The sequence below is a fragment of the Lissotriton helveticus genome, chromosome 12, assembly GCF_964261635.1.
Source record: "Lissotriton helveticus chromosome 12, aLisHel1.1, whole genome shotgun sequence".
NCBI classification, from domain to species: domain Eukaryota; kingdom Metazoa; phylum Chordata; class Amphibia; order Caudata; family Salamandridae; genus Lissotriton; species Lissotriton helveticus.
In genome coordinates, this window is record NC_136073.1 from 174,742,419 (window position 1) to 174,814,507 (window position 72,089).

A 72,089-nucleotide genomic window follows, 5' to 3' on the forward strand; every position below is an offset into this window, starting at 1 on the left:
CTTTATTTGGTACAAGACTTTGATTTGTTCCCACTCAAACATATCCTTCAATGTTCTACAACCTTGGTCACATCAGAGTTGAAAGTCCCTCTTTTTTTTCCTGCAGAAAATTCTGCATTGCCTCACAAAGGTATGAGTGGGGAAGGGACTGATTTTAACCCTCTGTGTAAACCTATACTGTCCCAAACTATCAGTGTCGGGGAGATATAGGGCAGCCTTTCTGGAAGGTTTAGAGATTCATGGGAACTCGTAGAGTTAGCCCCACTGACTGAGGGTATGGTCAATCATATGCCAGCTTTTTTCTGTGTCTCTTTTTGTCGAAGTAAGAAAAAGAGTGAACTCTATGTTACTTTTATTTCTATTCCACAAGGTGTAAGTGGTACTTTGTATGTATTCTGTCAACAGAGCTTTTATGCCTCTGCCCCACAGAGTAAGTGACACTTTGTATGTATCCCTTTGCATGTACTTTACTTTCTATGCCCCAAAGTCTAAGTGACACTTTGAGTGTACATCAACATATTTGTATTTGTACGTCCTAAGGTGTAAGTTCCACTTTGAGTGTACATCAATATACTTACTTTTGTATGTCCCAAGGTGTAAGTGCCACTTTGAATGTACATCAATATACTTATATTTGTAAGTCCTAAGGTGTAAGTGCCACTTTGAGTGTACATCAATATACTTACTTTTGTATGTCCCAAGGTGTAAGTGCCACTTTGAATGTACATCAATATACTTATACTTATATATACTTATATTTGTACGTCCTAAGGTGTAAGTTGTGTAAAATTGTCCATTGATTTAGTGGCACCGGCCAAAAGAATGAAAATAGTGGACAAAGGTGCAGGAGCCCCCTGGTATAATGATTTCTTGAGGTCAAAGAAACAGGCCCTGCGGAAGGCTGAGAGAGCCTGGAGGCAGGACTACAATACGAGGGCACGGAGTCTATATCAGCAGGAGTTGGCCTCGTATAAAAAGGCTATTGTAGCCCGCAAATCCGAGTTTTTCGAGACAAGGATTGCAACTGCCCAAAATCCCCAGAAAGAAATTTTCAAGGTGCTCTCGGAGCTGAGAAAAAATAAGGAGCAGAGGCCTGACTTTTCACAAAAGGAATGTCAAAGCTTCCAGGACTTTTTTGTCAATAAAATTGAAGATCTTCTGTCAGAAATTTCTTGCACCCCTGTGCTGGAATGCTCGCTTCAAGTGAAGCCCCTTACTCCTAAAGTAGATTTTCCCCTGAATAGCTTCTCTCTGATTACGAAAGAGTTGCTAGCAAGCCTGGTGGGGAGGGTAAAGTCAGGTTCACAAGGAGATCCTTGCCCCCCGAAAGTCTTTAAGCTAGCCATGCCAGGGTTGGAGGAGGACGTTCTCCACCTCCTCAACATATCTCTGAAAACTGGACAAGTTCCGGCTATGTTTAAGGAGGCCCGGCTGATTCCGCTGCTAAAGAAGCCAGGGGCGGATACGAAAATTTTAAAAAATTTCAGGCCTATCTCCCAATTGAATGTCTGACATAATATCGACAGACAGAATATCTACATACAAAAATATCGACACAAAAATATCGAAATCAAAAATATCGGAGTCATATCTTCATAAAGGTAAGTACAAAAATATCGAAAAATTAATATCGTAGTACAAAAATATCGAAATTAAAAATATCGTTTTTTTAAATGTATAAATAATAATGTAAAAATAATTTTAAAATACATATAATTTTACAAATAATAAATAAAAACATTAAAACATAATTAAAAAATTAAAACTAATACATATACATTTAAAATAAATTAAAAACGTATTAATTTAATGTAATTTTTTTTTAATTTCATTTAATTGATTTAATTTAAATATAAATTTATTTTATTTTTACCCTGTACGCCTGTACCCCAAAAACCCAAAACTGACCCTGAACCCTAAAAATACCCCTTTACCCAAAAACCCAAAACTGACCCTGAACCCTAAAAATACCCTTTTACCCAAAAACTCAAAACTGACCCTGAACCCTAAAAATACCCCTTTACCCAAAAACCCAAAACTGACCCTGAACCCTAAAAATACCCCTTTACCCAAAAACTGAAAACTGACCCTGAACCCAAAAAATACCCCTTTACCCAAGAACTAAAAACTGACCCTGAACCCTAAAAATACCCCTTTACCCAAAAACTGAAAACTGACCCTGAACCCTAAAAATACCCCTTTACCCAAAAACTGAAAACTGACCCTGAACCCTAAAAATACCCCTTTACCCAAAAACTGAAAACTGAACCTGAACCCTAAAAATACCCCTTTACCCAAAAACTGAAAACTGACCCTGAACCCTAAAAATACCCCTTTACCCAAAAACTGAAAACTGACCCTGAACCCAAAAAATACCCCTTTACCCAAAAACTGAAAACTGACCCTGAACCCTAAAAATACCCCTTTACCCAAAAACTGAAAACTGACCCTGAACCCAAAAAATACCTCTTTACCAAAGAACTGAAAACTGACCCTGAACCCTAAAAATACTCCTTTACCCAAAAACTGAAAACTGACCCTGAACCCTAAAAATACCCCTTTACCCAAAAACTGAAAACTGACCCTGAACACTAAAAATACCCTTTTACCCAAAAACTGAAAACTGACCCTGAACCCTAAAAATACCCCTTAAAAAAACTAAAACATATAAAATTTAAAATATTATTATATACTTACCTATACTTACGTTGTAATGGTATGCGTTGTAAAGGTACCTGCGTTGTAAAAACATGCATTGTAAACACATGCGTTGTAATGGTTTTTGCGTTGTAAAAATTTCGTTGTAATGGTAGTGCATTGTAAAAGTTGCGTTGTAAAGGTTGTTTCCCCGGTGGATAGCGTAGGGGTAAAAATTACTATTCACACTCCAGAGGGTGCAACAGTAGGGAAAGCGTTGGATAGCATGGGGGTAAAAATTAATTCCAACACTACTCCCACTTTAACACACAACACACTACACATATAAAAAAGACAATTAATATAAATTTCAATTAATCAATTAATAACAATTAATATTACTAAATTGATGTAATTATAAATGAACTAAATAACACATATTAATTACTAATTAATTAACAATAAATACCAAAGAAAATTACAATCTCTTTAATTAATTACATTTAATTATATCACACCCTATCCCCCTATAAACACACAACCCACTACACAGAAATAAATCATATCATTTATTCACTTAATAATTATTAAGTACCAATTAATTATTATTTAACAATAACAAAAATTTAAATATATTAGCACATTAACTCTAAATAATTTAATTACATAATTAATATTATTTAATTACCAATTAATTATTAATTAACAATAACAACACATTAAATATATTAGCACATTAACTCTAAATAATTTAATTACATAATTAATATTATTTAGTTATCAATTAATTATTAATTAACAATAACAATAAAGTTAATATATTAGCACATTAGCTGTAAATAATTTAATTTACTAATTAATATTATTGTTTCCCAATTAATTAATTAACAATAACAAAAAATTACTCTAATTAATGTAATTAACTAATTAATATTAATTAATTACCAATTAATTATTAATTAAAAATATGTACAAAATTATATTAATTAATTAACTAATTAATATTAATTAATTACCAATTAAGTATTAATTAAAAATATTTACAAACATATATTAATTAATTAATTATTATTAAATTACTTCCCACCCTATTCCCCTATAAACCCACAACCCGCTCTGATACTAAAACGCAAAATGTAAACAAATGTACAAATTTTCAAACATACATTACAAAACATGTTTAACAAACATATAAACAACACATTAAAATACATAACACTAAACAAAATTTCGATATTAGTGAAATTCGATATTAGTAACATACATACCTTTAAACAACGATATTATGTCTGTCGATATTTTGGACATCGATATTCTATACTATCGAAATTAAAACATCGATATTATTGTATATCGATATTTTAATTTCGATATTTTGTCTGTGTACCCTCCCAATTACCTTTTTTAGCAAAGGTCCTGGAACAACACGTGCTATCCCATCTTTCCAAGCATCTGGAGACTAATGATCTGCTAGAGCAAAATCAGGCTGGCTGCCGGCCATATCACAGCACAGAGTTGGTTATGGCGTCTATTTTAGACGAATTGAGGTGCAGAGCTGATAAGAGGCTCCCGGGGGCCCTGGTGCTACTCGATCTCTCCGCGGCTTTTGACACTGTTTGTCATAGTCAATTGCTGGCACGTGTGAGAGATCTGGGCATAGGGGGCCCCGTACTAGGCTGGCTTGCATCCTTTCTGCAAGATAGATCGCAGAAGGTGCAGCTGTCTGACCTAGTTTCAACATCTTCTGCTATCACCTGTGGAGTACCGCAAGGCTCTGCCCTCTCACCACTCCTTTTCAACATCTATTTGCAGCCACTGATTTCTGCTCTGAATCAGATGGAGTGTCAGATCTTTAACTACGCTGATGACACGCAGATTATTATCCAATTAGGGGATTCTCCAGGGGTGCGAACCAGGTTGCATAACATCCTAAGGTACACAGTGAATTGGATGCCCGCCAACTCCTTGAAGATCAATCCGGACAAAACTGAGGTGCTGCCCATAGTCACCTCGGGCAGCCCCTGGAATGACGGTTTTTGGCCCAAGGAGTTGGGTAGGGCACCGGAACCAGCAACCGTGGTGAAAAGCTTGGGAATTCACATTGATAGTAACCTGTCTATGAACAAACAGGTGTCCGTGGTGGTTGGCACATGTGTTGGTCTTCTGAGACAGCTTCGCAAGATTTCTCAACTGCTGTCTTTTTCCACCTTAAGAAGTGTTGTGTCAGCTATGATCCTGGGGCGTCTGGATTACGGCAATGTGTTATACTTAGGACTTCCCCAGCGGCAACTTGCGAGGCTGCAGATCGTAATGAATGATGCCGCGAGATTAATTTTTAAGATGCCAAGGAAAACGCGTGCTACCCCTCTCCTGCATCAGTTACATTGGCTCCCAGTTAGACAGAGGGCGTTGTTCAAAGGACTGTGCATTTCACACAAGGTACTCTATGGCAATGCGCCTAGCTACATCAAGACCAGACTCACTGGTTATACCCCTGGTAGGGCGCTACGGTCCTCTGAAGCTACTCTTCTGGCCAATCCACGCTTTCGCCTGTCCACTATGGGCGGGCGTGCTCTTTCTACTTTGCTTCCAGCAGCGTGGAATAAATTGCCAATTAGTCTCCGCAAGGAGTCCAATCTATTGCTCTTTCGCCGAACATTAAAAACAATACTTTTTCGGGAAGCGTGGGGAGTGCTATAAGTTTAGACATCTGGTTTCGGCAGTACTGGTTTCCTTTTGTGTACAAGCGCTTAGAGACCTCGGGGTGATAATGCGCTATATAAATGGAAACAAATAAATAAATAAGTGCCACTTTGAGTGTACATCAATATACTTCCTTTTGTACGTCCCAAGGTGTAAGTGCCACTTTGTGTGTGCATCGCTGTGCTTCCTTTTGTATGTCCCAAGGTTTAAGTGCCACTTTGTCTGTGCATCACTACCCTTTCCTATGTATGTCCTTAGGTGTAAGTGTCACTTTGAATGTACATCAATATACTTATATTTGTACGTCCTAAGGTGAAAGTGCCACTTGGAATGTACATCAATATACTTCTATTTGTACGTCCTAAGGTGTAAGTGCCACTTTGAGTGTACATCAATATACTTCCTTTTGTTCGTCCCAAAGTGTAAGTGCCACTCTGTGTGTGCATCAATGTGCTTCCTTTTGTATGTCCCAAGGTTTAAGTGCCACTTTGTCTGTGCATCACTATGCTTTCCTATGTATGTCCCATGGTGTAAGTGCCACTTTGTGTGTGCATCATTGTGCTTCGCTTTTTTATGCCCCAAGGTGTAAGTGGCACTTTGTATGCATCACTGCCTTCAATACTTTTAAGTCCAGGTCCATTTATGTCCATGCCTCAGAGTGTGCATCCTTGCCTGTTACTTCCCTTTGGATGTCCCAGGTTGTCACGTTGTGTCCATCCTTGTCCAAGTACTCCCTTTTTATGTCTCAGTGTGTAAGTGCTTCTTTGTATACATCACAGCCTACAATGTTTTTATGTCTATTCCACAAGGTGTAAGTGCCACTGTGCATCACAGCCTACAATGCTTTTATGTCAATGCCACGAGGTGCAAGTGCCACTTTGTATGCACCCTAGTCTGCATACTTCCCTGTTGGTGTCCTAACCTGTAATTGCAGCATTACATACACTCAATACTCTCGGAACTACTGTTGTACCCAGTAAACTACCCATGTCTCGCCACTGACACATGGAAAATCGTTCTCTGGCGTGAACAGCGTATCTTCAAAGGCATTAAAGGGCATATTATCAAGAAAGTCGATAAAATTATCGCCGCTTTAGCGGCAGGAAACTGCCGATAAAGCGGCGATAATGGACTTGATAATACGCCCTTGTGAATTCCCATAGCAACCCAGGTCAACACCAGAACCTGGGCTGTTATGGGAATTTACAAGAGCATATTATCAAGCCCATTATCGCCGCTTTAACGGCAGTTTCCTGCCGCTAAAGCGGCGATAATTGTATCGCCGTTCTTGCTAATATGCCCCTAAGTGCGTAATTTCCCTTCTCATCCGCCCAATAGGAGCGAACAAAAGGAACAATGCACCTTTGACCCTGTTTAATCTAGAAAACGTCCTTCCTACTGAGCAAGTGATTAAGGCTGTCATTGGTCTAACTCTATATAAACATGGCCAACTTCTCTTTCCTGTGAATCGATGAAAAAGAGGCTTTCCCGGAGTCTGCAGGAAGCGGGTGCGGGTTCCAAGTAATTCTGACTGACGGTCAGCTGCCAAGACAAACAGAATACAAATTTCAGCGGAAAGAAAGGGGCATGGACATTAAGGACACAATATGGGCGTCGTTATGAATTGTGGCTCAAAACTGAACAAATTAAGCGCAAACTATTTGCACGCGTTTTTCCACTCAGCTTATGAAACAGGAAGAGTGGAAATACCAGACCCTGCACACGTGGGTGCATATAGTTTCCGCAAGGTTGTAGATGGAGAAAAATAGGCAGGCAAAACTTCGCAGTAGCTCTAGTGTGTACATTATCAATTGAAAACATTTTTGGGATGTTACACCTCATTGTGTAATGCAAAAGCTATAATCGTGCACCAAAATCGATGTATTCCGTGAGCAAATGGAATCACATCTAGGTGTTTTTATACCCTATGCAACCTCAACAACCAGAGTGAGGCTATAAATGTTACCAATGTATGCTACTTGGACAAAATGTAGTATAGTTTTAGGTAAACAGTAGATAATGCATTATTGTCACCAAAAATGCCTATGACGTGTACAAGGACCCTTATTCCATTACAAAATTATTCTCTAGCTGGAATTAGTAAACATAACTGTAAAAGTCAATATGTCTGGTGTTGGGAACCAGCTTTTTGACGTTGTCACGGCATGTTTTATTTTCTCTTGGTTTTTGTAAAACTTTATTTTTGGGAAAACTACCAGTCTCTGGCCCCTGTAAAAAAAAATCCTAATAATCTATACAGGCAACTATGGTGTTGTACATCGTACATATATAATACTTGTTTTTCACTCTGTTGGTGCTTTACAATCTGAGACTCAACTACCAAAAGCCCAACACATAACAATACAAAACCGATGATAGATAGGGTGACACACCCCAAAGTTTCAGTTTCAAAAGAAGTCTATAACGTCCACTGAACTGTTGGAAGAGAATACTTGTTTAATCCATTCTTTGTAAATTCACAAACTAGGCTGAAGTCAATTTTCATCTAATATAGAAATGCTTTATTGAACAAGTATGCAAAATTAAAGAAACAGGAATCTGACTAATCAGCAGATGGGTTCTAATCTATAAAGAAACTTCATCAGGGCTGTAAAATAGACATAGGTACAAGCAGTGGCGTAGATAGGGCTTTTAATGCCGGGGCGATACCTCAGTTTGCCGTCCAGTGCCCGTGAGAGTGGAGGGGTGTGCTAGCGAAGGATCATGCCGCGCGCGGGGTGGGGGGGGGGAGTAATACGACAATGAGGGGGAGGGGGTCGCCCTGACCCCAAAGAAGTGATACTACTGGGTACAGGGCAGTTAAAAAAAATCACATAATTAAATGTTAGACATAGAAATTTAATAAGCCTATCTGTTCAAAGCCAGTGTGCCAGGATATATTATATACAACTATCTCTCCTATAGAGTAAAATTGAATAATGTATACTCACGAAATTAAGCATTACTATATTGCATGATGATTGACTTCAGCGTAATTTCTTTTTTGTGTACAAAATTCTTTGTTTAATACAGAATACATAGGAATGTCGAAAAATGATGAACAAGACAGCAAGATAAATTCAGCAATAAACTCAATATAAATTACTAAAGTCTTTATAAATTTTGGAAAACATGGGGGGAGAAAAAATAAAAGAATGGAGGGGAAGGATAAAAAAAGGGAAATATGAAGAGAATATATCCTCTACCATGACAATGTGAATAAGCATGACCACAATGAAAATTCAGACACTATAACCATATTTACAAATTTAAGGGAAGGACGGAGTCTTAAATACTCGTTGTGGTTCAAAATTTTCAGACAATGTAGAAACAGTATGTGATACCTTAACTTCAAATTGTTTAAGAAATACAGTAACCATAACCCGAGGACATTAGGAGATGAAGCACTACACATCATGTACATTGTATCCAACTTATATTGTGAAAACACCGAGTCCCACCACACCTTATATGATAGTTTAGCTGACGATTTCCAATTGAAAATAATTTGTTGATATGCAATTGCTAATAGAATATCCACTAACCTTTCACTAGGGAATGCAGGAAAAACAGATTGGGACAAGGTTCCCAAAAATATATATAGCACATTAAAGGGGTGGAATATTTTAAAGATATTCTGAATTTGAGACCATACCCTACCCCAAAAGGAAAGGGTATCAGGACACTTAAATAACATATTCATTAAGACTTTCAGCTTAATTTTGAATTTACAAATAATGGATTAAACAAGTATACTCTCCCAACAATTCACTGGACTTTTTGGACTTCTTTCTAACTTGGAAATCTACAGTGTGTCACCCTATCTATAATCATTTTGCACATTGCACTTTGGCACTTTATCAAATGATGTTGCCTCCAGACATACCTGTGATAATTCTGTGATGTTTTACTGAACTGTTTTATATAGTTAAAGTCTTTTTAAGTAAGTTTTTAAACTTAGATGATGCTTTGATGTAAATGTTTATGTGATTAACTATGTAGAAATGTTTGTGTTTTTATGGATGTTGCATATCCGAATAAAGATCATTGAATTGAATATAATCTCTTTCATATAAAAAACTTTAGCTAAATTCATATGCATGGTTTATGGTCACAAAAGCATACATAGCAATAGTAGTCCAAGGCATGGAAGGGATGTATTTTGTATGCGGATGTGCTCTGTGTGAAAGGGTAGATTGCCATCACTCAAAATAATTATTTTCGATTCAAACGGTGAAGGAGAGAGACGTCCCTTGTACTGCTGAATAGTGATCGCTTTGCGGCACTCTACTGAGTAATTCCCTGAATCTCCACCGGCCGGCGGATGAATCTCATGCATACATTGCATAAGATCCTAGTGGATTGAATGACCCTTCTGGAGTGGACATTGTCGGCTGACATATCCCCCTGCCCTTGTCCCAGAAATAGACGCTGGCTATTGACTCTTACAGGTTGTCCACCTGCCATTTTAGTCCTGAGGAAGACCCAAACTGGTTGCGATAAAACAAGCACCATAACATAGGGTCGAAACGTCGACGTAGTATTGTCCATCAGTCCTTACCAAGTTTCAACCACAACAAAAGAAAACTGAAATATGGTTGTAACCAATGTATTGTGAATTCTGGACTGATTCTTAAATGAGTTTATGTATGTTTATTTGAGAATTGTAGTTAAAGTCACTTTTTCACTATTATTCACCCAATCACTTGTACGTCAATTGTATGCTTTTGTTAAATGTTGTTTAGGACAACCCCTTTAGTGTATGTACATTAGTGTCATTTATAAGACTAATGGTCTATAAAATAATGAATATATAGGATTGAATCCAAAAAATTGTGTGTTTATTTGGATATTTGGTTATTTCCTTCATTCAAAGTTAGGAGGTATTTGTAAGAAAGTATCTCGGCATGTTAGACCATTTCCCTAGATGGGGTGGCATGCCCAGGCAATGGAAGGTGATACGCCCAGAAACCTTTGATGTGATACTCCCACCCACCCTCTTTAAAAGTTAAAGACAAGTAAAAGACAAAACAAACGAGTGAGATAGATAGAGGACAAGAGTTAAAAGAGGTTCAGAGGCAGAAAACCAACATAGCGAGTAAAGAACACCTTACCACACCTTGGCACTGAAAAAGAAATGTTTATTTTTGGCCATCTCTTTGATAACTCATTTCATCAACATGCGAAGGATAAAAAGCCAAGTGAGGTAACAAGCATTCAATCCTGTAACTATTTAGTCAGTCACAGATGCCTGAGGTGGACACATTTGTCCATTAACTCACTGTATTCAATTAACAAGGGAAGGAGAAAGAGAGTGAAAACTCATGAGAAAAGATGTACAGGGGAGAGATGGCTAGAAGGAGAAAGGAATTGAACTAAGCTGAAGTAGAGCGAGACAAAAAATTGAAAAGAACAAAAAAGGAAAAGCAGTGAAAAATTAAATAAAAATAAAGAATGATATACAGTGAAAGAGATGGAACACAGAAAGATAGAGTTCTCGAAACAAAAGGGAGGTTGTGATAGGTTAGGTTATGCTAGATTTGTTTATATAATGATAGGAGTATAGTCTCACACTGCTATGATAATACAGGTACCTTCTGACCTTGGATTCCATCTCAGATGAGAGCTGATTTTCCAGTCATATTATATTGCCACTGCTGGATTTGTGGTTCTTTACTGTTTCTAGTGGCGTCATCATTAATATGTCAGTGAGTTATTTGCATTGTACCTTTCCTGGCAGGTAGAATGTGAGTGGAATAACTGGAAGGAGTGGATGTGTTGGTGAGATCCCGATAGCTGCCTACTGGCCTATTTAGGCCGGTAGATGGACATCCTAACCTGTGAGAGGAGGTCTGTCTAACGTGTTCTGTAGTAGACGTGTCCAGTGTGTCATGGTGGCTGGCGCTGCCATGAGCATGGGATACAGGAGCGGCGCGTGTAGGTAAGAGCAGCCCTGCCGCTCTTACCTGCACGAGCCTTGATGGGATATTCAACTTTGTGCTGTGATGAATGGATAAGGAAGGAAGGAAAAGTGTCTAGCAGAGAAACCAAGCACTGGCAAAATCATCATCTTTGGGTTTCCCATAGTGCACACTCAGAGAAGAACACAACATATAGACAGACATACAAAGATGAAGCATGTAAACAGCCCAACATTACTAACTTCACAGTGTTCAAAAGGAATATATGACTTTACAATGCAAAAAATTACAACCAATTCCTTTACAACCTGGTTTGTACATCGCAGCATCCATTACGACATATGATTTTACAACGCACGCCACCACAACGCATGTTCAGAAACTACATTTAAAATGCATTCCATTACAATGCATACCATTACAACGCATACCATTACAACGCATAATACCTTTAGGGCAAGAGTAGGGTAAGTGTTGGGTAGTGTAGGGATAAAAATTACTATTCCCACCCTATTAAGTGCAACAGTAGGGTACGTGTTGGATAGTGTCGGGGTAAAAATACTATCCCCATGTAACCCAAAACCCATACTCACCTCAAAACAAAAAAATCCCCATTACTTACCTTATAATGCGATGCGTCACCAGAGGCTGTAGGTGAACGGGGTACAGGATGATGTGTCGCCGGAGGCTGTAGGTGATGTGCATCAATAGTGATAGAGCAAGATTTCGCATCGCGACTTGCTCGATTCATGAACCTCGAAACCGTTGTAACCTCGTAACGAATTGTACGTTTTACTAATATCTTTTATTTCCGATATATATGTATCATAGACACGCTTGCATATGTGTTTTACTAATACGATTAATCCGTGTCCCTAAAATGGCCGCTGCTTGACTTTCCTCTTCTGCGCATGCGTCAGTCACACTCACGTGACTACACTTAGAGATAGTTTTGGAGGGAAAGGGTGCGCATGCGTAATAGCCACAAGATGGCGCATCTTTGTATTAACATGGGGAAGCTTTGTGCTGCTGCTCTTGTGAAATTGTTCGTTGCACTGACCAATAACGCATAGTATATTTTTATAATGATGAAACCTGTATTGTGAAATCATGACATGTAATACATTCATTTATTTTTATATACTAATTTGTTTTCGCTTACTTTTCATGTAACACGGGAAATGGGGGTCCGAATGGGTCGTGAGCCATTTTGAAGGTCCTTTCTGCGCATGCTCAAGATGCAAGGCCAAAGACAAACTTGGACCGTGGAACTCAGCCAGCTGGCAGCCACAGTCGAGATGCTCCTGAGAGAATTACCTCTGACCCAGGAGGATGGAGCCAATGTCCCTATGTTGTTACAAATGTATAAGTTTCATTGTATTCCGTGCGACTTTCTCATGGGAACCCCAATCTTGCTAGGCGGCACCTTAACATGCAAATTAGGCCTTAGAATAGTCCGTTCTGATTGGTGCGTTAACCAAATCCTACCTTAGGACCAATCGAAATTTGGGGATTCTGACACTTTGCAACATTGGGGGGTGGTACACTGACCCAAAAGAGTATATCTAGCCTAGGTTTAGCTAGAGATATTGTCCGACTCGTCTGAATAGCTGACCTGTCACTGACCCAACGCACTCTGTCATGTATTCCTATAGGTTCTGAATCGATCCCCCTATTCCTGACCCTATTCTAGTTAAACAAACCAACAAGTTAACTAGCAGTCAGCCCATGAGGCAGAAAACCCCCATGATGCAGATATCGTTATCTGATGCAGTCACACTACGGCACAGGAACGTGTTATCTGATTAGGTCATAACACTTGCGATCTAATTAGACAAGCGATATTCCTCCAGCCCCTGATAAGGCATACGGAGTTCTCATAACAAATCAAACCTATGACAACCTGGGCAAAACCCTGCGGCCATTGTTTTGATTTCACCGAGAACTTTAGTAAAAGAATGTGCTAACGAGCAAGTCGTATGACATCTTTATTGACGTATCTATGTCCATCCTTACGTCAATCTCGGCACCTTAAAGGTATAAATATTACCGATCTTGCCATATGCAAACACACGCGTGGTGACGAGACGGAGCAGCCATACTTGCCGAAGCGAAGAGCAGAGCAGACCCCGCTGGCAGCAACCCCGCCTTCCTGACGCGCTGAGAGACGCGCTGCTTTCTCCTGCCGAGAATCCAGCACCGGCGTTTCTGGGCAGCCCTCGCAGGCAGCCTGGAATATCGAGACCAGAGAGAGAGATACCATTCCTCATTCATCCTAAATTCCAGGTACAGAACTGAATAACCCCTCACAGAGAATTCTTTAGTTATTCACTTGGCAAAAACAAACTTAACTTAAACTGTAACTTTCTATTCCCGCCCACGTATTAGGCTTAGGTCAGGTACACGGGGTAGGCGTATCTAGAAACACCAGTTGAGTACGTTTAGTCAAATGTATATGTGTATGTAATATATTTTATTCATTTTAAAACATCTTATGGCTTAGAAACCATATCAATGTTTTTACAATATTATTTTATACTATTGCTTTTAATGTATGCACTTTACTTAACTATAAGTATTGCAATAATATCGATCCATTTCTCTTGTATGAGAAAAGAGACTGATCAATAAATAACACCTTTTTATTGAACACGCCCGTCTCTTCCTTTTCTCTACATTCTGATGAGACTAAGAATGCACCTACTGACTGAGTAAAATAATTTGCCTTTTGTTCACACGACTCTCGAGATTGACTCTTGATTAGGGGAGAGCAAAGTTGTCATGTTCTATGGTTGTCAGAAACTAAATCCCTTCTTGTCTAATCAGGGAAGTTAATTCCTCCTTGAACATTCGAGAAAGTTTCTAGCGAACTCTGAGCTACGCTGGCAAACCCAAAACTTTAAGTCTAGTATCGACAGTAGTAGACCTAGTTAACGTCTGGCCTAGGCCTTTACTGCTGTAGGTATTATTCCAATGCGCAGAGCCTATTGGGAAGATAGGAACTACACTACATGGCACCCAACGCGTTTGGAAAGGGCGATAAAACTAACGTAAGACATTTAGAGTAACTCAGTCGTGCTTTCTCACTCAGACCCCTTTTCCCATAATACTCCAAAGACGTCTGGAGTGGGTGAAAGGTTATATCCGCCAGACCTCGCAGGAGGGAACTCCTATGTATGGTTCTTGGTATAGTCAACGTTGAAGGATAAACAGTTCCAAAATATTGTGCATCTAATCTTTGTTTCCATAGGAAACCTGATCTGCAAACAAACAAAATAACCTTCAGGACAGTAAAATGTCAGACAATGAAGAAGAAAGAGAGGCAGTTAGATTAGCAGCTGAACTCCCAGCGGCTGATGCTGCAGCACTAGATGCAGGCCCGGATATAATACTCATCCCGGTCATTAAAAGAAAATCTATAACCTTGAAACTTATAGAAAATGGACTGACACCTAGAGGTGGCACAGTCATATTCGTAATTGAGGCACACGAATATCGGCAGACAGAGGTATATTATTCATGGATACATTTTCCAGCAGCAAATGCTGTAACAAAGTACTTCCACTATTACAAAATAGAGGAACCTCCTAATGAGTACACTCCTTTCGAGGAGGTGGAAGTACCACTCAAATTCCAAGAGCATTTGCTCTTATTTGATGGCGCCCTAAAACATAATAATCACATCACCAGGCTCGGTCCTTTAGGTAGACCAGGAGCAACGTGGCCGGTCCTAGCCGGATACACACCACATCCAGACATCAATGGGATGTCTGCAGCAGAGCTGTTAACACAGCTAAAACAATTAATAAAAATTCATAGACAATTAGTTCAGTATGTGATACGGACATCAACAATTCAGCCAGCGATTAAACTTCCACAGCTGACCCCTCACCAGGGGAACACAAATAAAATTACACCACAGAACATCCAATCCTGCCTAGGTAAAGTACCGGCTAAACGGGAACAAATACCATTCTGGTTGGCACAGAAAATTACCCAAATAGAGGCGGTGTTTCCTGACACCACCCCGCTAGAAAAACACAGGATTCTGACTATCTGTCTCCCAATGGGAATCGCACCACACATAGAGGACTGTGACACTTGGGGTACAGTCTTTGCTTCCATCTACACAAAAACGCACGGTGTTCCATCTATTTCGGTAATACCAGATGTGCTAAAACAAATTCAAGATGAATATGGTCCAGAACCCGCTTTAACTCTTGGTATGAAATTACTGAAAGACTTCAAGCAGGTCTCGGCTATATTATTAGCCAACATAAAAGGTGAAGCAGCCAACGTGGCGATCCGCCAGAGGTTAAAAGAGACAGATATAGCAGACCAACCAGCTGAAATTGCCAGAATCATAGAAAAATCCTATGAGGAACTAGGTAGAGATAGTTTAGGTGGAATACCAGTAAAACCGCAACAGACTGAAAGTCCAGAAAAAATATTTTTTAATAATAATTCACCAAAAAAGAACTGGAATGGAAACAAACAATCCAATCCTAAAGAAAAGAAATTCCAGTCCAGAGGAAGGTCTCCTAGGCGAAGAGAGAAATCTCCGAACCAAAGACACAGGTCACCCCAGAGTGACCCCTCTGGGAAAAGATATAACCTTAGAAATAGGGATAATATAAAAAAACCTGATAGATATCAAGACATTGATACGCGTCCCTCTCAATCTTTTCAGACTTCCTCGCAGAAATCGGAAAGAAGAGGACGATCAGAACAAAGAGAAGAGCACGCCAAGTCCAAAGACAAGGAACCTGCTCAACTAAAAAAGAAATTACAATTTCCAAAAAAGAAGGTAGCCAGTATCAAGGTAGTTAACAATGCCGAGAATACTGAGGACACAACTGAAAAACGGAGAGTGGGCTCAGACAATGCTAGACAGCGCAGCAGAAGTGAGCATAGCTCGCAAAGTCCTTATGAATCATCTGGAGACAGTGGACACGAATGAATATCTTCAAGTGGAAACTGCAGACACCAGGGTTAGCAAACCTCACAAGATATACGAGATAACATTACGTATAGAGGGAGATAAGACTAGGAAAATAAGGGGACTATTTTGGGATAACCTCTCCAAGGGTTATGACATCCTTCTAGCTGAAAAAGACTGGCCACCAGAGTTTGTCAGGGAGTGCCCTCATGGCGAAGAAGTAATTATGCCTGCCTTCTCAAATCAAATTCCAATTCATAAAAAATACACACTCGCTAGAAAGTGGGCAGTGGCTCTAGCACCTGCTTTATATAAAAATCATGTAGGATGGGATGAGGATTCTCCTCCTCACAAAATCCAGCTAAAATCACAACCTACTGCACAAAGGCAGTACCCAATTAAGCAAGAAGCTAAAAAACAGGTAAATGAAATACTAGATCAGCTAGAATACCAGGGGGTGATTGAAACTTGCACCTCACAAATGAACAATCCTTTGTTTCCGGTCTCCAAACCAGACAATTCATATCGTCTAGTTTTGGATTACCGACACCTTAACACATGTTGCAAAACTTTTGCAGTGCACAACTCACACAGTGCTGCACTAATGAATAACATAGTGCGCAAAAAATACAAAACAACCTTAGAAATCTCTAATGGATTCTTTTGTCAAAACATAGCACCAGAGAGCAGATATTTAACTGCATTCTCAGTAAATGGCACTCAAAAACAATTCTGTCGGTTAGCCCAGGGGTACAAGAACAGTCCGGGGGTATTCTCAGCGAGAGTAACAGAATTACTACAACTATATGATGATGAAGCATTATCTTATGTCGATGACATTTACTTAACAGATGATGACTTGGAGACTCACTTGAAAAGAGTGAACACCATAATACTTGGGTTCGCTGCAGAGGGTTACAAATTCAACTTTAAAAAATCCAGAATTGCCCATCTGACAGTCCTGTTCTTAGGATATGAATTATCAAGCGAAGGCAAAAGCCTGGCTGACAATTTCCTAGAGAAATGTGCCGTACTCCAAGCACCTAGAACACTAAAAAACCTACAGTCGATTCTAGGCTTCCTAAATTTCGGAAGAACATACATTACAAATTACGCAGAAAGGGTCAAACCCCTTTATGATCTAATTAAACCAGATTTTAAAAGATCCAATTGGACTCAAATACACACAGAAATTTTGAGATCCTTACAAACAGACATGCTAATTAAAACAAAATTAGAAACACGTGATAACACACGCAATCTTGTGATTCGAGTCATCCCAGGGAGATGCGGATTCACATACCTGACCTCTAATGAGGGGGAAAAGGTACCAATTGCATTCAAATCACACTTGAACACTAAGGCTGAAATGAAATTTAGCCCAACGGAAAAAATTCTTACAGCAACACAGACAGCTATAGCAAAAGAACGAGCCCTGGCACAAGGTAAACGAATAATAATCGTGACACCAATACCAGCCCTAGAGGCGGTAACAAAGGCAAGCATTCCAAATGCTAAAGCACTCCATCCGAGATGGATACAATGGGCTCATTCTCTTGCTGCAACAGACGTGGTGTACGAATTTGATCCTTACTTAAAAACACAAGAATTTCTCCAATATGAATTTGAATGTCCTCCGCCAACCGAAATTCTGCCTCTAGACCACTACGGCTGTATAATATATACAGACGGATCAGCACAACCCGCAGTGGGGGGTAAGCAAGCTTACAGTGCTGCGTGCGCGATCGTTAAAGGTCGCTGGCACGAAGGAAAATTTAAACCAGCAATCACTAAAACACAATCTTTAGGAGATTGTACAGCTCAGCGAGCTGAACTACTGGCGTTCAAGATGACGCTTGAAAATACCGATCGAGAATTCCCCACACTCATAGTGTGCGATTCGTATTATTGCGTTCAGTCTTACAATGAATACTTGCAGATCTGGCTTCAGAATGGTTTCAAGGATGCGAAAGGTGGCACAATCAAGCATAAAATGCTCTGGGAACAAGTAGTTCTTTTACCAAAAGAACTACCAAAGACTCACGTGATACACACACTGAGTCATCAACGTGATGGCGTTCACGTTGCAGGGAATTCATTGGCTGATGAGGCCGCGAAGGCAGCTGTGCAAACGGCTTCCGTAGCTGCCGTCACCCGGTCAAAAACAAAAATAGACAGCGAAATATTACAAGCTGTCAGCGCTTCAGAAAAGGATTCGATAGAAACACTCCCTAAAGGCTTTCCAGTAAAATACTCATACATAACTGATGCAAACAATGTTCCTTTTGCCCGAATCCCTGGAGTGGGGGATAGAGCAATTCCAAACATGGAACATAGGTTAGGACTAATAATAGCGGCACATGAAGGGCTTGCTTCTATTCATGCTGGCGTCTCAGCCACAGTATCATTAATAAAACAGAGATCCTGGTGGCCACAAATGAGAAGACAAACAAGGAACTATGTTCTAGAATGTGAAATATGTCAAAAAATGAAAGTATCAACGGTGAGACGTCCAGCGCAGACGCCCCTTCTAATCTCGGATAAACCATTAGCCTGTGTTTATCTAGACCACTGCGGTCCCTTACAAAGGGATGGTAACTATAAATATATCTTGGTCGCAGTGGATTCATGCACGAGATTCATATGGATGTGGCCCCAGCGAACGGCTGACGCCAGGACTGTTATAAAAGATTTGCGAGTCTTTATCGGCACATACGCAATTGGCATGCTGCATTCGGACAATGGTCCTGCTTTTAGCTCTCGGGCTTATAAGGAGGCCATGGTCAGCATGGGCGTGCAATTGCGGTACTCTTGTCCATTTCACCCTGAGGGGAACGGAATTGTTGAAAGAAAAAACCGTGACATAAAGCAATCTATAACGGCAAAGGTATTAGGTTCGGGAGCTGGGTGGGTCAAACATCTAATAAGTGTCCAACGTAGTCTCAATAACTTGCCAAGAAATTCTCTGAAGGGATTCAGTGCGTACGGATTATTATTTGGAACTAGGATGATGATCTCTGACATTGATAGTCAGACTTCAGTGGTGAAAGAAAAAAGCTTTGATATCAAAGACCGTTTGGCTATTTTGCAGGACTTAAACAAAACAAGAAAAGACCTGAGCAACATAAAGTTGAAACAACAGCCAACAACCACTGAAGAACCACATCCTGTCCCAGCAAGACCTGTCTGGATTCCAAAAGTCGGGGATCTAGTCAGGGAAAAGATCGCGGTAAAGAAGGAATTTGGGCCTTCTTACAGAAAAGCAGTTCCTGTCTTGTCTGTCAACGGGACAAGATCAGTTGTACTACCGCCACTTGCTGGTAAAAAGGAGAACCGAGTTGTATCCATCGACCTGGTAAAACCACAACATGTGGCCGATAACAAACAGTAGGCCAAGTGGACTCCCAATAAGTAGCAGAACACCAAGGTTTGCTACCAGTACAGAGGTCCTAACGAAGAGGCTCATCACATTCGAAACGCCTACAGAAGAACAACAAGGACTATGCAGCAATGCAATAGAACTCAGACCTCTGAAAACCCAAATAAAAACATTTAGCAGAGACACACCAATCTATAATGAAGTACCAAGTGAAAATGCAAGAAACAGAAATCCTGAACCAATTGGAACAATTGACAGAACTGCATCCGGCTACTTCATTAACTTCGATGATTCCTCTGAGGGCTTCAGCGAATCAAAGACACAGCCATCATCAAAAACCTTTAAAGACAAAGCTAAGGAACTTTTGAGACAACTGAAAGAAACATATCTGATTTCTCCATGGATTGAATTTTGGGTGGGTTTTGGTGCATTTATCCTCATACTTTGGCTCATCATGATACTAACATTGGGACGCTTCATTGAGGGAAAATATGCTAAAATGGACACAGCAAGTCAGAAAATCAACTTGATCCTCAAACCACACACATCCTCACACGTCGAGAAAAGAGAACTTTCTTCAGCCAACTTCACAGCCAATCCGATACCTGGTGGGGTAGCCTGGGACAACACTGACTATGAAATTTATGGTCCGGTCGAGATCCTGAAATATCCACATCAAATTAAGATCTCATTGAGTGACTTTGCAAAACCAAACTCATTTGCTGATGATTGGGACTTCGAAAGCATTAATAATATGATGTCTGACTTAGTAATGTCTGCTAAATTTACCAAACATGATTATTTGCAGGGTTCTACAAATTATGACAGTATGTATTGCTATAACCACTATGGTAACCACTTTTTACATAGATCTGCACAACCTAGAAACGTTTTAAATTATAATCAATGGGAACATTGTGCAACACCTCTAAAAGGGAGCTCAAGAACCGTTTACGACAAATATTCATATTTTTCAGGTTTTAACACAAGTAATGCTGAAACATTTTATTTTAAATTGTCGAACAAGACAGGAACCAAAACCATGATAACCAACACAAAATTGTTATATTCAGACTAATTTTTTGAACAAATGAATACTTTTGGATTTGATTATTGGGACAAAAATGTTGAATTGAAAAGTGTTTGGGGTACAAAAGAATGGCAAGTACAGGGTATAGAAGCTTTGTTTAGAGCCTGCATGATCCCAGAACAAATGATATTTTTAAATGACACTGTTCAACAAACCACCTGTCTTGGCCTAGCCAAAATCAAAGATTTAAATAAACCGTCTATTCCAAAGCCAATAATGTTTAGCAATAACTCTGATACAGATGAAGAGATAGACGTAAACCATATATTAAACCAAAACAGAACACATCCTGATTGGAAACAGTGGTTGATCTGGCCCACAGATACTAATAACTGTCAAGACAGATTCCTGAACAAAACACAGGGGTTCAAAATGACCAGGCCAGACCCTAGATATCCTCAAAGACATCACCCAGGGATAATAACCACCTACAGTGTGGGCAAATTATGCCTTCAATGGCTACAAACTTCCACACTGGCAGAAATTAAGCAACACCTAACTTTACTTACTGATGGTGCTGACTTGCGTGATTTCACTTTGGGACGACGCAAACAGCGTCAAAAGCGTTTCATAGCAGCCTCTGTATATGCAGCATACAATGAGGCCTGGAAGGTTACTCAAATTGAAACAGCAGAGAGAATACGGGAAATTGACCGTATTAATTTGGAAAAATCAGTTTCTGTAGTGGACAATGGGTTAATGACTCTGTCCTCCAGAATTTTTTCTTTGGACAGCATTGTGTCGTCAGCAATCGATATATTATCGCAAGACTTACTGCTATTACAACACGGTCAGTCACAATTGCGTTCTATTGTACAGCTTGGCTGAACGTTACAAAATCTGCGTTCAGGCTATGTGCCTTGGCGTTTAATCAACACAACGTCACTATTCCAAATCTTTAACCTTACTGATAGACAAATCAGTATGGCGCAAAAGGGTGCTGATTATACAATCTTGAGCATTGAAAAACTAGAAAGATTACCAATGACAATGTCAGAACGACCTGTCAATGAATGGATAATACATGGGATAATAAATATTCCAATCTCAACCTTCAGGTTTCAATACTGCCAAAAATATATACAGGCTGGCATGTACGAGAAATTGGGAAAGGGGTACCTTAAAACAACATGGAACCTGCCCTATTCACATGCATGTGTCAGTAATAAAGGACAGAAAGTGTTTCTTAGTGGCAACAATTGTGCGATGTCACTAAGTGGCACACTTCTGTGTAACGGAATTAGTTTGCATGGAGCCTGTGAAGGGAATTCATACAACCTTTCATGTCACCAGCAAGGCGCACCTGCAACAGAAATAGAACCATTCTTTCAAAGACTCTATAATGGGAGTTACATTCTTATTGTAGACCGCAGATGTTGTAGTCTTATGCCCGGGACTCCTTATCTAGTAACTACTACTGCGAAGGTCAAGTGCTGTGGACGCACATTGTTCCCCAGCTCCTTCCCAGACAGGGAGGCAAGGGCATGGCCCGATTTGAAAATTACTTCTATTCGAATAGATACTTTAAGCAGAATGAAAACAGTCCTTCTTCAGACGCCTACCAGGCTCTCGTCATCAAAAGAAACGTATGATCTACAAGTCGCAAGGACGACTGCAGAGATACATACATTATTATCAACTAATTCCCCCGTACATTTCGCGGAAATCCTGAATGAAATCTTAAATATTTCTGATACCAATGGGGTCTCAAAGGTATTTAAGACAGTATTTTCGATGGCATTAGCACCATTCAAAGCCATACTGGGTATTTTTCCAGATTTCGTCCATTCGATTTTTGGCGGACTTCCCCTGATCCTGGGACTAATTGCAGGAATCCTATTCTTAGTCCTTATTTTTCGTTATGGCAACCCATGTCACAGACAAAACTCTTGCGACAAGGGAAGAAACAATCCTAGCCATTGGATACCGGGACCGGATATCAAAAATCCTGGGACTCTCCCGGCTTAGAGACCTGAACATGACTTGGTTTCTATCATTTCGACCAATGTGGCAAAGATGTGTTTTACCTGTATTGAGGTGTCTGCTATGCGGAGAAGAATGCGTGTTAGACACCTGTCTGACGCTACAATCGGATGCGCCGATGGATGCAGAAACATTGTTGAGCCCGATCAAGGTTCATGCTTTGTGCTGCCCTCAAAGGCTACCAATCCTGATGACGGCATTCGTGGAAGCTTCACCACTACGATTGATGGGTAGTGAAGTTCAAGATGAAAGCAGCATCGAACAGGTACGACCTTCTGTCAGTAATGCAAATCAGAATGTCAATGGAGACAATCATGCGCAAGAATGCATGATTACACCGATTTCCGAGTTAGTGGAACTTTCCCAGGAAGCTGTTGACAGTTTTTTCGAAAGCCTAAATGATGTGATGTTCTCACCCGACAAGAAATAGAGACTTTTGAGCAAACTCGCACACGGCGTTCCCTGAATTCGGCCTTCAACTTTAAAAATAAAGTCACATGAACAGATTTTCCCTCCAGTTCACGGACAGCAATTTTTCAGCAGCCCCAAATATTTTTGCATATTTTTCGGGACACTATCTTCTGCTTAAAGTAAGAACTATTCTTAGAGAACTAAGGTTTCAAAATTTTAGATAGCTTATAGACATTAGCTGCCCGCTGGCATGTTCATAAAGATATTTTATTCTGTGATGGAATGGTCTCGAAACTTTTTTCTGTAAGAAACCATTTCATGTGTAATTCTCATATACCAAATAAGCAATAATGTATACAAATGCGATTACTTTGGCATTTTTCTACAGCTTGAGTGCATACCATATATATATGTCTGCAATTTTTTTCAGTATATTTGAAAATTTCAAAATGCATTTATGTATTTTGGGGTGGTAAGGTATACACACTACTCTATAGTATGTTGTACTATGTTATACTATGCCTAGATTAGTAAATATGTCCATAGTTAGCGTGGAGTGGGTGTCATGTATTCCTATAGGTTCTGAATCGATCCCCCTATTCCTGACCCTATTCTAGTTAAACAAACCAACAAGTTAACTAGCAGTCAGCCCATGAGGCAGAAAACCCCCATGATGCAGATACCGTTATCTGACGCAGTCACACTACGGCACAGGAACGTGTTATCTGAGTAGGTCAAAACACTTGCGATCTAATTAGACAAGCGATATTCCTCCAGCCCCTGATAAGGCATACGGAGTTCTCATAACAAATCAAACCTATGACAACCTGGGCAAAACCCTGCGGCCATTGTTTTGATTTCACCGAGAACTTTAGTAAAAGAATGTGCTAACGAGCAAGTCGTATGACATCTTTATTGACGTATCTATGTCCATCCTTACGTCAATCTCGCCACCTTAAAGGTATAAATATTACCGATCTTGCCATATGCAAACACACGCGTGGTGACGAGACGGAGCAGCCATACTTGCCGAAGCGAAGAGCAGAGCAGACCCCGCTGGCAGCAGCCCCGCCTTCCTGACGCGCTGAGAGACGCGCTGCTTTCTCCTGCCGAGAATCCAGCACCGGCGTTTCTGGGCAGCCCTCGCAGGCAGCCTGGAATATCGAGACCAGAGAGAGAGATACCATTCCTCATTCATCCTAAATTCCAGGTACAGAACTGAATAACCCCTCACAGAGAATTCTTTAGTTATTCACTTGGCAAAAACAAACTTAACTTAAACTGTAACTTTCTATTCCCGCCCACGTATTAGGCTTAGGTCAGGTACACAGGGTAGGCGTATCTAGAAACACCAGTTGAGTACGTTTAGTCAAATGTATATGTGTATGTAATATATTTTATTCATTTTAAAACATCTTATGGCTTAGAAACCATATCAATGTTTTTACAATATTATTTTATACTATTGCTTTTAATGTATGCACTTTACTTAACTATAAGTATTGCAATAATATCGATCCATTTCTCTTGTATGAGAAAAGAGACTGATCAATAAATAACACCTTTTTATTGAACACGCCCGTCTCTTCCTTTTCTCTACATTCTGATGAGACTAAGAATGCACGTACTGACTGAGTAAAATAATTTGCCTTTTGTTCACACGACTCTCGAGATTGACTCTTGATTAGGGGAGAGCAAAGTTGTCATGTTCTATGGTTGTCAGAAACTAAATCCCTTCTTGTCTAATCAGGGAAGTTAATTCCTCCTTGAACATTCGAGAAAGTTTCTAGCGAACTCTGAGCTACGCTGGCAAACCCAAAACTTTAAGTCTAGTATCGACAGTAGTAGACCTAGTTAACGTCTGGCCTAGGCCTTTACTGCTGTAGGTATTATTCCAATGCGCAGAGCCTATTGGGAAGATAGGAACTACACTACACTCAATAGGTGACTTGATACAGAGGTGCTGCGGAGCTCTCTGTCCGAAATTTGACCATAGACTCGGAAGGTTTTACTGAACCTTAAGTGCTGGCGGAGCACTTTGCTGGGGAATTCGCTGACCCAATCGGGGTCCTGACTGATAGCTGCAGAGAGGGTGGAGCGCAGGCGTTGCTTCCGAACTGTGGGTGCTGGTCGTATCCTGGTGGTCCTGTCCTGATCTGAATCTGGGGTTCCTGTCCTGTCCTGGGGTGTCCATTCTGCACCTGCTGTCCCACTGAGGGTTATCCTTCCTTGAGGGTTTTCCTGTCCTTAACTGACCCGTGGCCAGGGTTGGTTTTCACACCAGTCTAGGTAAATATTGCTCTAAGTTCTTAAACTGCACCTTCCTATTTTTCTGTCTTTGCTTCAATAAAGACATACCCTTGCTCGTGAATAATTTTCCATGCTTTCTCCTTTCAACCATTGCATTTCATAAAGTCATTTGCATTTGATTTCATAGCGTGTTCCTATGTTACCCTACCTTTTAGAAATCATTTTCTGTATTACAGTTTGCAACTTCCTGATATGGTCGTGGTTTTTCTCTCGTAAAACTGATTAAAGTAACTCAGATTTATAGCGTGTTCACTTTGCCCTTATCTTAGTTTTCCTCTCACTTAGCGGGTTCCCGGTCGCACTAGTATTTCTTTGATAAAGCTGTATGACTGCCTTTTTCTTGAATTTAAGATAAACTTTCAAAACTTCCAGTTGTCCGTGGTCATTTTATGAAAAGTAAAGATTTATGGTGAATAGTATATTTTGCTGCCTTTCCTTTTACAGCTAGCTCCCTGACCCATCGTGGTTATAGGTACCCATAACGGTGGATGGTAAGTTGGGTACACTGGAAATAATCGAAAAGGAACTCACAATTATTGGTAGTAGATTGCGTGGTCATCTGATCAATGTATATGGTGAAGTAAAGTATATGGGCCCGAAGCCAGAAGTGGCGACATTATTGGTCGGGTGACCCGCGATCTCTAGCAGTAATTTTCTGGTAGCGAAGAGGATGGTTAGGGAATAGTTAAAGGTTAGGTAGGACTAGTTAGTCTAGCTAAGTCGAATGCTGCTATAAGAGTAGGCGCTTCAAGAGAAATTGATCAATCGCTTGAAATTGTTACTTTAAAAATTATGAAATGTTTTAAAATCATTGTTCTTGTTATTATACTGTTATATGTATTAATCCATTCGTACGTAAAACGTCTTGCATGTTGTTAGGAATCCCCGGGGAATTGAATAGCGAGTGGTGAATAGAATCCACTTGCTTTGAGGTCATTTGCTCTAAGGAAAGTTGGTGCAGGTTAGGCAGAACTGGAAGCACTGACTAGGGTTTTTCTGAATGTATGATTGAATAAATGTTAGTAACGAGGTTCATTGGCAAAATTCCTACTGTGGCATAACCTAGTGAGGGTCACACCGGAAGAGTAGCAGGTTCATCGGAGCTCGAGTGAAAGCAAAGGGGTTCGCTAGGGAAACTTTAGGCTCGGATATATCCCGGAATGGTGGATGAGTCTAGGGGAGTAACAGGTTCACCAATGCTAGTGTGAAGGGTAGGCAGAAGAGATCTACTCGTAGTGAGTGAAAAGTAAATGGAAGTAGTTTACTTGCAGTAAAACAAATCTTTCCTGTCTAGACACTTGAGCACAGTGGCGAATGTGTATTCGTTGTTAAATAACCAAGCACTGAACACTTTAGAAAGTAAGAAAGTTTCCGTTACCTTGTGAAGGAGGGAGTCAGTCGCGAAGCGGCTCTGACGTCACTCCGTGCCGCGCTGCGATTGGTAGGCGTAGCGAGCTGGTAGCAGAGCTGAAATTGTAAAGGAGGGGTGAGTGCCAAAGCGTGAGAACTGTCTCGCGAAAGGCCGCGCACCCATTGGTCGAGATTATTTGAACTCGTGCATTTCATTGGTCGCACGAAAATAATAGGCGCACTCGGATTGGAAGTGATTTTGTAAACAAGTCACTCGCAAAAATCGTATGTGGCATTCGTATAGACCGCATACCAGACCTGATCCACGTTATATGGGATTTGAGAACGATCAGTGGAAAGGCGTCAAAAACGACATTATGTACGGAACTAAGAGAAAAGTGTCTCTCGTAAACAAAATGAAGAATTATTTCAAAAAGGACAAGCCGATTAAAACTAGAGAAGGTGTTGTCATACCGCAGCCCAACACTCCCGCATCTTTCATGATGTTCGATAAAGGGTACAACACATGTGTATGGTTGGAGAATTGGGTGGAATACACGAAAGATGACGGAGTATTGGCTTTTCCGTTAGATGGAACATTTAATAGTAGGATTCTATTCAATCTGAGAACCCGAATGAATGACTTACATCCCAGACCTAGGTTAACGCAGTATGAAGCACTAGAGGAATGGGAAATTGAGGCTTTTGAAAGGGATAAGCCCCGAATGGATAAAGGGTTGACTAAATTTTATCCAAAATTGAAGCAGGAAGCACGAGCTAAAAAGATGAAACAGTGGAGGCAGAACATGATAGTGGAAGGGTTGTTTCCCATGATGCCAGCAGATGATCCTTCTGGGGGAAAGAAAAGGTTGGAAAAATCTAAACATTGGATACCCATGGGAGAGTCGGATGATGAATTATTAGATGACCTATGTACAAGAAGTCCGCCTCCTTATAATGAAGGACATCGACCTTCCAGTGCAGGAGATATTTCCCGAAGACTTCCTCCCCAGGAAGAAGTTAGGTCCGCAAGTGTAGGAGGGGGTTACCATATACCTCCCTATACCGAGAGTCTAGGACCAGTTGATACCAGAAACATATACCCCAGAATGTCAGCTAGTGGAGAGACAGGGTATTCCCGTGAAGGAGATTTTTGTTCTCGACCTCCCTATGGAGGCGAGATGAGACCCTCAAGTTCAGGAATGCCGTTATTACAGCCACAGTATGAGGAGGAACGAAGGTCCCTAGGATCAGGAAGTTTATTCCCAAAACCAAATTATGGTGAAGGGCCTAGTGAGACTCATCCCACTGCCCCGAGTTATGCTCCCACACTGACCCCGCAGGTGTTACATGACAAATCTATAGAGAGATTACTGGAAGAGAAGGAGCGGGAGGTTCTAGCAAAACAGAGAGCTGAGATCATTCACAAAATGACCCAGTTAAACACCAGTCCTGAAGCATTGACGATCCCAGTAACAATCGGACCTGTGGTTTCATTGTACGGGGATCGGCATGAAAGTCCAAAACCTCCAGTCATTACCCCCGTCATAGCACAGCCCAGACCTGAACCCTTAATTGTAGATGAACAGATGAGTGAGTGTGAGTCTGAAGTCTCACTGCTGGATCTGCCCATTAGAAATACAGGGAAAAGGATGCAGAAAAGACATAATCCTTTCAATGCAAGGGAGATTCAGATGGAATTGACTTCGGGTACTAGAAGTGTCACTTTGGTCACACCTGAGGAAATCGAAAGATGGAGTCAAGAATTAGAGAAACAAACTTCGCAAACGAAACCTTTAGACCTCTACAAACTGAGAGTAGAAATAGAAGAATTAATGGCAGGAAACGTAGGATTAGACAGATTAAATACCTACTCTGAAGAAGAGCTGTTGTTTATGTGCAAAAGTCTTACCCGCAATGTCCGAGTACTTCATGAAAAATTGACCGATACTGCTGCTAGTATGGGAATAGACATTTCAAAATCGAAACCCTTGCAGAAGCCATACCGAGCAGAATTTTCAGACAAAGATTTGGAAAACCTGAATATATCAGGGAAAAAGGCACAGGTCAAAGAACTATTGACAGTGTTGCAGAAATGGGGAGACGTAGAAAAATGGAAAGCCAGATGGGCTAGGAAAAAAGATGAGGCCAGGTCTAGGCAGGTAACTCCCGAATTCGCTCTAAGAGAAGCTGAAAAGCCAGAACAGTTATGCCCTATGCGTGAAGTACCAGGGGGAAAATATGTACATGTCCCATGGTCCCGTCAGGATATTGTGTCCTTCACAAATGATTTCCCAAAATTACGAGAAAAACCGGTCGACTGGTACCGGCAAGTAGAAAGATTCGTAAAAGTGCAGAAATGCTTGTGGAAGGACCTGGATGGGTTCTTCGACATAGTGGTCCCTGTAGATCTGTGGACTGAGTGTAAGATAGCCATAGCCTGGCCTAGTGAGGAATACCCGAGAGATGACAAAACAGGGGAACCATCGAAGGAAGTGGTGAGGAAGTATGAACAAGTAATTCAACATTTGAAATTAAAAGTGCCTGCAAAGGAAACTGATTGGACCAAGATAGATAGGACCACGCAAGAAAGAGATGAGACAGTGCATTCTTTTTATGAAAGGCTGTTGCAGGTATTTAAAACATACAGTGGTATAGATAACATCGAGATGAAGGACATGACCCATTTCATTTACAGGTTTGTAAACGGTGTAAGACCCGAAATTTGTCAGTGGATAAAGGATAATAAAATCTGTTGGCATACCAAAAAGATAGATGAGGTCCTACGGTACGCAAAGTACTGTGAGGACGAAATGGCAGAAAAGAAAAAGGCCCTGAAGGAAAAGGTGATGTGGGCTCAAGTGAAGCTCGCAAGAAAAGCAACTGAGTAAATTAAATAAAGTTACTCAGAACCAAGGTCCTGGGGGAGGGAATGGAGGAAAGCCCCGACCTAAAATGAGTAGAGAAGAAGCGAAAAAGACATTTCCCTGCCATCAGTGCGGAGAAATTGGACATTGGCGAGACGAGTGTCCATATTTACAAAGTGATAATGCCCAAACACCTGATTTAATTCCACAGACGCAGAATGAAAAGCAAAGAAAGACCCAGCAGCAGGTAAAAACGATTCAAGTGCCACGAGCGCCAAAGCCTATATTTAAAGGGAAGTCGCCACAGGGTGATGATGTAGAAGTCTGGGGAGGCAATGAAGATAGAAATACAGCAACTTCGCAGTATTTGTTGAGCGACACGTTTTTCTGTGATGACCAGTACTGACGGGGCCTGAGAGGGGAGGACGAGGAGTGCGTACTTGGCGCCTCTTTGCCGGTAGACCAGTCAGGGCCATACATTGAAGGAAAGGTTGATGGAAATTATGTCACCTTTCTATTGGACACTGGTGCTACCCGTTCTACTGTGAGAACAGTGGACGTTCCAAACCTACCCCTCTCGGGAGAAGCAATCCAAGTAGTAGGAGTATCTAATCAATTAATTAGTACACCTGTTACCGAACCCATGGAGATCTCAATTGGAAACTTTAAGCAAATGCACAGATTTGTTGTCTGTGATACCAGTCCGGTAAATTTACTGGGACGTGATTTGCTGTGCAAAATGAATTGTACCATCTTTTGCACACCAAAGGGCGTCGAAATTCAAACCCCAGATGAAGACGGTATCTACAAGCTGATGCTAATTAGACCTGACTCAGAAATAAAACGACTGACTATACAGGACTTACCTGAAGAACTCCAGCAGACAGTGACGCCCGAAGTATGGGACTTTACTGGAAAGGATGTGGGATTAATGAAAAACATAGACCCCATACAAATAGCCATGAAGGAAAATGCAGTGTACCCGAATACCAAGCCTTACAGAATGAGTGCAGAAGTAAGAGCAGGTGTTGCCGTTGAAATTCAGAAATTGCTAGAAGCAAACATCATACAGGAAGTTATGAGTAGCCCGTGTAATTCACCCATTATGGGCATTAGGAAGCCTAGTGGCAAGTATCGAGTAGTGCAGGACCTGAGAAAGGTAAACAAAATTGTGGTTCCTTGCTGTCCCATTGTCCCGAACCCAGCAGTGATTCTGTATCAGATCCCCTGGGATGCTGAATGGTTCACTGTGATAGATTTATGTCATGCTTTCTTTTCGATCCCATTGCATCCAGATAGCAAATTTCTTTTCTCATTTGCTTTCAACAGTAACGTATATGTCTGGAACAGGGTCCCCCAGGGGTACACAGAAAGCCCCTCTATCTTTAATCAGATCTTGAAAAAATGCCTTGAAACTTTAGTCTTACCTGGAAAATCTGTTTTGGTACAGTACATTGACGATCTATTGGTGGCGTCTAAAAGCCATAGGGATTGCGTGGTTGACACCATTGCCCTACTGAATCACCTGAGTGAAAAGGGACATAAAGTGGCCCCTGAAAAATTACAGTTCTGTTCGAAATCAGTGAAATATCTGGGACACCAGATAGAAAAAGGTATCAGAAAAGTCACCTCAGGGAGAGTCAGAATAATTCAAAATATGCAGTTACCTCGTACTCAGAAAAAAATCAGAATGTTCCTCGGAGTTGTAGGTTATTGCAGGCAATGGATTGTGGGATTCGCAGTCCTTGCAAAGCCCTTGATACAAATGACAAAGAAAGGAGCAAAGGACCCAGTTGAATGGAATGACGAGAGCTTAACAGCTTTCACACAGTTGTGAAATTGCCTGTGTACAGCCCCTGCTCTGGGAATGCCTGATTACTCTAAGGAGTTTGGCCTTTTCTGTGACACTCGTGACAATTGTGCATTGTCCGTCCTGACTCAGGAGCATGGTTTAATCAGAAGACCTGTGGCATATTTTTCTGCCACCTTGGATCCAGTGGCTGCTGGATTACCTGGATGTCTAAAAGCAGTAGCTGCAACTTGCACCAGTTTAGAACAAAGTGAGTCAATTATTATGGGTCATCCTGTAACTGTGTATGTTCCACATGCAGTTGTGATCCTATTGACTCGTACGAAAACTCAGTATCTCACCCCTAGTCGGCTGACTAAATATGAGAGGATTCTCATGGGTGCTGCAAATATAGTCATTACCCGATGTAACATTTTAAACCCTGCCACTCTACTCCCTGACTCAATGGTAATGGAAGATAAGGGAGATCATGAGCATGACTGTATTGACCTGACAGAGTTTAGTACTAAACCTCGCCCAGACATAAAAGAAACTCCTTTGCCTGCACATGATGAGGAATGGTTCGTAGATGGCTCATGCCTGAGGCATGAGCTAGGAGGCCTAAGTGCTGCTTATGCTGTAGTCACGTTACACAAAATTGAAGAAGCATCCTATCTATTTGGAGTAAAGTCTGCACAAGTAGCCGAATTGATCGCTCTGATAAGAGCTTGCAAATTGGGAAAAGACAAAAAAGTAACAGTGTATACTGATAGTCAGTACTGTTACGGGGTTATGCATGACTTTGGCCAATTATGGCTACAAAGAGAATTCCTGACTTCTTCAGGTACCCCCATTCGAAATGGAAAAGTTGTTCAAGACCTTTTAGAGGCAATCCAATTACCAAAGGAATTGGCAGTGGTCAAATGTGTTGCTCATACGAAGGGCCTTGACCCTGTATCTATGGGAAATGACTTTGCTGATCGGGTGGCAAAACAATGTGCTATGGATCAAATGAGAATAAATCCCAATCGGGTTGGGGTTGGAAACAGCTGCCAACTTAGAATGTTTGAAGAAGTGCCTACATGGGATGAAGTGAGAGAATGGCAGCATGTGACGCCCTGGGAAGAGAAAGAGAAGTGGAAAGAACAAGGTTGTAAACCGAGACGTGAGGATGGTGTCATTGTGGGCCCAAATGGTATGCCTGTGTTACCTAGACACCTGCTTGCCCCAATGGCTCGATTGATACATGAGGGATCACACATTGGGAGGGACGCCATGGTTCTGGTATTTCAACAGACTTGGTACAACAAGAAGTTCAGGAAAGTAGCAGAATCTCTCTGCCAGAGGTGCTTGACCTGTAAACAGTTCAACGCTGGCAAAAGAACCGTAGTTGAACTGATGAAAATTGGGAGATCAGGGGGTCCCTTTGTGAGAATACAAATTGATTTCATTACCATGCCTCGTTGTGAGGGAAAAAGGTATGTCCTTGTCATTGTCTGCCTATTTTCAAAGTGGGTGGAAGCTTACCCTGCCACACAGAATGACGCCATAACAGTAGCTAAGCTCCTACTAAAAGAGTTGATACCTAGGTTCGGGGTTCCAGTCTTTATTGATTCAGATAGAGGCACCCATTTTCAGAATGAAATTTTGGCCCAGCTTTGCAAAGCATTCGGGATCACTCAAAAGCTGCACTGTGCATATCATCAGAGGCTTCTGGAGTGGTAGAACAAATAAATGGCACTATAAAAAATAGTTTGGCAAAAATGTGTGACTCTACTGGCTTGAACTGGATAAATGCCTTGCCTCTTGTTCTGATGGGACTCAGAAGCATTCCAGATCGAAGAACAGGCCTGAGTCCCCATGAGATATTGATGGGAAGAGTGATGAGACAAGCTTGGGTACCAGGATACAAACTGTTAAACATTTCTGATGATTTGGTACTTGAATACTGCAAGCAACTGGGTGACCAAGTGCGTTCTATCTCTCGCCAGATTGGGGCAGACGCCGTCGCCAACCCGACAACACCAGTTCACAAATTGGTTCCTGGTGACTGGGTTAAGATAAAGAAGCATACTCGTTCAAGTTGCCTTGAACCAAGGTGGGGACAAAAGCGCCAAGTAATCCTGGTCACCACAACAGCGGTGAAGTGTGCAGGCGTTCCCAAGTGGATCCATGCCAGCCATACCCAGAAGGTGATACCCGACGAGGAACCTGGAGCAGAAGGTCGTCCAGCTGAGGGGTCTACAGCTGTTGGTCCTGAAGTAGCTGATATCAGACGGCCGAGCACCAGTCCCATTGAGGGTCCTGTAGGCGTTGGTCCAGAGGTAACTGATGATGTATGGCCAAGCACTAGTACTGCTGAGGATCCCACCGCTGTTGGTCCAAAAGTAGCTGATGACGCGCTGCAGAGGATTTGGCCAGAAGAGTGGATACCCATAATCGACCTTCCGGGAGACCCACTCAGAACAAGAGAGCGAATAAGAGAAGACAGAGAGTGGAATAGAGAGGTCGAGCAAGGCACAGGCGAAGACCATCAGATCATTGAGATTCGCATCAAATCTGAGGACGAAGAAGAAGGTCAGACAGGGACAGAACAAGTGATCTATACTCCTCCACTGACTCCTGATGTCGAAAAGGGACAGACTAGACATAGTGTAATAGTTCGAGCAGAAGAAAATCAAGGGATCGAAGTGCTCGAGCAGGATCAGGCAGAACTAGAAGAACGTGTTCAGGACATAGAAACAGAGACATTTGAAAGCCAAAATCAAAACTCACCTGAACAAGGCCAGCTTAGTAACCAGGCAGAAGAAATAGATACAAGACCTGGGACTAGTCAGACAGAAAGGGAGAAGACAGAAATTGAAGTGCCACAAACAAATGAAAATAAAAGGACATTAGAAGAAAGCCAAATAACAGTGCCAACCAAAAGACTCAAGAAAAAGAAGCACATTGAGCCAAGGTATATTAAGAGACTAAGATTAAGAATAAAAACTGTCCAAGAGAAACTTGCAGATATAAGAAAAAGTCCCCGAATTGCAGAAATACCTGAAGATAGCTCCAAGAGAAGGAGTGAGCGAATAAAAAGACAAAACGAAAAATACAAGGATCCAGAGTGGACCTACTTAATCTTGGAAAACTTTGAGGATCTTGATATTACTGACGAAAGCGACGGAGAACGGATTACTGATTACTCTACAGAGGAAGAGGAAGAACCGCCGTGAAATTGCTCAGCAATAAAAATACCTGGGAAAAGCCACAAAGAGGGGTTAAAATTTTCTTCTGAGCCAAAATGTCTGATACAAACGTGAGTGGTAGACCTAGTCGCAGTTGTTGCAAAACATGCTGCAAGGTGTGCATATGTAGTATGGTTATAGTTATAGTAATCTGGATAGGATTAACAGTTTTCATTCCCTTTATGGTTAGCAAAAATACTAATATTGACCCTACCCAGACTCCTGACACTGAAGAACTGACAACACGAAGTGTAGAAAGACGTGAGAAAGCACTCAAACAGACAAAACGAGACTTAGAAGCATCAGATGAGGAAGGACTACATTACCACGGAGTTAGAAACAAGACTCATTTAAATGTTTTCGCAGACCTGTTAGTGCATTATGTAGAAACTATGGAAATAGAAGATTGCTATGTCTGCATGAAGCTACCTACTTCTGTGGCTGAAGGCGTGACATATCATCACCTACCTCTGACCTATGGAATCTCCTGTAGTATTTTAGCAAGCTTATTTTACAAAAGAGGACCGTTACAGTACTATTATTCTAACAATGACGTGATCTTTTCTGAACTTCCTATACGTGGAAATCTGAATCCTGTACATACTAGAAGTGACGTTACACGTTATATGGGAGAATATTTTCTGACTATAGGTACTATAGACTTAAATGAAGCACACAGAGACAACTTGACCTGTTCATTACATGAACAAGAAAAGGTATTTTTAAACATGGCAGAGAAAAGAAGTGAGAGTTTCCAAAGAAAGGCAAATGACAAAAGGCAGAAAACACCTAAATGGGCTGAAAACATGGAAAGCACCTCAAATGGCGGGGCAGGGCCTGCTTTGTTGCTGGATTTCGAGAAGAAAGGGAAAATCTGTCTTCATCGCGAGAAGACTAGTTATTATAATAACATTTTCATTGGTTCCAGTCAATGTGAGCACAATTACAAGGTAATTGGAGGTTGGGGATTCAAAAATGGGTCAGAGCCTGTGTTTCCTGGAATTTATTATATATGTGGAGACAAGGCTTATTTCAAATTGCCGGATCACTGGTATGGAAGCTGCTATTTTGGCATTGTCTTCCCGAGAATATACCATGTGAATGAAATTGCTGGAAGCAGTGAAAATACTAATGGCTTAGTGCGTAGTAAAAGAGAAAGCGTAGGTGAAATAATGGGTAGTATTTTTAGTGCACTGATACCTGGAGTGGGAGTGGTTCTGAACACTCACAGAATTTGCAAATTGTCCACAATAGTGGATGTGTTGTCTACTGACACAGCTCATGGATTTCTGCTGGTCAATACCGAAATGGTTGCGATCAGATCAATGGTTTTGCAGAACAGACTTGCTCTTGACACCTTATTAGCAAAAGAGGGCGGGGTCTGCCGGATGTTGAAGGCGCAACATTGTTGCACTTACATTCCGGACAAAAGCGTACAGCTCAAAAGATACGTGAAAAACATTACTAATTTGGAAAAGGAACTCAAACCACTTGAGGTTGACAGTGCCTGGAAGAGACTGGTTGATGGTCTCTCCAATGTAGGACATTGGTTTGCTAGTTTAGGTAAAAGCTTATTACTTAAGGTACTGATGCCAATTGGAGTGATAGGTCTTATCCTATTTCTCATATTCGTCTGTTGCAAATGTCGAAAGCATACTAAGAAGTATCAGGTGAATGCAAGAGGAGTGAAACGGAGTGCGGATGAACTTGAATTGGAAGAAATGAATAATCAGATTTATAAAAAGGTGAAAAATTCTCACCCTACCAAAAATGAAAAAGAGAAACTGAATCGCCTGTTGGAAGAGATAGAAATGTACAAGGTGTGAAAGAAAGTTGGCATCTGGTTCCATTTTTTGTGATGATAGTAAATATCATCAAAGAGGGGATTGATAGAGCAAGATTTCGCATCGCGACTTGCTCGATTCATGAATCTCGAAACCGTTGTAACCTCGTAACGAATTGTACGTTTTACTAATATCTTTTATTTCCGATATATATGTATCATAGAGACGCTTGCATATGTGTTTTACTAATACGATTAATCCGTGTCCCTAAAATGGCCGCTGCTTGACTTTCCTCTTCTGCGCATGCGTCAGTCACACTCACGTGACTACACTTAGAGATAGTTTTGGAGGGAAAGGGTGCGCATGCGTAATAGCCACAAGATGGCGCATCTTTGTATTAACGTGGTGAAGCTTTGTGCTGCTGCTCTTGTGAAATTGTTCGTTGCACTGACCAATAACGCATAGTATATTTTTATAATGATGAAACCTGTATTGTGAAATCATGACATGTAATACATTCATTTATTTTTATGTACTAATTTGTTTTCGCTTACTTTTCATGTAACACGGGAAATGGGGGTCCGAATGGGTCGTGAGCCATTTTGAAGGTCCTTTCTGCGCATGCTCAAGATGCAAGGCCAAAGACAAACTTGGACCGTGGAACTCAGCCAGCTGGCAGCCACAGTCGAGATGCTCCTGAGAGAATTACCTCTGACGCAGGAGGATGGAGCCAATGTCCCTATGTTGTTACAAATGTATAAGTTTCATTGTATTCCGTGCGACTTTCTCATGGGAACCCCAATCTTGCTAGGCGGCACCTTAACATGCAAATTAGGCCTTAGAATAGTCCGTTCTGATTGGTGCGTTAACCAAATCCTACCTTAGGACCAATCGAAATTTGGGGATTCTGACACTTTGCAACATTGGGGGGTGGTACACTGACCCAAAAGAGTATATCTAGCCTAGGTTTAGCTAGAGAAATTGTCCGACTTGTCTGAATAGCTGACCTGTCACTGACCCAACGCACTCAATAGGTGACTTGATACAGAGGTGCTGCGGAGCTCTCTGTCCGAAATTTGACCATAGACTCGGAAGGTTTTACTGAACCTTAAGTGCTGGCGGAGCACTTTGCTGGGGAATTCGCTGACCCAATCGGGGTCCTGACTGATAGCTGCAGAGAGGGTGGAGCGCAGGCGTTGCTTCCGAACTGTGGGTGCTGGTCGTATCCTGGTGGTCCTGTCCTGATCTGAATCTGGGGTTCCTGTCCTGTCCTGGGGTGTCCATTCTGCACCTGCTGTCCCACTGAGGGTTATCCTTCCTTGAGGGTTTTCCTGTCCTTAACTGACCCGTGGCCAGGGTTGGTTTTCACACCAGTCTAGGTAAATATTGCTCTAAGTTCTTAAACTGCACCTTCCTATTTTTCTGTCTTTGCTTCAATAAAGACATACCCTTGCTCGTGAATAATTTTCCATGCTTTCTCCTGCAACCATTGCATTTCATAAAGTCATTTGCATTTGATTTCATAGCGTGTTCCTATGTTACCCTACCTTTTAGAAATAATTTTCTGTATTACAGTTTGCAACTTCCTGATATGGTCGTGGTTTTTCTCTCGTAAAACTGATTAAAGTAACTCAGATTTATAGCGTGTTCACTTTGCCCTTATCTTAGTTTTCCTCTCACTTAGCGGGTTCCCGGTCGCACTAGTATTTCTTTGATAAAGCTGTATGACTGCCTTTTTCTTGAATTTAAGATAAACTTTCAAAACTTCCAGTTGTCCGTGGTCATTTTATGAAAAGTAAAGATTTATGGTGAATAGTATATTTTGCTGCCTTTCCTTTTACAGCTAGCTCCCTGACCCATCGTGGTCATAGGTACCCATAACGGTGGATGGTAAGTTGGGTACACTGGAAATAATCGAAAAGGAACTCACAATTATTGGTAGTAGATTGCGTGGTCATCTGATCAATGTATATGGTGAAGTAAAGTATATGGGCCCGAAGCCAGAAGTGGCGACATTATTGGTCGGGTGACCCGCGATCTCTAGCAGTAAGGTAAGACTTGATGTGTCGCAGGAGGCTGAACGTGAAGTGCAACAGCTGGGTACAGGATGATGTGTCGCCGGAGGCTGTAGGTGATGTGCATCAGTGGACTACAGGATGATGTGTCGCAGGAAGCTGGGGGTGAAGTGTAACAGTGGGGTACAGTATGAAGTGTTGTCGGAGGCTGTAGGTGATGTGCATTGGTAGGGTACAGGATGATGTATTGCAGGGGCTGTAGTTGAAGTGCATTGGTGGGGTACAGGATGAAGTGTCACAGGAGGCTGTAGGTGTAATCTATCAGTGGGGTACAGGATGATGTGCTGCAGGAGGCTGTATGTGACATGCAACACCGGGGTACAGGATGATGTGTCGCCGGAGGCTGTGGGTGATGTGCATCAGTGGTGTACAGGACGTCTGTTGCAGGAGGTTGTAAGTGAAGTGCCTCAGTGGGGTATAGGATGAACTGTCACAGGAGGCTGTAGGTGAAGCGCATCAGCGGGGTGCAGGATGAAGTGTGGCCGGAAGATGTAGGTGATGTGCATCAGTGGGGTACAGAATGATGTGTTGCAGAAGGTTCTACGTGAAGTGCATCAGCGGGGTACAAAATGATGTGTCGCTGGAGGCTGTAGGTGACTTGCATCAGTGGGGTACAGGATGAAGTGTCACAGGAGGCTGTAGGTGAAGTGCATCAGCGGGGTCCGGATGATGTGCTGCCGGAGGCTGTAGGTGATGTGCATCAACAGGGTAAAACCTGATGTGTCGCAGGAGGCTGAACGTGAAGTGCAACAGCAGGGTACAGGATGATGTGTCGCCAGAGGCTGTAGGTGATATGCATAAGTGGGGTACAGGAAGATGTGTTGCAGGAGGCTGTAGTTGAAGTGCATCAGTGAGGTACAGGATGCAGTGTCGCAGGAGGCTGTAGGTGAAGTGCCTCAGTGGGGTACAGGATGATGTGTCACCGAAGGCTGTAGGTGACATGCATCAGTGGGGTACAAGATGATGTGTCACCGGAGGCTGTAGGTGATGTGCATCAACAGGGTAAGGCTTGATGTGTCGCAGGAGGCTGAATGTGAAGTGCAACAGCAGGGTACAGGAGGATGTGTCGCTGGTGGCTGTAGGTGATGTGCATCAAAAGGGTAAGGCTTGATGTGTCGGAGGAGGCTGAACGTGAAGTGCATCAGTGGGTACAGGATGAAGTTTCACAGGAGACTGTAGGTGACATGCATCAGTGGGGTACAGGATGAAGTGTCGCCGGAGGCTGTAGGTGATGTGCATCAGTGGGGTACAGGATGATGTGTTGCAGGAGGCTGTAGGTGAAGTGCATCAGCGGAGTACAGGATGATGTGTCACCGGAGGCTGTAGGTGATGTGCATCAGTGGGGTACAGGATGAAGTGTCACAGGAGGCTGTAGGTGAAGTGCATTAGCGGGGTACAGGATGATGTGTCGCCGGAGGCTGTAGGTGACATGCATCAGTGGGATACAGGATGAAGTGTCACAGGAGGCTGTAGGTGAAGTGCCTCAGAGAGGTGCAGTATTAAATGTCGCATGAGGCTGTATGTGAAGTGTATGACGTGTGGTGGAGGGAGAAGAAGGCAATGCACAGCAGCACATCACCAAGTGATCTGCCTCATGGAATCACTGAGTGATGTGCAGTTCAGGAGCATAGGGCTGTGTGCATTTTTCAGGCACAGGGATAGGATGAAGTGTCACAGGAGGCTGTAGGTGAAGTGCATCAGCGGGGTACAGGATGATGTGTCGCCGGAGGCTGTATGTGAAGCGCATCAGCGGAGGATGTGTGTTGCAGGAGGCTTTAGGTGAAGTGCATAAGTGGGGTGCAGGATGAAGTGTCACAGGAGGATGTAGGTGAAGTGCATCAGTGGGGTACAGAATGATATGTTGAAGGAGGCTGTAGGTGAAGTGCTTCAGTGGGTAACAGGATGATGTGTCACCGGAGGCTGTAGGTGACGTGCATCAGTGGGGTACAGGATGAAGTGTCACAGGAGGCTGTAGGTGAAGAGCATCAGTGGGGTGCAGGATAAAGTGTCGCCAGAGGCTGTAGGTGAAGCGCATCAGCGCGGTGCAGGATGAAGTGTAGCCAAAGGCTGTAGGTGACGTGCATCAGTGGGGTACAGGATGACCCTCCTCTGTCCACACTCCCCCCGCAACACCCCTCGTCTAATCTACCAAGGGTGCCTAGCCTTCCTCAAACCTCCCATGCTAGGGATCAAGTCACTGGTCGACCTAGCCCCACTACCATACCACCAGCGCATACTAACAGCTGTGTGCCTATACCACCGACCTCAGACCTGCTAGCTCCCCCCTCTCCTATGGCTACTGAAACTCCCCCTAGGGCTCACACCTCTAGCCCTCATAGCTCCACTACCAAGCTACCAGTACATGCCAACAGAAGTGTCCCCAAACCGATAACCTCCTGCCCACAAAATCTTCCCTACCATATGGTTATTGAAACTCCTGCAAGGGCTCACAACACTGGTTGTCTTAGCCGCACCACTAGGCTACCAGCTCACCGAATCAAAATTGCTCCCATTCCATCGGCCCCTTGCCCGCAAGTGCTTCCTTCTTATAGGGATATTGATACTCTCCACCGCAGAGCCACCGAACTAACCCTGAGCATCCACAATGCCATTCTGGATCTAAAGAACCTCCTGCACCTCACCAAACTCTCTTTCGCGAAACTCAAGCTCTGGCAGAACTCTACCCTCCCCCCTTACTCCGAGCCCCGCCTTCACCCATTACCGCTATCCGTGAGACACGTGCGCCCCCGCAAGCAGCCCTGCCACCTCTCGGAGGAGGAAGTTCTGACCCTCCTCCTTACCTACAATCCTACCCCTATCACGCCTAGCCCTCTAGACCTCACCGAGGAAGAAGTTGAAGCCCTCCTCTCTAGCTATGAATCTGCCCTGACAACCCCATGCCCTTCAGACCTGAGTGACGAACGCCCTATCCGCACGGGTGCAGCCAACCCCAACAGATAATCTACCCTCCGTAACAGAGGAGTGGTCAATAGCAACCTAGCGCTAGTACCCATTTCTGCCCCCACCCACGACACACACTCCGACCCCCATCTATCCGGCCTAATTAACTGCCGCTCAGCAGTAAAGCCCACCTCGGATGTCACCAATCTCAAAGCCCATAGGAATGAATGGGCCATTATCGGTCGGTATTTACTGAATCGGTAAAAACAGATTTACCGATTCGGTAGCAGGAACATCTGGATGTTTCTACATCTCAACCCCTTAGATTTACCGATTTTTAATTACCGAATCGGTATGATTCGGTAATTAAAAATCGGTAAATCTATTTTACCTACATCGGGCCCTTAGTCCCACCCAATTACAACATCGTAAGACTAGACAGGCAATCAAAAAAAAAGGAGGCGGCATTGCCTGCATCTATCGCTCTACCCGCCTTGTTACTGAGATTCTGATCCTACAGACTCCAGTGTATACCTTGCACTCTCCATTTGCAACAACAACACCCAACTGTGCAGATTACATATCTTTTACCAACCCCCAGGCAAGAATGACACCTTTACTGACCACCTCATGGAAATCATCACAGCCAAGGCTTCCCCTAACTCTAATTACTTTTTTCTTGGCGATTTCAACTTGCACTGGAACGACCCCAAGGACCCTCAGGTCAATGCCATCAGAGACTTCCTGGCCAACCAAGCCCTTACCCAAGCCTGTGCACTCCCTACTCATTCGAAAGGCACCACTCTAGACTGGATCATCGCGAAGGAATCAGCGGTCAAACTTATCTCTATAGACCCATGGGATTGGTCTGACCACCACGCTATCTCTTTCCTCCTGCCTGGCACCCACAAGACATGGACACCACAACCCGTAATCCCCAAACGATGGGTTAGAGACACTAAGAACCTAGATCACGGGAACTTGGCTGCGCACTGTGAGACTGACCTCCCACCCCCCGCACCCTCATCTCACCTCGGTCAACAGCCTCACGAAACATTACTCCTCTACTATAACGATATTCTCAATTACCTTGCTCTGCTAAAACTCAAAAGAACAGATCAAAGATATGAATCCCTGGTTCAACAAATCCCTCAACAAGGAGAGGAGATCCCTTCGGCAGACAGAACGTAACTGGAAACAGCACCCATCAGCAGCCCACCTAAAACTTCTCCGCCAGGCCAGAAATGCCTACAATAGGAAAATCCTCAACTCGAAAAAAGAATTCTGCAGAACAGAACTAGACAATGCCAAGAATAGACCTCGCCAGCTATTCGACTTGGTCAAACACCAATCCAACAAACTAGCAAAAACCTCCAAAGAAACCCCTAAACCGCTAATATCTTGGGAGGAATTCTCCTCCTTCTTCTGCAACAAAATCTCTACCCCAGGAATCAAACTTAAATCCGCAACTTTCCCCCTGACTCCGTTGGCTCTACCTCCTCTCTCCACGCTGCCCTCCCAGACTTCACCCAACAACCAAGCGCACTGGTCGAACTTTAAAGTCTATGACGAAAACTCTGTTTTGAAAATTCTATCCTCCTTAAACCCGACCAATCACTTCAATGATCCTCTCTCCTCTAACTGCCTAGCCGCCGCCTCTAAGGCGCCCCCATCTTAAAAAAACCTACAATGAATCCTACCTCCCCTGACAACTATAGACCTATATCCAACATCCCACTCCTAGCCAAAGTTCTGGAAAAATGTGTGCAACAGCAGCTGAGCCTACACATTACCAACTTCCACTTACTAGAGGACTTCCAATCCGGGAACAGACCTGGACACAGCACTGAAACCACCCTCCTCCACATTGTGGATGATGCCCTCCAAGCCCTGGAACAAGTCAAAACCTGTCTCCTTTTCCTCCTAGACCTATCCTCGGCTTTTGATATGGTCAACCACAAAACACTCCTTGAATGCCTCAAACTCAGGAAGGGTTTGATTGACACAGTTCTTGAATGGTTTAGATCCTTCCTCCAGAATCGCTCACAGAGAATCCTAATTAACGTCAACCTATCCACTCCCTCTCCGATCACAGTGGGAGTTCCTCAAGGATCAACCCTGTCCCCTACCCTTTTCAATATTTACCTGGAACACCTTGCAGAGGTGCTACGCACTGCCAATATCTCCCACCACATGTATGCCGACGACACACAGATCTACATTAAAATCTCTTCTCCTAAGGATATTCTCTCCCTGAATGAGACATTGAAACTGACTGTTTACTGGCTCACCTCTAACCAGCATAAACTTAAGGCAAAAAAACTGAGTTTCTTCTTATCTCCCCACCCAAAACCAATCCAGACATCCAAGAATGGATCAAGGCTATCACAGTGCTAAATTGCCCACCTACCATTGTGGACTCTGCTACATCCCTTGGAATAACTCTAGACAGCAGCTTGAACATGCGTGGCCATATCAACTCGATGGCCAAAGCTGCCACATTTCACTTGAGTTACCTAAGAAACCTGAAACCCTTCCTTGACACTCCCAACCTAAAAATCGCAACCCAGGCACTAGTCATCTCCCGACTAGAATACGGATGCTCTACTCTTGCAGGTCTACCTAAGAACTCTCTGGCCCCACTGAAAACCTGTCTCAATGCCGCCGCCAGACTCCTAAACGGTTCAAAGAAATTCAACCACATCTGTGCCCACCTCAAAGCTCTGAACTGGCTTCCTCTCGAGGCCAGAATCCAACTTAAGATGGCCTGTATTACTCATAAGGCTCTATACTCCAAATTCCCTGCATTCCTCGCCCAGAAACTCGTGATATCCGGAGGAGCCAGAAACTCCCGGTCTGCAGAGACCTTTTGCTCCAACCATCTCGCTTCTGAAAGAAAACAAAACCTACAATCGGGCCTTCTCTTGGGCTGCTCCAAGAATATGGAACTCTCTCCCGCCCACCATCAGAAGACTGTCGTCTTTGGCACGCTTTAAAAAGGAGACCAAAATGCTCCTTATGGGCAAATTCCTCGCCTAACGATCGTATTACAATCTCCTCTACGACCTTGTTCCACCCACCATTACCATATTATCCTTGATTTTTACGGATGATACCTTCCCTTCCCTTCTGGGCATCCCACCCAGGAGCTGAGACTACTGATTTTCTTGTATAATGATTCTACCTGTTTTTATCCTAAATGTATCCGGAATTTGAGACTTCTTGTTTTTCTGGTACAATATACCTAACCCTTTGTATGCCCTTGATATCCTCCTCTCCTAAGTCCTTTGTATACCACCCTTCAATCCTGCAAAGCGCTCTGATACCCTCACAGGTCTGGTTCGCACTCTACAAAATGTTTAAATAAATAATAAATAAATAAAATGAAGTGTCACAGGAGGCTGTAGGTGAAGTGCCTCAGTGGGGTACAGGATGATGTGTCACAGGAGGCTGTAGGTGAAGTACATCAGCGGGGTACAGGATGATGTATCGCCGGAGGCTGTAGGTGACATGCATCAGTGGGGTACAGGATGAAGTGTCACAGGAGGCTGTAGGTGAAGTGCATGACGTGTGGTGGAGGGAGAAGAAGGCAATGCACAGCAGCACATGTGCCTCATGGAAGCACTAAGTGATGTGCAGTTCAGGAGCATAGGGCTGTGTGCATTGTTCAGGCACAGGGAGATGAATAGCAAAGGGTACAATGTGAGGCATAATGGAGGCATACAGAGTTGTGTAGTGGGGCACAAGTTTATGCGGAGTTTATGGGAACATTAGGTTGTCAGGGAGGTCTTGATGTGTCCAATGTTTAGTCCTCTTTTTCCTATGCATTCTGAAACTCATATTATTTATACTCTATAAATAAAGGACAACAGGTACCAGAATTCAAAGAAACAAGGAAAAGTGTCAGGACCAGCTGAGATACTAATGCCTGACACTTTTTGACATTTTGGAAGAAATAAATAGGTTTTTTCAGTACTAATTTCAAATGCATTTCAGCCATTTGTGTAGAGGGATAGGAAGCTAATTGTGGCAGATAGCAGATTAAAAATTGCTAGTTTTGTAGAGGCACCCTTATAAAATGTTAAAATCTTGTTTCCATGTATCCAAACCTTAATGTGAGCCATTAGTTGCCGGTGGAGCCCACCAGCACTCATTTTTGGGGATCGGTACACATTTTTCATCAGACATTTACAGAGCGCAAGAGACAGAAAAACATGCAATGGGGTGAGAAGTAAGCATGGGCGTAAAATCCGTTCCGCTCGCGGATTTTTCGGATTTTCGGTAAATCCGCAATCCGCGAACTCTCGCGGATGTAGCGAAAATACGCAGATCCGCGCGCTGCGGATTTTTTGCTTGTGTTCGCACTGCTCGCGGTCCGCGGCGCGGGCAGCAACAATCTCGCACTCGCGAAATTACAAAAATTACAATTGGGGAGGGGTGAAGGAAGTGACCCAGTCTCCAACTTCCTGTTCCTGTCCAGCAAGCTCCTCCCATTGCTTAGTCCATTTCCTGGCCACTTTGAATTCGATCTTGACTGGGAAGGATTACTTTTTGTGGATGCTGCTGGAGATTTGGCTTTGAGGCCTTTTGGATTACTTTTGGATTCGAAATTTGATTTCACAAGTAAGTTGATAAGTTGATGTTGTTTGTTTGTGGTGATTTTTGTGTGTGTTTTTCGACTTTTTGGGGTGGGGTTGGGGGCTGGCTATGTTGGTGGGAGGCCATTTTGAGGCATGGTCCTGCAGGTCCTGGCCATGTGGATGGGGTCAGGCGGCCATTTTGAAGTCAGGCTGTGTCCTTTGTGCCCTAGGCCCACCCAGTCTGCTCTGATTTCTTTCATTATGCCCAGGGGGCCTAGAACTCCCGCGGATTACCCGAAAATCGGATTTTTAAAAAAAAAATGTGCCTGTGTTTGCACTGCTCGCGTCCCGCGCAGCAACAATCTCGTACTCGCGAAATTGTAAAAATTACAATTCTGCACATGAGTTGAAAACTACCAGGCTTAGTTATGGGTGCATGCATGATACAACTGTTTAGTTGAATTTTAACATGATTCTGGCCAGGGCATGGATGGCATTGGATTGTGGTGATTTTTGTGTGTTTTACGACTTTTTGGGGTGGTGTTGGGGGCTTGCTATGTGGGTGGGGGCCATTTATTTGCCTGGTCCCGTGTGGGTGGGGGTCTAGGGGCAATTTTTATGCCAGTTTGTGTGCTTTGTGCCATAGGCCTGCACCCAGTGTGCTGTGATTTTATCATGCCCAGGGGGCCCAGAATCGGTCTGTTCGCGGATTTTGCTGGTTTTTCGCCACGTTCGCGTCGTGAAGCAACAATCTCGCACTCGCGAAATTGCAAAAATTGCAATTCTGCACCAGAAAACCACCAGCAGGCAGCATAAACCTTCTGAAACTTGATGGATGGCATTGGATTGTGGTGATTTGATTGGTGTTGTGTTTTTTGACTTTTTGGAGTAGGGGTTGGGGGCTGGCTATGTTGGTGGGGGCCATTTTGAGGCATGGTCCTGGCCATGTGGATGGGGGTCAAGCGGCCATTTTGAAGGCAGGCAGTGAGCTTTGTGCCATAGGCCTGCACCCATTTTGCCTTGCTTTCACCCATCGTGCCCAGGGGGAGTCAGTGATACATGAAACTATAACCCTCTCTGTGTGTGCTCTCTTGGATCAATGTTAAATTCCTGTTTCCCAAAAATTTAGCAATTTTTTATTTTGAAATTTCCATATTGTGTGGTGTGCACGTGTGTATTCATAAATGCCTACTTGCAAACTATTTATTGAAGCGCTACATATGCAACATATATTTACTGATGTTCCTCTGTCTTCGTTTGCTTTTAGGTGCACAAAGTCAATAACTCAGCATCATCGTTGAGCATCAGTGCCAGGAAGAAGTCCTGCTGCGGCCTGCTGTTCCGACATCTGAAGAAGATGGCTCCAAAAAGAGGTGCCCGTAGCTCCTCTTGCAAGAAAAATGTCTCTAATAAGGAGAAGAAGAAGCAAGTGGCACCACTTACCAAGGAGACTGGTGGCTCGACCACTAAATGTTTGTGGAAAAAACAAAGGCCCATCATGAGTGCTGCACAGGTAGCCTGTTTAGTGGTTCAATCACCAACGACTAGTGATGTTGGCTCATCGCAAGAAAGTAGCAGCACACCATCAACACAGGTTGTAACTCATCTCACAAGTACTATTCAACAACCAAAGCCGCAACAACAACTGCATGGGCTACTAGTACAAGCACAAGTACATGCGCAAGGAGCTGTCCGAGAAGGAGCTGTCCGAGAAGGAGCTGTCCGAGAAGGAGCTGTCCGAGAAGGAGCTGTCCGAGAAGGAGCTGTCCGAGAAGGAGCTGGCCGAGAAGGAGCTGGCCGAGAAGGAGAAGGCCGAGAAGGAGCTGGCCGAGAAGGAGCTGGCCGAGAAGGAGAAGGCCGAGAAGGAGAAGGCCGAGAAGGAGAAGACCGAGAAGGAGAAGGCCGAGAAGGAGAAGGCCGAGAAGGAGAAGACCGAGAAGGAGAAGGCCGAGAAGGAGAAGGCCGAGAAGGAGAAGGCCGAGAAGGAGAGGTCCATGGAGAGTTGCAAGTAGAGGTCAGTGAAGAGGCCCATGTAGCGGCGCATGGAGCGGTGCAAGTGCCCACAATGGTTGTTCTTCCAGAAGTAGGGGCACAGGAGGAAATTGACTTTGGAGCCGGGGTATCATGTCAGGAAGACGAAGGCACTCCTCCTGATGATTCATTTTCTCCCAGCTCCCCAGCAAGGAAAAGATCAAGGAGTGTGTGTAGAAGTTCCTCTTCAAGCCCCGCTACATCAGATGATCTGGATCTAGATTGGCAACCATCTCCGACTTCTGAGAGGGAGGCACACCATGAGCTGCGAAAGGTATCAAATGTTAAAAGGAAGGGCCCCGGAAAGCTCATACTTATGGATCCGAACGTCGGACTTGATGAAGTGGTGCATTCTGATGTTGTTGAACAGGATGACAGCAATGACCTAGTCATCACACACGTCATTCCAGCCACACCGGCCATGCAGCAGACAGACATTTATACCCTATCCCGACGTCATGCTGAGCGTGACCCTGGGGACGTGGCACTGGTAGCACCACCAACGCAGTCAAGTAGTACAACAAGTTCAACAAAACCTACAGCTCCCATATTTTCTCCCAAGAGGGGGACTCCATCCAGCTCGACTCCCTCAAGTAGGGTTGCTGCAATAATTGCACAACCCAGTAGATGTCTGCAAGGCTCATCCACCACTGCTTCATCTGGCATTGGCAGTATCATCTCGTGCGGCAAAACCAGAAGTTTCCAGTCCCCAGTTTGGAACTTTTTTAGTGTCCATGCAAAGTATGATAACATAGCCGTTTGTTGCATTTGTAAGACTAGAGTTAGCCGTGGTAAGACTGGTACCAACTATGGAACCGGAGGCCAGATAGGTCATCTTAAAAGAAGGCACGCTGTCGAATGGTTTGCGCACCTAGCAAACATCAAGGGAAAGCAATCCCAAAGGGCAAGTGGCCAAAATATACCCATACTAGGTGTTTCATCTGAAGATGACGGGGAGGTAGAAGAAGCGTCAGACATTTGTCCGGTTGCACCCAGTACCCCTGGCAGCACCACACCCTCCGGAACACATAGGAGGCACACTGAGAGTCTGGGAGACACACCAATGCGGAAAATGTCAACACTGAGCAGAAGTGGGTCGAAGAAGGCATCAGCATCATCCAGTAAATTTGTCCAGCGCACCATTACAAACATGTTCTCCTCAGATGCGCAATTTCAACGCAACCACCCAATTGTACGCCTGTATAACACTAAGCTGGCTAAAATGCTAGCGGTGGACCTTCTCCCTTTTTCGTTTGTCGAAGGTGTGGGTTTTCTTGAACTCGTGGCAACACTGGCCCCTAAATGGAAGGTTCCTAGCCGGTTCTATTTTGCCAGGGTTGCTGTTCCAGCACTACATAAAGAGGTGCTTGAGTTGGTTGGGGCAGCTTTGCAGAAGAGTGCTGTTCACACTATACACTTGACAACAGACATGTGGACCAGTTGCCAAGCCCTTGATTACATGTGCATCACTGCACACTGGGTCTCTTTTTCAGGGGTTGCAAAACAGATAAATGCAGGTGGTGACTTGGTCGAGATTTTTAAGGGTGCTCGTAAACATGCAACATTAGCCATGTTTGGCATGGAGAAAACTCATACTGCAGCCAACATTTTGGATGACTTTAACAAAAAGGTCTCGCAATGGCTGCCCCCAAGAAATTGCAAGGTTGGTTATGTTTCTACTGATAATGGCAGCAATGTAGTTAAGGCCATGGAGAACGGTTACTATTTCAGAGTGCCGTGTTTGGCGCACTGTATGAACCTTGTCGTGCAAAAGTTCTTGAAAAAAGAACTTGCAGTCGACAAAATACTGATCATCTGCAGAAGAATATGCACACATTTCAACCATTCTTTTAAGGCCCGGAAGGAGCTGAGGCGCCAGCAAAATGTACGTAGAATGCCAGTGAAAGCACTTATCCAGGAGGTGGCAACACGTTGGAACTCAACCTTCTACATGCTTGAGAGTCTGCATGAGCTGTTTCCAGTAGTCAATGAGTATTTCTACAACCTGGGTGGTGATACGACAGAAATGATGCTAGCGGTGGAGCAATGGCAGCTAGTTAAAAGCCTGACAGACATGCTTCGTCCTTTTGAGGTCTTCACGCGTGAAGTCAGCAGGGAGGACTGTTCTTTGAGCAAAGCTATCCCATTGTTGCTGAAGCTCGAGCACCAAGTCAAGGTGGTGTCTTCAGAATTAAAAGATGCTGGAAAGAATGAAGCATATGAGTTGGCGCAGAGATTATTACAACGCCTAGTTAGCAATAAACGGCTTGTAAATATCAAGAAACAACAGCACTACATTTGTGCTACTATTCTGGATCCACGTTACAAAAGTAATAATTCCTTTTGAAACATCAGATGTTACAGAGTACAAAGGTTGGCTAGCTCAGTCAGCCATTCGTTTTGAAAGAGAGCGGAAGGAAACTGTAGGAGAAGACAGTACTACTAGTGAATCAGCAGGCCATCAGGCGTCCCAAAAAAACACTTCTGCATCTGTGCCTGTGGCAGAAGTGAGTGACTTTTCCTCTGAGCCGTTAACCACACCAGCAACCGTATCATCTGCACCAGGCCCAGGCGATATGTCTGAAGCGGATTGGCTAAGTGAGCTAGGGTTTCCTTGTCCCAGAAAGGACACAGAAGTGCAAAGTACAGGAATCCGGGAGAACCTTGTTTCAATGGTGCAGGCCTATCTGGATGACTCAACAGCGGTCAATATTACTGAGGACCCATTGGCGTATTGGCATGGGAAAAGAAACATATGGCGAGAGCTCACCAACCTGGCTATCAATTACTTGTCTTGCCCACTCGCAAGCGTGTCTTCAGAACGTGTGGTGGCATTGTGACTTGCAAAAGGTCCCGCCTCTTGCCCGCAAATGTGGAGCGGCTCACCATGATAAAGATGAACCAGCACTTCATACCACCAGATTACAAAGTACGAGAATGCACGCAGGAAGAAGAGGACACCGACCTACCTGAGGGAAGTTTTCCTCAGTTACCAGAAGTACTACCGACTCAATTTGCAGAGTTTGAGGACGAGCTCTGCTTCCCTGACAGCGAGTTCTGAAAATGAGTCAATGATTCATTAACTTTATTGTTTGTCCTTATTCACTTTTATTCCTGTGTGTCTGTCTTTCTTTGTTTAGCAAGTGCTTCATCACATTCACAACAAAACTGTAATCACCCAATCAAACAACAAGCCCATCAGCAGAACTGTCTTGATTTTGATGCCGCAGCATTCCTCAGGTTCGCAACAGTTAGTTGACAAGAACTCAGTCCTGGTCGTCTATCCTCCTCCTCCAGACTCACCCTATCCATTTCCCGTAATGCTGATGCCTGGATTCTGCACAATGAAGAAACTTACGTTGGCAAGTCCCCTAAAGAGGGACTGGAAGTAGTGAGTCCTCATTTAAATACATTTTGCTAAGTGTGACTTTTTATCCCCGATTTGCTTTTTGGCTGTTTGGGGGGTGTCAAACTTGTTTGCGCCTGGGTTTACGGGTCTTGGCTGGGCCATTGCTGGCAAGGTCTATTAAGGGATGAAATTGGTTAGGCATTTACTTTGGAAAACATTTGGTCATTTACACGTGAACGTTTAGGCGTTATTATTGCTCGCTTGCCTGTCTTAGGGGTGCTGTCTGTGGGGCTTCTAGGTTTTTGGGGTCTGTGAGCACCGCCGCTATATTTATAATGTTGATTGCTTTTGTTTTGCAGAAAATCCACGCCGGGAAACTTCAGTTGGGGCCCTGCTACAGAACGCTTTAGGACAATGTGAATTCCAGGTGGAGCCAGCCCTCAAACACAAATTACAGGTAAGATAAGCGTTTGGATGGGAGGTAGTATAATGGAGTATTAGGAGAGGCGAGAGAGTGACAGTGGTACTAGTAGTAAAGTCCTGGGACTCTTGAATTAACAAACTCTGTGAAAGGCATTTACTTTGGAAAACATTTGGCCAATTACACGTGAACCAACACGATGACAGTGTTCAGTAAAACGAAATTACTGCTAAACCACCACCCACCAGGCTCAAAAGTAGTAAAAAACAGGTATGCTCAGATAAAGTTTGAAAAAGTGCATTTTTATATCCCTAACAAAATAAACTCCCGCAAGACCCTCCCTAACCCCAACAAATAAATAGTCCTTCAAAAGTCCCCAAAAACCCCAACTCCCAATTCCCACCCCCCAAAAGTCTCTAAAAAAGGGGCAAGGGACACTCTAGGGATGCATGGTGTTGACTTTGGCCTCCAGGGCATCATGCCTTAGGGCCAGGGCATCGTACTGCTCCCGGAGGGTGGCGTGATCTAAGCGGAGGCCCTCCAACAAATTTTGATATTCTTTCAATTTCCGGACCTCCGACTCCAGGTCTGACACTCTGTGGATTGCACGGCGCAAGCGAGCCTTTAGAGTGCTGTGAGGGGCAGCCTTTGCTGCTCGGCGGTGGCGTCTGCCAGCACGGCTCCGTTTCGCCGGAGCACTGCGCTGACCGGCAGAACGTGGGGTCACGGAGGAGGATGCAGATGTCCCATTCGATGTACTGGACTGCGTGTCCTCCAGTTCCACCAGCCGCCGATATTGGGCAACAGTAGCATCCAGCCTCCGTTGCCGGGCCAGTACAGCTAGCATACTCCTTGTTGGTTTTGATGTTTTAGTATGACCAACTATATGAAGAAAGAAAGACATAATCTGTAACCAATGCTCTTTAAGAATATGATTAACACAAAATGATTCAGCAGGAAGTTGTGTCACAGTACAACTAGCAACTAGCCAGCGCAGTACAAAACTATTCAGGCCAGTATCATGGGCGTCCGCAGGGAGGGGCAAAGGGGGGCGCTTGCCCCCCCCCTGGATCGCAGGTCCATCCAGTGCTGGCCCAGTGACAAATTACAATATGGTAATTACAGCAGGCTGGGACCGACAGACAGATAGAGGCAGAGACAGGGACAGAGAGAGAGGAAGACAGAAGGAGAGAGAGAGAGGGATGGAGCCAGAGGGTGACAGAGGGAGGGTGAGGGAGGGAGACAGAGAGAGAGAGACAGCGAGGTAGAGGGAGACAGAAAGAGGGAGACAGAGAGAAAGAGAGAGAAGGAAACAGAGAGAGGGAGGGAGATAGAGAGAGAGGGAGGGAGACAGAGAGAGAGACAGAGAGAGAGACAGAGAGAGAGAGAGAAAGAAAGATGTGTGTAATGTGTATGCCAGGTCTGGTGGCTCAGTGGACGAAGGCATCCGCTGCAGGGGCATGAGTTCAACTTCATGGTCATAGTTTTTTTTGTTGCTCTAGATCCACCCCCTCCCCTATGGGGTTCTTTGTTTATTTAAGCTCTATGTCGTGTTATATTTAAAAAATATATATTTAATACTTGTGCTCAATCATGTCAGGAGTAGGACTCAGGAGATGGTGATGATGTTGCACCCCCCCCTGGAAACATTTCATAGTATTTTTGTAGTTCATCCAGTGACCGTCTACTCTCTGTAGATACACATCATATGCTATCTAAGAGTCAGATAGTACCATGATCCAGCTTAACTGTACCCGCCACCACCACTGTCTGCTTCCTCACAGTCTGTTCTTGGGCCATTTGCGCCGCATCCTCCCCAGAATCGTCCTCGGACTTGGAGTCGATCACCACCACCACATCCGAGCTGGCCCCGCCACCAGATGTTCCACCTACAAAGTAGATTTAAGAATGTTAGATTACACCACTCACTAGTATTTGGTCTAGGAATGAAGAAATGTGAAAACAACAGAAAAAGTAATTGACTGTCTACTCTAGTCTAAAGTAAAAATGTCCCTCCTTCCAGGGAAGGCTGTTGTCTTGCTGCACTTTTTTGTCACAATTGATGAATGCTTGCTTAATTTTAACACACACCATTTTTCTCTGAACAGACAGAAGCTGGACTTCTAAGGACAAGAGCAACATCAACTTCAAACCAGGTGAAAGCTCGGCTCGACCACAAGAAATGTGTTCCATTACTCATCAACTCAGCACCAAGCACTTTTCCATTTCCAGCTAACTTTATTTTAATATATGTGTTTACTTTTACTTTTAATAAAGCTTTTAAACTTGAATAGACTCTGTGGTTTTTGGTCCTCCAGACTAGAGTGACTGAGCGAAAAGTTTTGCAATTTTTGCAAGGATGAGTCCGTGCCGCTGACACTACCAGGTTTATACAGTGTGCCAAACACGCCACTCTGAAATATTATTACTCTGGTCTTTGGTGTCCATAGTTCGGTTTGTGGAGAATTGTCCCTGCAACAGTAGTATTATGGATTTTGCTCCTATCTAAACACTATTTCGAAAAAATTAAATTAGGAACGCTTGGACAAAAATAGGTCCTCTATATTTAAATGAAAACTTACTGGGGCCAGCAAAGGAGCACTCGCCGCCCTGGCCTGCATCCTCCTCCTTTGGAGCCACAGCATCCTCCTTTTCCGTCCGCTTGCCCCTGGGCGGACCTGACGTACAACATAAAAGAAAGAACAGAAAACATTGATGATTGCTGCTTGTCGATGTCCTTGTCAACCAAATCAAACATTTAGAAAGAACAAGAACCAACTATTTCAGCCAAAAAGAAGGCTACAAAGGAAGGACTGCACCTGAGCCTCTACTCTAGGGGCAGATTTACAAGCCCCTTGCAGCTCTTTTGCTCCGTTCTTGCGTCACTTTTGTGACGCAGCGCCACAACAAGAGAGGCGCCATGGTGTGGCGTATATTAACAACGTGACGCATATGGGAGATGCATCCCATTCTAAAGCCCTGCGCCATAAGGGAGCGTTCCAGCGCAAGGGAGGGCGTTCTTGCGCAGGAATGCATGCTAAAAGTGGCTATGGGGAATATATAAAATTTCAATCAGTCATTTAGGACAATGATGCGTCACTGAAACCCTGCGCCTGCATGAAGCAGACGTACGGCTTGACGCAGCATTGCTGGAGCTGCGCCATCGTTGCAACGCAACTCCATCAATGAGACGCCTTTACGGCACCAATGCGTAACGCTTCGGTGACGTTTTGGGACCATGGTGTGCCGCATTGTAAATACGGCGCACCATGGGTGGTGCTGGCATGCCGCACACTTTGCAAGGATGCGCAGGTAATTGCTAATCTGACACTTAGGGGCATACTTACGAGTTCTGGGCTACACACCTCCAGAGGTCCACCAGAACAAATGCGTAACGCAAAACTAACCTTGCGTCACGGCAGATGCGCCGCAATTACAATGCGGCAAACCCTGGCGCAAGGGTGGGCAGATGCGTGACGCATCTCGTGACGAAAGAGGGGCGCATCTCTAGAGTCGCGTCGCGGGCGCGATGCAACTCTAGCAATGCTCAGAGCTGCCCAATACTCAACATACCGCATCAGTCCTTACGCCTGCTTCAAGCAAGCAGGCATAAAGAATTGACGTAGCAGCGTCGCGGAAGTGCCTGCGTTAAATCTTGTAGATTTCACACAGGCACTTTTGTGAGGCGCACAGCTGCCTGACCGCCACCTCCCACCCCCCCCCCCCCTGCGCAGGCCCAGGCCTTAACGTGGCGCATCTCCCTAGATGCATCACGTTGTACATGACTCGCAGGGATGCGCCACGTTTACGTCGCTGTGCGTCAGGTAAGGCAGCGTAAACGTGGCGCAAGGGGCTTGTAAATCTGCCCCTTTGTGTCTAGCATTACGCAGTTCTGTAAAGTACACTCATACATTACTCAGCCCAATTAAATGAACACAAAATAGAAAACAAATAAGCAGTGGCACCGCCACAGAGAAGGAGAGCAGTGCACCTGAAATGCACAGAAGATTTTGAAATATTAATTGACCTCTCCTATCAATGTAATCGGCAGCATTATTGCTCTTTGTAAAAAAGTTAAAACAAACATTTGCAATATAACACACAGAGCAGGAGAAAAAACAGAGTAGTGAGTGATGAAAAAATTGCTACTACTACTCACCAAGCCCGGGGACCTCCACTCCCAGCAGGTCGAGCAGGTCGCGCTCCCGGTCCAGGATATCGGTCCAGCGGTGGGTCACCTGGTTGTAGGTGCGCTGGACCCCCGAGATGTGAAACAGGGCCCGGCACACCTGCTCCCACCGCTTCCGTCGCTCCTGGCGGTTGGTGTAGCCACCAGCGATCCTGCCGCGATGGTCTTGGGGAGGCGGCGCTGTACATAGAAAACGAGTGCGCCCACCTCCTCAGGGCTGAAGATCTCCCTGGGCACCACCATTTCCGCCCTCAAACGGCCACACGGGAGCCGGGCACGGGCTGCGGGGCCCGTCTTGGGCAGCTTCACAGCTGGCTTCACCATGGTCTGGGCAGGTGTTAGCAAGCAACAAGGAGACAAAATGAAAAAGAATAAGACTAGGGAAGAAGAAAATAAAAGTTTAAAAAAGTAGTTGAAAAGTAAACAAAAGTAGCCTGAAACACAAAAATATAGACCTAGAAAACTAGAGGGATAGAAAAAAAGTTAAATAGATCAAAAAAATATTAAAACAAGCAAAGTATGGCAGAGATATAGAGAGGATAGAAACACCATGCCCAGACACATAGGAATGAATGAAAAACAAGATGGCGGCCCGATCACGTGCGCGTAAGTAAGTTCGCACGCGGTTTCTCTCGTGAACTCGTGCGAACTTGCATTCGCAATGCGCTCATTCCGCGAGATTACACATAGCGGGCGGAAACGGAAATACGTCACGTAAACAAAATGGCGGCGCCCATACTCAACCTTGGGGTAACTCGCACGAGTTCGCGGCTTCCACGGTCGATTTCGCACGACGCCGCGCCTCGCGAATAGCGCGAAATTACCGAAAAACGAGTTTTGCAAAAGCAAAACCAACGAGCAGGTGCAAAAGTTCGAGCTCATCATTTGTAACCATTTCCCTGTAGTGCTTCCTGAAGGGGCCCTCCAGAATCCGGTTGCCTACTTGCAACTATTGTGTGACCCTGCTTTGACAGTCACAGAATAGTTAGAAGTATGTCATTGCATCCTGTTAAAACAAATTTACATTGCAACAAAAAGGAAAGGGAGCAGACAAGCAGGTGCCAGCCTTCTTTAATGTCAGTTGGGGCAGGGCAGGTGTTGTTGTTTGCAAAATTTAAAGCACTTACGAGGTGTGCTTTGCTTTGCCACAATAATGTACACTCACTGGTCAACCAGAGGGTGCTGTGATGACACCGAGGGTGGCATGGGTGTGCCAGCCAGAGGGTGGCATGGGTGAACCAGAGTGCCAGTGTTGACAGAGGATGGCAGTGCTTTGCTTTGCCCCAATAATGTACACTGGTGAACCAGAGGGTGCTGTGATGACACAGAGGGTGACATGGGTGAGCCAGAGGGTGGCATGGGTGAACAAAGAGAGTGCCAGTGGTGACAGAGGGTGGCAGTGATGAAGAAAGCCTTGCAAACAGGCTGGGCACGTAGAAACAACAAGTTCGCAAAACTGGCGACCCGACAAATAAGTTCGCAATTTGCGAAATTGTACAAAACCCTCGCGAACTTGCAGAAACCCGTGCGAACACACATCCCAAAAAAAATCCGCAAAATCAGCGTGAATTCGCGGATTTTGCGGATTTTCGCAATCCGCAAATTCGCAAATCCGCAAATTCGCGGATTGCGAATCCGCAAAATCCGCCCATGCTTAGTGAGAAGGTGGAACAGAAAGATGGAAAAAGCATCACAAACATAGAAAGGAGGAGCCTGCAAGAGTGATATAAAGGGATTAGGAATGTCTGGTGGTGGTGTAATGCGGCATGAGGTGGATACAAGTTTATGCACCATTAGTAGTCGGTGCACCAACATTTAATACCCGGGTCTAGAGTTTCTGAGCAGAGCTTTGGGCACCCGACACTCATTGTTTTACAAATTAAGCAATGCATATATGCACAACTCACATACAAGAACAAGTGCAAAGCTGCAAGAGGCCCTATGTAAAGTGTGACAGTCTTCTTCTTTCTGATGAACTGGCAGATCAGTCCATGAAGGAAAAAATACATCAGTTTTTTGTTGAAGAAATAAAGAAGTGCAATAATTAAAATTAAATTTGAGCATTAGAAAGCTGAGCGCTCTTTTGAAGGCAATGGAGCAGCATTGGCCTATAAGAGCTGGACTAGTCCTGCCGCTTTCAACATTATAGTGTCCTAATCCACAGCCTCTGCTTCTCTCCTTCACCAGTCACCCTACGGGATATGTGGATTGGACAGGGGCAGGGCCGGACTGGCCATAGTGCGCACCGGGCATTTCCCCAGTGGGCCGCTAGGGTGGGGTGCCGGTTTTTGGCCCCTAGGGGGCCGTTTTTGTTACCGGGGTCGGCAATATCTCCCCCCTGTAACAGAATCGCCTGAAACTGGCCCTCGCAAACAGCTCGGCTGCACTCCCCCTCACCCCCGGAGGGGGGAGGGGGAGGGGGCGGCTGAGCAGTCTGCCTGGGCCGGTTTCTGTTCCCAGTCCGGCCCTGGACATGGGAAAGAGAGAGGCAGAGGCTGAGTGCCAGGGCACACAGGAGCCTCCCCCCACCTCCCTCCTCCCGTAGCTCATAGTTACTGGTGCATCGGAAGGAGGGAGGGGGAATTATTCTAAGCCCCCGGATCTTCCTGGATTGATTGAATGAGGAACAGCAGCTTGGCGGAGTCCAGGGAGAACCACCGACTGATTTCAGCCTTCTTTCACGGCTGTTGCTGTGCATGTTCAGCAGTTAACAACCTTGGCCATGCACAGCTGTAAATGTTGAACATTCACACCAAGGCTTCGGGAGCGGCGGGGGATTTTAACCCATGCGGTCTAAGTGGAGGCATTTGTTTTTCATTAGGATATTCTGCCCTCATATAATGTAATATTAAAGGCCCTCTCCCTTGGTGTAGGCCCTTGCCTACAGCTCGAGTCAATAACTCAGGTTCATGGCCTTTAACTACCATTATATCCCTTGGCAGTGGGTAGGAATAAGATAACGAAGACTGAAAACGTCACAGCTAGTAGGCATGTTTTAACATGTTGGCATTTTAGACTTTGGTGGAGGCACATATGCTTTGTTTCCTCTCTGCTTTCACCAAGTCTGCTGCCTCTGTCCCTGGAGGCATCTGTGGGACAATAAAGACCCTTGAGGGAGGAGGCAGAGCTATTCACCACTAGATCTCTGATTGGTGCAGTACTCATATTCAGTGCTTATGCCGGAGTAAGGGGAGGGTGGCATAGCTGCATCTGGGAGAGAACAGAACAACATTTCCAGCTACTATACACAAATCTACTAAGATATGGTGATGCTTACCTCGACACTGGCACACTTTTGGCTGTCTTGTGCCACACACACCCCTACAACTTTTTAACTATGCTGAGACATAGTTAAAAAGTTATCTAAGTTTGTATGTGTTTGGTGCACTGCACATACAAGCTTATAAATGTTTGGAGAAAAGTAAACTTTTCTCACAGATCACGCCTGCCTTGAGGAGCTGTAATTGTTTGACGCAAACCCCTCTGTTCCTTTTATAGTAGGTAGGATTTGAGTCAAAGACATAGGTGGTTGCTTGGGAATGACCACGTACTACCTATCATAAGTCCCCTTGATGCAAAGTGGTGCAAAGTAGTGCAGAGTGCTACATTGGGACTACTTTCCAGCATAAAACAAAATTTTGCAGCTGTTAGCATCACTTTTGTGACGCAATCCCTATGGAAAGTATTGGTAAATTTGTCCGGAAGTACGCAAAGTGTGTAGATATTATACAATCAGTCGGGTAGACACAAAGGATGTAGGCAGGAATCCCTACTGGTTAATAATTATTGCTACAGCTGTTTGCGCCTTTCCCCCAAAATACCATTTAAAAAAATCAGTTATTGAAAAACAAACCAGAACCAACAGCCAAGGACTGAAAGCGACACTATAGATGCATCTGTGGGAAAGGCAAAGTTTAAATTGGGTAGCAGAACACAGTAAGTTATCACCTCCTGTTTTTCAAAACAATCTGTTACTCAGACACGGACAGAGTTTGACCAATGGTGCCCCATCAAAACAGGAACAGCTCACATTTACTAAACCTTTAGTTCATTTTAAAATATTGCAGAATAGAAATGATCCAATATTTGAATTAGCAAGTAAATTTGCTGCTTCCAATGAGACACCTGTAAATTATATGCAAAAGGTTGATGAGAATGAGGACTGCCTTACATCAAGGGAGAGCAACTGAGTAAAAACTCGGATAGCCTGTTGCAGATTACCAACATTGCTGGGTTAGTGCAGGCTGTAAAGATAGGGACTGACTTGTAGCATACAGATGAAACTCCGAACCTGCATGTGCTACCATTTCACGCAGCTCAGGATAATAATATGGCCAGTGGGTCAGCGGTCTCAGTGACCTGAGCCAATGTAGTTAAAGCAACTGTCTTGTTGATCAAGGAGGTACCCCCCCTAAAAACAATTTCTGCTAAATCTCTCTTGTTGCATATTTGTCAGGTTTGCACCCACCTGCAGCCAGAGTGGTCAAGCTCGAAGCTGGGGAACCAGGTTTGAGTCTCGGCAGGGACGCTCAACTTCCTTGTGATTCTGGTCAAATCTCTTATTCTCCTCATGCCTAACAAAATTAATGTGTCCAACTGTAACGTAACTGGTGCTCATGTAAATTGCTCCGATACATTCGGGTTGAGTTTGCGCTATATGAAACTCCCCCATAAAAACTGGTAATCTGTATACAACAGGAGCATTGTTAATATCCACACTTTCCCGAACCCACTGATGACCATGAAAATGATATTAATACTGGTAAGAAGTACTCCCAGTAAGGATCAATGAGGCAAGAGAAAGAGAGACACACTGGATAGCTTCAGTCTGCCTGCTCTTACAACTGGGCTCAACATGCCCTGCAGAAGCCTTGCTATCTACAACACTCCACTTGTGAGTGTCATGTGATGCAAGTGTTTCAGATGCAAAACGTCACTTCAAACAGTGCCCATGTTCTTCATGCACAGATAATCTGCTCTGTAACAGAGGGCTGGAGCTTTAAAGAAGTTAAGAGGAGTGCGTCTCCACTCCTGCCCGGCATATACAAGTGAGCGCGGGCCACGGGTTATGATATTATTGTGCTAATCACTAGGACAAGAGATAGGCACTAACAAAAAGTCAGTTGACATCAATTGAACTTCCCTTTGGGGGAGGAAGGCCCCTGTTTGGCACTTTCAGATACCAGTAGGTTCCATGAGATCCTCACAGGTGATATTGCTGTGCTTTACAAATCCTTGATTGATTGAAATACTTGATTGGGTATCCAATCTCAAGGTACTAGAGCACCATCTGGTGATTTTGCAAAGTTTAGTCAACAGTTCATCGACAGAAACAATGGAACTGCATCTCAGAATGATGCTTGCGTGAGTGGGCCAATCTTGCAAAAATGTAAGACTATGCCAAGAGTCAATGATATAATTAATCCTAAAAATAAGATTGTGTTGTTTCACCTCGAATACAAATATAAGGGTCCACGTGATGTAATTAATAAAGGTAATATTTCTAATAAAAATTCTGCCAGCAGTGAATTGAAATCACCTCACCACTACTAACATGGACTCTACACAATGTATTTCCCCATTGGGCGATAGTATTCAACGAAATACCAAAGTAAAATGGTATTCGGAATTTGATGCTGATTAAGTTTAAAATAAATCCAGACTTTCTTAATGATGTGGGAATCAAATGATCAGGTGATTGCTGTAATAAACTACCCATCGCCCTTTTTGATAAAAGTTTAGAATTTTGAGGAATCTGGTGGTCTTAGACTTATTCTATTTTTTAAGAACTTGAGGAGATTGTAATCTAGTGTCTAGCAACAGGTCAATGTGCATTAGGTTACACCTTTTGCAGGGCAAAAAGTTTAGTAACAATAATTATTTGATTGCCAAATGCTTACCCGCTAATATTGACTGGAGCTGGGTGGCATCTTCAACTGCTCCTAGAAGAGTTTCTACTTTGTAACTGTGAGGGGGAGGGATGCAGCCTTTAGGATTTTATGGGATTTCAGTCTTAATTCCACTCTTACAACAAAGGCTGACTGTTAGAAGTTGGGTTATTGGTTGACTGGAGTGTGAGCACTGGTCAAGCAGCAACCATAATACTAGTCAAGGTAAGGCTGAAGCAAACCCAAATTAACATATGCTTGACCCCCTGGTAGAAGCCTCTCTCTGTGTTAGTGAGAGTATAAAGACAGAGACCTCCTGGTGTTTTGACAGGAACTCTCCAGTGGAGTGAACGCACTTTCAAAGGCTATTGTGCCCGGGTGGGGATCTTCCTGCTTGAGACTGCCAATGGGTTCCTCCGTCATGCTGGCAGAGATGATACTAAACAAATAGCTGGTGATGTATTCCGAGTTTTAATTACACATTATTGTGTATATGCAGGTATCTTTCTATGCATTTATTCTTGTGTACATGCAGTTATCTTTCTATGAATTTATTCTTGTGTACATACATTCACTATATACATTTATTATATTTTATATATGGGAACTTGCTGTAATAAATTTTTCCATTTACTTGGTAAATGAGTGTTGAACTCTGTTTGTGTTGTACCTTGGTATTCTAAAAGGGTGTAGAGTCCTATTTTGATGTGTTCACGTTGTATCCTTGTGTTTTGAAGTCTTGCTTGTTCTGAAGAGAAAGCAAGACACCAGTCACACTTAAGCTCCCATTGTGTATGACTGTCTAGGAAGAATACACAAAGCCCAGCTGTCACCCACACCCAATCATGTGACCCAGAGACAGGCTGCAGGCACCAAATGACTCAGGCAAACAAATGCCAACTTTCTAAATGTGGTATTTTCATGCTTGTGAATTAAAATCCGACTTTACCATAAGTTAGGATTTTAAATTAGGATTCCAGAGACACCAAACATGAACTGGTTAGCTCTTACCATTTGAAAATAACACTTATAAGATTTAATAAAGCAACTCCAATGTCATCCTAAGGCAGAGTTAGGCCTTGCTTAAGTGAAAAATTAATTTCAGAATTTTTCACTAGCAAAACTTGAATGTCCTGCTCCTTAAAATCATTGCACCCTGCCCTCTGAGTGTTGCAGGGCCTACACTAGGGCTAACGTATATGTATTAAAAGGGAAGGTTTGGGCCTGGAAAAAGGTTTATGTTGCCAGGTCGAAATGGCATTTTAAACTTTAGACACAGGCTCTACAATGGTAGACATGAAGCAAGTTTAAAATGCTACTAATGTGGGTGACACAATCAGTGCTGCAGGCCCACTAGTATTATTTAATTTGTAGGCCCTGGGCACATGTGGTGTCACTTTACTGGAGAATTACAAGTACATTAAATATGCCCATTAGGTTTAAGACAATCTTACCATCTTTTAGGGAACAAGAACAAGAACTTTGGCACTGGTTAGCAGTGGTAAAGTGTGCAGATTCCTGACTAAGCCCAGCAAAAACAAGGCCAACAAAAACAGGAGTTTTGAAGGCAAGACGTTAGGGGGAAATCATGCCAAGGATGCCAGATCTAACAATGACAATTTGGATGCCCAAATAAAGCTCTCTTGAAATATTGCTCTGAATAATGTACCTGTTGAGCATAGAGAAACCTCGGGAGACCAACCTTTGTCACATTGGCATCTCTTGAATTTCTGGGCATTAAATAGCCATTTACCATTAAATCATCTAATCTATAGCAATAATTTTGTCACTAAGCATCAGGCAGTGATTGGTTATATTTTCGTACATAATACGGGTATGTGGTTAACAGCTGTAACCGCGTATACTGAAATTAAGAGTTTAGAAGCTAACATCACACTCCTGCATTTTGCCCTCAATAAATTGAGGCACGTTTAACCTGTAAAGGTTTATCGTGAAAAATGTCCAGCAATTACTGGGACATGCAGATTATGGTACAATAATCAATAAAGTGCTAATTTTCTGGGATAAACTTGTAAGCGGGTGCTATTTATCATAGCCAATTTCTTTTGACCAAATGCTATCAGGCCAGAAAAATACTGGCCGCAAAGTGTGAAAAGCGTTGACTGTACCTATTTGACTTTACTTGTTCTACATCTTAACTTCTGAAATAAAGGATCAGAAAACTAAAGTTCTCCTCTTGCTCTAAAGTGTTTGTGTTTGGCATCTGTGCTATGTAATTGGTTTTAAGGTCTATATTGCCTCTTAGAGCTTTTTTGTGTGAAGTTTAACTTTTGTAGTTTATTGGTGGCAAACCATGCTCTGAGGTGGGCAATTGTAAACTTTCTTTGTGTCCTCATTGACAATTTAAAACCACACAAGTGGGTGCTCTGGAATGTTCCCCTGGCCATCATTTTTCGTTTAATTACATAATTAAACATAGTACACATTTATTATTTAATTATAAAATATTTAAATACACTAATTTGAATTTAAAAATGAATGTAACAATTTTGGTCATTAGAATATAACTAAATTAATTTTAATTAATTCTGTACATCAGTATAAATAATTTGTCTTGCATAATTAAAAAAAACTTCTTACGTGGTAATTTATTTTTGTATTTACACTTCAGAAACTTAATTGTAATTTAATGTAATATATTTCCATTAATTAAAGATTTATTTCAAATCTAAGGTTATAGTGACTTTGCATGTTTATTGTCATACATTTTAAATACATATATAATGAATTTAAATTAATTACAGAAAAAGACAAGCTAATGTTTGGAGTCAAAGTAAGTTTATTGCCAAAATATAGTTATGTCTCATATTCGAGTGAAAATTCACGGTGAGTCTTGGATGGTCAGTGCTGATTTTCTTAATAGCAAAGAGCACTTGCGGCAGTAGCTCTTATTTTATAGTTCATAGAGCTATTTCATTACTGGGTTCCTGGATTTCCTATCCTTCGTGTGTTTGGTGTGGTGACTTTTGGGATAAAATGACAGGGAATTAGAGCTCAGACCTTTGTATTGTTTATAACCTAGTACCCACCAGACTGGTGCTCAGTTCATAGTAAGAGATTCCGCTCTACACATGGTGCCTGTGGTGCACGTACAACTTCACAACTTGTGCTATTGTACAGTCTCTCATTCTGATAGAGTGCGTCGGAGAGTGCCATGGTTGTGCCTCCAGATACACATGCCTTGTTTATCAGACAGCTTGCAAAACTAGAGCCCCAATAAATTCTCCCTTGCGGCCACCCACCCCCGTATAGTATCCCAGCCCCTGTGGATCACTTGTCTGGGGCCACAGCTCTTTCGTAGAGCCACGGTGTCCCCATCCGTAGTGCGTATCTCCTGGGCCAACGCCTCCTCCTCCGCTGTGTCCACGGTTGCCGGTTTCCGGAAAGGTACAAAACTGGTGAAACTATGGATGAGTTTGTAGAAAGACTTGATTCACCCATCAAGCATTGCAAATTCAACCAGTTCAACAATGAAGAGGCCATGAATCTCATGGTAATAGATGGGTGTCTCTCCGATTCCTTCAGATGATGAATGCTGAAAGAGACACTCAGTTTAGAGCAAGTGCTCATGGCTGCTAGAGCGAAAGAAAGAGCTGACAGTCAAGCAGCTAATATGGAGGCTGGAAAGACCCAAAATTAATCAGCACTGAGTGTGAAAAACAAGTGGAAGCAAGAGGCAGAAGGGCATAAATGAATGTCTTCAAAGAAAACGAAATTGAGACATTATTGAAACATGACATCATTGAGCAATCCACTGGTGCAATGCCATGGGTATCCCCCAAAGTGGTAGTGCCGAAGAAGGATAGTGGAGGTGACATGCGCATCTGCATTGATATGTGCCATGTGAACAAGGCGATTCAAAGAGAACAACATCAAGGTCTGCACATCGCTGACATGATTATACAGCTGAATGGAGCCAACGTCTATTCCCGCTTGATTTTAACAAAGTGTATGACCAACTCGAACTGGAGGAAAATTACAGGTAAATTTCTACCTTTTCGACTACATTTTTGTGAAGCGTCCACAGCTGAAGAACTCTTTCAGGACAATATTCATCTCTTAATACAGCCAGTCACAAATGCTTTCAATTACAGTAATGACATACTAGTCTTTGGGCCACATGGAAAGATTATAATAAAGCTCTTACACAAGTGTGTTGTATACTTAAGGATTCAGGACTCACTTTTAATGCAGAAAAGTGCGAGTTTCATAAAACACATCTTTTCTGATGGGGGAATAACTCCAGATCCAAATAAATTACAAGGCTTGTTATCCACTTATCCACAAGCTGTAACTATGCTGCGATCCTCCCTTAGTATGGCCAGTTACTGTTTAAGGTATATACATGACTTTGCCACTGTGAGTGACCCATTGAAAGACTTAACAAAATGAAATGTTCCATTTAGATGGTCATATGACTGCGAACAAAGCTGCAAGAAAATGAAACATGCAATTGAAAACGCCACTGAAATGGCATACTTTGATCCAAAATTGCAGACAGAGGTTGTTGTTGATGTGAGCCCAGTGGGGGTGACTACCATCCTTGCCAAGTACACTGGACATCCCAATGATTCCAGACACATTATGGCTTATGCTAGTAGGAGATTGTCATCGACAGAACTTGCACATTAACAACCTGAAAAAGAAAGCCTTGTTGTGGTGTGGGTTTCTGAACATTTTCATGTGTACCTGTATGGGATTCATTTCATGGTTGTCACCGACCACCAAGCATTGCTCACCATTTTCAGCAATACTAAAGCCAAGACGCCCCCTCACATTGAGAGATAGGGGTTCCTACTGCCGGAGTATAACTATACGATTGTGCATGGTCCAGGAAAAGCTACAAATCCTGCTGACTGCTTCTCACATGTACCAATACTGTGTCATGGCAGCACTTCTAAGCTGGCTGATGCTTATGTTAACTTCATAGTGAAGTTCAGCACAACTGCTGCAATATCAGTAGAAGAAATTTTTGCTGCCACGAGCACTGACAGAGATGTGCAAATCATCAAAGACATTATTACCCACAGTGGCCGCGGCTCCATAAGGGGTGGTGGAGCGTTGCCACACTCACTAAGAGCAGCCCTCCACATAAATATTACCATGTTATTTTAGCATAGTTTACCTTCCATTATTCTTCCTCCCGTGTGGGTGTATCATTCTTCATTTAGGGGCATGGTTCCGTCATTGAGTCAAAGCAAGGCCAATACCGAAATGCACATGTCCGTTTGGACAGGTGTCCGGCTGTTTTCAGCCTGAAATGCTCAGTCCAGGCCTCCACTATCTGGACTGTCAGGGACTGCACAGATACAGCCCCAGGACAGTGATGGAGCATTGGTTTAACCAGCTCAGCCAAATCCTGGCACTGTTCTCCTGCTCAAAAGCATGAGAGCAGTGTCTGGATTGGCTGGTACCTTGTCTCCATTGACTGGCATGCACAAGGCAGGCACGGCAGCGATGGGATAGGTCAAGGACAGAAAAGGGCCAATCACTGTGTGACTTTATTTATAAGCTACATGGTGAATGGCCATGTTCCAGTCTGTTGGTTTACTGCCGTTGTTGTTTTCCCTTTGCACGCAGTTCCCTGGGCAATGATTTTGGCCTGTGTTCGTGTGTAGGGCCTGTCCGAGGTGAGGGAATCCTGCTGTGAACCCGACTGGTGACCTGGTAAGTACAACATTTGAGATAAAATCACGTTATGACTAATTTATATACATCTCAAGTGCACCTTAGACAGATGAACAGAAAGGATGAAAGAAGACTCAAGCGCGTGCTAGTTGCAATTATTGACTGCTGGAGCAGGAACAGCGAAAGAAACATGTAAGCTACATCTCTAACATGCAGCCGCGGCCGTTAGAAGGTGTACCTGCAGGGCGGTGATGTGGAGAGGGGGAGGGGCAGGGTGGGGGGTAGTAATGTATGGATAATGTACTTTAACAGGTAAGTAAACATATAAATGAATAAAACAAATTTCGTTGCGCGCACTGCATCGCATTTGGTGATGCAGTGCACACAACGAAATTTGTTTTATTTATGTATATGTTTACTTACCTGTTAAAGTCCGTAATCCAAGTAGCACGTGGAATTACATAGCCCCAGGCAGCTTCATTTAAAATTACCCAATGCATTTCGAGCTAAAAAACAGCCCTTCTTCAGGGGTAGCTGTAAAGTTAAAACAAGCACTGGCGTTGCCAATAGGTTTCGCATTTGGAAAGTTGGAGCTATTGGTTTTGTAAATGACATTTTATATTTATATATCGTTATTGGCATTGTCAATAACGATATATAAATATAAAATGTCATTTACAAAACCAATAGCTCCAACTTTCCAAATGCGAAACTTATTGGCAACGCCAGTGCTTGTTTACTTATCTTGCGCAGATCCGGTCCTACTGGACGGCCCCCTCCCACCCATGTAGTACCAGTTGCTGCGCACTGCCGGCCCGGCCCCTCACCCCGCGATGAACCCGACACTCTGCCCCCGTGTAGGGTTTAGCGCTTTGACACAGCAGTTCAAAGGAGGCCCCGAGCTGGGATGGTGTAATCCGGGTTTTGCCGCAGCTGGGGGCAGGATGGCGCTTATCCGCCTGCCGGACTGTGATCTTTACACCGCTCACACTTAGAAGGGAAACCCCCCCTTTGAAATGCAGCGCATCTTCAAACGGGCCGAGCGCACCTCGAATCAAACGCTCCGGGAAAGGGCGGGCTGGAAATCACCAACTGGAGGAGCAACTAGCGTTAGAAAGAAACGTAAAGTTTGAGGAGGTGCCGTGTGAATAAAGTAAAATCTGTGTGCGGTGTAAACAGTCCAATTGAAAAATGGTGCTGTGATTAAAATTGAAAAGTGGCAGGACTTTTTACACTTAACGTCTGAAATGTTTAAGTGTATTTAGTGTAATTTTTTGGAGCATAGCTCCCTCCACCCCCCGTTATTGGATGCATCATCGTAGCGCGATAGCAAGCACTGTAAATACCAAGTATGTAAATATTTAAAATCTATTTCACTATCTGCTGAAGATCGCACTCTCGCTCTGGCCAAGGGTTTGACTCTTTCCCTATACGTTTAAGTATATTTACTTGCGACTCCCAACACGAGGGCAAGAAGCGGCGGTAGGCTCTAAAGTGAACAAGCACAGCAAATGTAGTAGCCTTGCACTCGTTCACCCAAGAGTGCTTTGGGGCCCCGTCACTGATAGTACAATAGAATTCAGTCTGCATTCTGTTAGACACTGCCTTGTTGGACGTTGTCAAGTCTACACGTAACAGTACCCTGCTTCCATTGCCAACTACCTGAAGTTGGATGTCTGAAGAAAACACACCCTTAACTCTAGCTGCATTTTATTTTAAAACTAAGCATCTTACAGTGGAAAAGATACAATTCAAACAGCTATAGATAAGGCAAATCGAGAAAAATTTGAAGACGACATTTGAAACGAAAAGCATAGAAGGATATTATTGTGCGTTTTTCTTTACAGAATTTAATGTTGGCACTAAAAATGTCAGACCTTTGCTGGAGAAATGCGCTAAAAGTTAGGAAAGCAGGTGAAATAGTGTCGGAGGCAAAGTGGAAAGTGGTGAGGGGGTATCGCTGGAAGCTTAACAAAGTAAACAAAACAGGGTGAGAGAAGAGGAGGAGCAGAGAGAAGAGGAGGAGCAGAGAGAAGAAAAGGAGCACTTGAGCTCAAACTGAAAGCTCAGCAGGTAAAGGTGTCAAAAGAAAACTTCAATGCACGAAGTAAATTCAACGGTTATACAGTGTTACTCTGCACAGAAACAAAAAAGCCTAGCTTCCTTCCCCAAAAATAAGAAGTTACACTGTAAAATTCACTGTTAATACATCTATAGTGTGGCATTTGGAAGTTGTTGCTCTTTGAATTTTCTAGCAGAAACATGTACAGGATTTTTATGACTTCCACTCAACAAAAAAAAATCTAATTTCTGTGGAAAGCTGGTGGGGACAGCATAAACGGAATTTACTGTTGTGGTAATCCCAAGTAACTATGATACACTTCAACCAACCAACAGAAACCATGAATAAGAGGGCACAAGAGCTATGGGTGTGGCGGGGGCTGCAGCACCCTAGATTTGGAGGTAGATCGGAAAGTAACAGAAAAAAAACGCAGCCTTTAATTCATTTTTCTTTTGATGCAGCATCAGCCGCGTGTTCAAATGCAGGGAAAGAATAGTGGTGTTTAAATGTAGCCAAAGGACAGCGTTTAACAAACCCCCACACATGCGTTTGTCGGGTATGTTTAAGTTGACATTAAGAGCCTTCAAAGAGATGGCCTTTGCTAACAAACGTGTGTCACTCTCCTGGTCGGGTTCTGTGAAGGATGAAAGAACGAACCACATGAAACAAAGCAGTGTGAAACTAGCTTATTTATAACATTTGCAAATATAAAAAAAAACGAGAGGCCCGTTTGGGCCTTTAATTTTGGAAGGTATTGGGAGGCAAGCTTCAAAGTAGGGCGAGAAAACAAGCATTTATTTTACTCTTGTGTGCATATGCATGGCTAAAAACACCAAGATATAATATTAGTTTAATGTACATAACTCCTTTGTTGAGTAACAAATGGCATAATGCACCCGTATTTTTAAGAACAATGCATCACAATCCACGTTCGAGACACATTTTCACAAAGGCCACACCTCACCTAATGCTCTTCCCTCCCACAAACGCAGGTACTTCATTGTATTTTGGGGGGTATTGTGCTGCACTCGCTGGTTAGGTAACACTAGGATTTGTTTAAAAACCCCTATAATTTTAGAGCGCTAATGTCTCTGCGAGCACCCCCCTCGTCAAAAACGTGTTCCGGCACCAATGTCATAAATTGGTGTTATTGTGCATTCCTTTCAGAGTCACACCCGACAGTCTTTCATAAAAGGGCAACCTTTTCGACCCAGAGCAGTGATCCGCACACGAGACACTACAACGATCACATCTACAGCAAACTGCTTTTACTTCAACAAAACGAACCATTATTACAGTAGCCCCCTAAAAAAAAAAATCTCACAAATCACAAGCAAACCAACTTGCACAACCGATCGGGGTGACCTGAGGAGCCATACGAACGTTCACGTAGATCAAAAGGCGGCACTAATTTGCATTTATTATTTTATTTTGGGTTTTTTGTATAGCGCTACTGACCGCAACGCTGTAGTGTCTGAGGGCTGTGGGCGGGGTGTTTTTTTTTTTTTAAAGGGGAGAATGTATCCCAATCTTGGCTTCGTTCAGGGATGGGAAAGGAGAAAGAGCCAGTCTGGGTACTTGTCTTGTCCGATCACCGCGCTGGGGTGAGAAAGCCGTACCCCGGTTCAGCCGACTCCATCTGGCCTGAAGACAGTGGCAACGACCGGCGCTAGTCGCCTGTCAGAAAGCGCTATATGAATACAGTGAGTATAGCATAGCAAGACAAGCCGTACCACGAGGAGGGAAGCCGCTAGTCGCCTGTCAGAAAGCGCTATATGAATACAGTGAGTATAGCATAGCAAGACAAGCCGCACCACGAGGAGGGAAGCCGGATGGGGGCGGGAGAGCCTGGGGCGGGAATGCGAGTGAGGGGAGGCAGGCGGATTAGGAGGGAAACCGGATGGGGGCAGGAGAGCCTGGTGGGGGGGCGTGAACGCGAGCGAGGGGAGGCAGGCGGATTGGGGAGATGCTCGTGCTTGTGTGGTCACGTGACCCGCTTTTGTGCTCACGTGACCTCACATGCACTGTGAAGAAACCGCAGTGGTTTCACTAGTCGATCAAGCCCTTGAATATTTGCCTATTCCATTCGCAAGCGAATGGTAATAGGCGAAACCTAAACAAGCATCAATCTGATGTGTAATTAACAATAATTATGCACACTCTTGACATATGGATTGCATTTTAGGCAAATGAATTACAGACAATTTGTGTACATAATTATTGTTAATTACACATCAGATTGATGCTTGTTTTTAACTTTACAGCTACCCCTGAAGTAGGGCTGTTTTTTAGCCCGAAATGCATTGGGTAATTTTAAATGAAGCTGCCTGGGGCTACATAATCCCACGTGCTACGAAAAAGGCATGGATAGGCATTTGAAAAGTATAGGATTTATGAAAAGTCTCGTAAAAAACGGAAGAAAGATGTGATGAATTGGATGAACTAATCATGTTTGAAAAAAAGCTTGAAATATATGAAACATTGGAGAGTAATGGATTCTTCTACATTTTCTCTTCTGCATGACATGTTTGGAACGCAATAGACGTTC